A 72,089-nucleotide genomic window follows, 5' to 3' on the forward strand; every position below is an offset into this window, starting at 1 on the left:
ACAGATCCTGTATGAGATCAAATGTGTACCCCTTTCACTAATCATTAAATTCCCTGTAATCTCACCTACACTTCTTCTGAACTAATGCCTATAGACAGCAGGCTGTATAAGCTATTCTTTTTTTTTTTATCAACATATGTTTTATTCATTTATTTAATCAATTAATTAATTTTTGTTATAGATGTTTCTCTTTTTTCCCCCACTGATTCCCCCTTCCCCCTTCCTTTTCACCCTGTCCCTAGCTTTGTTGTCCATGTCCATTGTTCACGCATACATGCATATAAGTTCTGTGGTTTATCTCTCCCCCACCACCCCCTCTTCTGGGGAATGTCAGTCTGTACCCCACTTCTAAGTATCTGGGACCACCCATTCCTCAGACTGTTATTTTCATTATATTACACAAACAAGTGAGATCATATGATACTTGTGTTTCTCTGTTTGCCTTGTTTCGCTTAGAATAATACTTTCCAGGTCCCTCCATTTTCGTCTCAAAGGATAAGAGATCTTTCTTTCTTACAGGTGCATAGTACTCTATTGTGTATATGTACCACAAGCTATTCTTTTTAACTGTGGGAATATCCTTGCAGCAGTCAATTGAGTAAAATGAATGAAGTTAAAAGTTCATGTATGTGTATGTATATACACCAAATGTATCCCTCCATATACCTGAAGTTTAAACTTTAATCACATATAGTCAGACTCCTTATTCTGTTTTGATGTACTGTGAAAACAAGTAGAAAACAAGTGATCTGGTACCTTGGTAATATTTGTCAAACACCTTAAAAGAGGAAAGATCATCATAGTAACCTGTAATATGATGTCTAGGTAATATCAACACAGAGGATTTGATCATAAGACAGTGATGACCTTCATTAAAGTCAAAGTTCTCTTTTATAAGGCAAGAAATAATAGATATACTCTCAAAGCTGCTAATAATATGGACAATTATTACCAATAATTTTTTTATCCTTGCGGACGCCTCAATCTGTGTGTAGCCAGAGTTGCTTTTCAGGATTCAGAAAAATTCTACAGGAAGGAAAACCCATTTACTGCTTTAATTGATTTATTTTGCTCACAGAGAGTCATTTCCCATCAGACAGGTAGAAAATACACCACTACACTACGATGATGCTATTTCATAAATATTTTTCAGTAAAAAGAAACCAAGGGGATTGGCGACAGGGTCCTAGTGCACTACTGTTCCTGATTTCATGCCTTCACTCATCCTTTCAGTAGATCCATTTTATAATCACCATTGCCTGTCCATCCAGGACTTGGCGAGACAATCTCATTCTGTGATCTCCTAGAGGAACATGCTGAAGTCTGCCATGCAATGTAGCATATGTCTTCATCAAGGCAACCTGTGCCACCAAAGCTTGAGACCTATACTTCTCATACCCAGATAATAAACACAGAGCAAGTGTATATAAATTGTTCTGGAAATGTTTGGTTACTTGATGTATCAGATCCTGAACACTGTGCAGGATATCAAGTGTGTATCATTAATATATAAAAACAACATTCTACTATAAGCCACAGCCTAAAATCTCTAAAAGAACTGTTACCTAAGATATCATTCAAGGAGTTATATATGAAAACAAAATGTGTTATTTTGAAATATAAAATGAAGAATTAAGTGATTTTTTATTTTCTAAAATATAAAAAAAATCATGTTTTTAATTCATCCATAAATACTATGCAATTCTTTTTGTTTTTTACTTAACTCACAAGATGTCTTGTGGAAATGTTATTATAAAGAATGAAAAATGAATTGTCAGTCAAACAAAAAGAACACTTTTTATAAATGTGTAACATTTCCCACTGCCTTTATAAATAGACATTTCAATTTTTGCCCATTGAGTATGATGTTGGCTGTAGGTCTTTCATATATGGCCTTTATTATGTTGAGATATGATCCCTCTATTCCCAGATTGCTGAATGTTTTTATCAGAAACGGGTGCTGGATTTGTCTAATGCTTTTTCAGCATCTATTGATAAGATCATATGGTTTTTATCTTTCATTTTATTTATGTGGTGTATCACATTTATTGATTTGCAAATATTGTAACAGACTTGCATCCCTGGGATGAATTCCACTTGGTCATAGTGAATAATTTTTTGATGGATTGCTGGATTCGATTTGCTAGTATTTTTTTCAGAATCTTGGCATCTATGTTCATCAGAGACATTGGCCTGTAGTTTTATTACTTTGTAGTGTCTTTATCTGATTTTGGAATTAGAATTATGCTGGCCTCATAAAATGAGTTTGGAAGTCTTCCTTCTTCTTGAATTTTTTAAAATAGTTTGAGGAGAGTGTGTATTAGCTCTTCTTTGAAATTTCGGCAAAATTCCCTCGTGAAGCTGTCCAGGCCTGGGCTTTTGTTTGCTGGGAGACTCTTGATTACATCTTCAATTTCTTTAGTTGTTATTGGTCTGTTCAAGTTTTCTATCTCTTCTTGGTTCAGTTTTGGGAGACTACGTGTTTCTAAAAATTTGTTCATTTTGCTTAGATTGTCGAATTTGTTTCCGTATAATTGTTCATAATATCTGTTAACAATCCTTTGTATTATTGTGGTGTCAGTTATTATTTCTCCTCTTTCATTACTGATTTTGTGTATTTGGGTTTTCTCTCTTTGTTTCTTGGTGAGTCTAGCTAAGGGTCCATCAATCTTGTTGATCTTTTCAAAGAACCAACTCTTTGTTTCATTGATCCTTTGAATTGTTTTTTTGGTCTCCATATCATTTATTTCTGCTCTGATCTTTACTATTTTGTTCCTTCTACTTGCTCTGGGGTTTTCTTTCTGTTTGCTTTCTAGTTTTTTAAGTTGTGAGGTTAGATAGTCTATTAGAAATTTTTTTTGCTTCTTGAGGTAAGCCTGTAGTGCTATGAAATTCCCTCTCAGAACTGCTTTTGCTGCATCCCATAGATTTTGTGTTGTTGTGTGTTCCTTTTCATTGGTTTCCAGGAAGTTTTTTATTTCTTCCTTGATCTCCATGGTAACCCACTGATTGTTTCATAACATGCTACTTAGCTTCCATGTTTTCAAATGTTTTTGCATGTTCTGGTTGCAATTGATTTCTAGTTGCATGCCATTGTGATATGAGAAATGCTTGATATGATTTCAATCTTCTTGAACTTGTAGAGACTTAGTTTCTTTCCTAACATGTGGTCTATCTTTGAGAATGTCCCATGTGCATTAGAGAAGAAAGTGAATTCTGTGCTTAAATGTGACTCATGAATCTATAAAAATACTAGAAGAAAATATAGACAACAAAATTTCAGACATCATATGCAGCGGAATTTTCACTGATACATCAGCTAAGGCAACAGAAACAAAGGAGAAAATGAACACATGAGACTACATCAAACTCAAAAGCTTCTGCACAGCAAAAGATACAATCATCAAAATGGAAAGCAACCCACTATATGGGAGAGCATAATTGCCAATGATATATCAGATAAGGGGTTAATTTCCAATATATAGAGAATGCTCATACAACTCAACAAAAGAAAAACAAAGAAGCCAATTAAAAAATGGGCAGAGGAATTAAATAGACACCTCTCCCAATAGGACATACAAATGGCTAAGAGACATATGAAGAAATGCTCAACATCACTTATCATCAGAGAGATGCAAATTAATTCAACAGTGAGGTATCACCTCACACCTGTCAGAATGGCCTTCATCATCAAATCATCAAAATCAAGTGTTGGCGAGAGTGTGGAGAAAAGGAGACTTTAGTACACTGCTGGTGGGAATGAAGACTGGTGCAGCCGCTATGGAAAACAATATGGTGTTACCTCAAAAAACTAAACATTGAATTTCCATTTGACCCAGTGATCCCACTTCTAGGAATATACCTTAAGAAGCCTAAAACACCAATCAGAAAGAATATATGTACCCCCATGTTTGTAGCAGCACTATTTACAATCGCTATGATCTGGAAACAGCCCAAGTGTCCATCAGTAGACAAATGGATAAAGAAGCTGTGGTACATATACACAATGGAGTACTACGCAGCTGTAAGAAAGAAAGATTTCCTATCCTTTGAGACTACATCGAGGGACCTTGAAAGTATCATCCTACGTGAAACAAGCCAAACAGAAAAAGACAAGTTTCATATGATCTCACTTATTTGTGGAATATAATGAACATAACAATCTGAGGAATGGGGTAGTCCCAGAGACGCGGAAGCGGGGTACAGACTGACAATCCCCTAAAGAGGGGGGTGGTGGGGGAGAGATAAACCACAGAACTTATATGCATGTATGCATGATCAGTGGACATGGACAACCATCTGGGGAAAGGGCAGGGAGGCAGGGGGGGAATCAGTGGGGGGAAAAGGAGAAACGTGTATCAAAAATTAATTAATAAAAAAAAAGCAAAAAAAAAAAAAAAGCTAACTCATGCTTTAAGGAGTAAACAAATGGAAATTTTAAAAATATTCACTCAAGCCCTGGCCAGTTTGGCTCAGCGGTTAGAGCATCTGCCTGCAGTTCAGAGAGACCCAGGTTCAGTTCCTGCTACCTCGGTTGCAGTTTGTCCCCGGCCCTGGTTGGGTTGTGCGGGAGGCAGCCACTTGATGTGTCCCTTTCACGTTGATGTTTCTCTCTCTCTTTCTCTTCCTCTCTCTCCCTCCCACTCTATCTGAACAAAAAATGGAAAAATGTCCTCAGGTAAGGATAAAAAAAAAATTCACTCAATGCTTCAATGATGAAAATATCAATTCTCCAAAAATGTGAGAACAGTAATACAAATTCTCTCCTAATTCAATTATTTTAACTTGATCAAACCATTGTCAACATTTATGTGGAAAATTATATAAGAATTCACACACACACACACACACACACACACACACACAGAGTACAATGAGGAAAAGCTTGGTCTACCAGGTATCAAGTTATACACAACAAAGAAACCAGTGGAAATTAGGATAGTTATCCAAAGATTTCCCAGAAGAGCTAGTTTCCTCTTCAATGAGTGAATAAGGGAATCATTAAGTGTGACTGCCCCAGGAAATATCAGAAACCATGGAAGTACAACACTTAGTATGAGGAGGCTGGGAGGGACAGTACAGAAGAACTGGGAAGCATCTACATTCTTGGCAAGGTCAATGAACCACAGGATGAACCAACCTAGACCCACCATATGCTGCCCATCCTGTTCGTGTTTTCCTTAACCTCTCGAAAGTGTTCTTGCTGAGATATGAATATAGAACGTAATTAGGACTGTCTGAGTATGGCATCAGATGCAGTCCGTAATGCACCAAGAAAGTAAAGTTGACTATTCTTAAACAGGCCAGAGATGAAGATCTTGTGAAAATGAAAGACGGGAGCTGGGTGGAGGATGTCAAAGGGGGAAAAAGGAGTGGCATCTGTAAAAAAAAAAAATTCAATTAATGAAAAGAAAAAAAAGTAGCCCTGGCCAGTTTGGCTCAGCGGTTGAGCATCGGCCTGCGGACCAGAGAGTCCTGGGTTCGGTTCCTGCTAGGGGCGTGTACCACAAAATAGAAAAAAAAAAAGAAAGAAAAAGTAGGTGCTGAATTTTATCAAATGCTGTTTTCTGCATCTACTGATATGATCATGTGAGTTTGATCCTTCATTTTGGTTATGTGATGTATCACATTTATTGATTTATGAATATTGTACCAGCCTTGCATCCAGGGAATAAATCCCACAAGGTCCTGGTGGATGATATAGAGTATTGTAATGTTTTGCTGGATTCTATTTGCTAATATTTTGTTGCAGTATTAGCATCTGTGTTCATCAGGGACATGGACCAGTAATTTTCTTTTCTTGTGGTATCTTTATTTGATTTTGGAATCAGGATAATACTGGCCTCATATAAAGAGCTTGGAAGTCTTCCTTCCTCTTGAATGTTTTTGAATAGTTTGAGAACAGGTGATAATTCTACTTTGAATGTTTTCTAAAACTTGCCTGTGAAGCCATCTGGTCTAGGTATTTGATTGCTGGGAGATTTATTTATTTATTTGTTTACTTATTTATTTATTTCTGCTTCAATGTTATTAGTTGTTATTAATCTTTTTAGGTTTTCTGTTTCTTCCTGATTCATGTGTGGAAGGTAGTAGGTTTCTAGGAATTTTCCCCTTCACCCAGGTTATTTCATTTGTTGGCATATAGTTATTCATAGTATTTTCTTACAATCCTTTGTATTTCTGTGATGTCAGTTGTTACATCGCCTCTTTCATTTCTGATTTTATTTGTTTGGGTCCTATCTCTTTGTTTCTTGATAAGTCTGGCTAAAGGTTCATCAATCTCTTTACCATTTTGAAGAACCAGCTCTTGGTTTCATTGATGTATTTTTTGTTTTTACTTTCTATGCCATTTATTTTTGCTCTGATCTTTCCTATTTCCTTACTACTACTTACTCTGGGCTTTTCCTGTTATTCATTCTCTTATACTTTTCAGTGTAGGATTAGATTTTTATTTGAGGTTTTACTTGGTTTTTGTGGTAGGCCTGCAATGCTATGAACTTTCTCTCAGGACTGCTTTTACTGTGTCCAATAGATTTTGGGTTATTTTGTGTTAATTTTCAATTGTTTCCAGGAAGTATTTAATTTTTTCCTTGATATAATTGATGATTTATTTATTGTTTAATAGCATACTACCTAGTCTCCATGTGTTTAAATATTTTTGAGTGATTTTATGTAGTTGATTTCTAGTTTCATGCCATTGTGATCCAAGAAAACGCTTGATATGATTTCAATCTTCTTGAAATTGTTAAGACTTTTTTTGTGTCCTAACATGTCATCTATCTTTGAGCATGTTTCATGTGCACTTGAGTAAAAAAGGTATATTCGAACAATTTGGTATGAAATGTTCTGTAATTATCAATCAAATTCATCTGATCTAGTGTGTCGTTTAAGGTCACACTTTCCTTGCGAATTTTTTTATTTGGAATATTTATCTGGTGACTGAAGCACGGCAGGTCAGAACCTCGAGTAGTCCAGTAGGCAGGGCCTCTGTAAACCAGAGGCTGGGTCTGCCTCAGGTCTTGCACCTTGAAATGTCCCTGTTCTGATCTGCCCCTCCTGCCTTCCCTCCCCCCCCCCCCCATGGAACTGGGCTCTGAAGAGGTATCTGGGTCCTGGCCAGGATGATTTACACAGACTTTTATTGGGGGTGGTGCCTGTGGCTTTTAGGAGGGGTTGGTGGGGACTTGCTCTCCTTCCAATGTCTCAGCTCTACCTGGCTTGCTGGTATTCTTTCACTGCCTCCCCAAGCAGAAGGGGATAAAAAAAAAATTAAAATCAGCCCTGCTTCAACTTCAGTCATTCAGCACAGCTGGCTCCCACTGGGCGGGCCTTTGCCCGGGATCTGACCAAGCCAAATGTCTGCGTCCCCTGAACTGCCAGACTCAGCTGCACAGGCACAGATCTCCAGACCAAAGCCATTCCCTCTTGCACTGGGTCCAGCAGGGCAGGACAGGATCAACCATTCCACCGGTGAGAGATGAGTCACCTCCCTTGCACTTTATGTGGACGGAACCAGTTATCTTTCCATAGATCACATGGTCCAGCCCCCATCCTGCTCTCATCTAAAATTTCTTTAGAGAATTAAGGGTCCCTCAGATTCACTGCTTCCTATACTGATCTGACTCCCCACCACCCCCGAGTTCTTCCACCTGGCCCCTTGTGCATATAAGATGGGGGGTGAGTGGGGGTGGGCAGGGATGAGTACCTAGGCTGGTGTTGTAATAAATCAATTGCTTTTGGCCTGGGATGCTGCAGTCTGAGTCTCCCAGGTGGAATGAATTATCACTGATACCCACCACCCTCTGCTATGTGGGCCTCCTTTCCTTCTGTGTTGCTCAGGATTGGGGATCCCTGTGAGTGGCTAAGATCCCACATTCCGAGGGGGACATGGGCTGTGTGACACACCTCCCCTCTGGTATCCCAGGTGCTGTGAAGATTGGCTTATCTTCCCTGCATCTCATCCTGTACCCTCTCCGTGAACCACAATTACAATATTTCTGATCAGCTATACTTCAACTTGTTTTTCAAGTGAAATGCTTTGCAATTTAGCCATAATTCTAGTCCAGTGCCTGGAGCAAACGGACAGAGCTTCATGCTACACAACAGCCATCTTAAAACCCTCAAGAGGTGACATGTGAACAAAGTCCCGGAGAAGGTAAAGGAGGGCAATGTGTGGATGTTGGGAGACAGTGTGGTGCAAGCAGATGGAATGCTCAATGCAAAGACCCTGAGGTGGGAACATGCATGAAGTGTTGCAGACAGTGAGGCGGCCTCTGTGGCCAGAACAGAGTATATGAGGACAGCAGAAGGTAATGAGGGCGGGGGGGGGGGGGGGGGGGGGAGGGGGGAGGGAGGGCAGAGCATTCAGGATAATGTGAGACTTGGGCTTATGCTCCAACTGAGGTGCAAGCCTTGGAGGGTTCTTGCGCAGAGGTATGGCCTCTGATTTGGGTGTCATAGGTGCTTCCTGGCTACTGTGGAGAGTGAGGGTGGAAATAGGGGATGGGGTGGTTATTGCACTGGTCCAGGTGAGTGATGACAGGGGTTGGATGCAGGAAGTCACCCAGAGTCGTATTCCCACCACAGTATAGTAAGGAGCATAGGATCCCCAGCTCTGCTTGTATTTGTATAACTCTGAGTGATCCCATCCCATTCTAGCTTGTTTTCCCACCTGCAAAATGGCATATGGTTCTTTCTAGCTCCCGTCTGGTGTGAGGAAGTCTGTGCTGTGCCTGGGGTAGGGGGAGCTGCTGTGGAGGGTCCCAATCCCCCAAGCATTCAGCAGAGGCCATCAGAAATGCGGGGTACTGGAGAGAACCTATGCAGGGCTGACAAGTCCAATCTAGCTGGGGGTTAAATATTTTGAATTCACCTCTGACTTCATTGCTTGTTACATACTATGTCACCCCATTATCCCTCTAGCCTTATCTTCCACTTCTCTTCCCCTTGCTCACGCAGCCTCAGCCACACAGGCCTCGTTGCTCTCCCACACCAGGCCCTCTCTAGCCGCAGTGCCTTTGTTTTCCCTCGGCCTCGAACATTCGTCCCCAGATCTCTGCACAGCTCTTGCCACCAAACATCCCTCAGGTCTTTCCTCAAATGTCACTTTCTCAGAAGGTCTTCACCAATGACCCTATTTAGTTTATCCACACCCTCTACCAGAGTCCCCCTCCTCTTTCATTAATCTGCTTAATGCTCCCATTCTTGACATTCTGCACAACATTCTCATGTTCCATGTTCATGATCTCCCATGTGGGAATGTCAGCCTCCTGGGGTGGGGGTTTTGCTCTGGCTTGTTCATACCTGCACCCCCATGCCGAGAACAGTGCCTTGCATACAGAGTTTGTTGAGTGAATACGAGGCTGTCAGATCTTTAAAAGGGGTAGGGTAATGCCTGCTTCATCTCAGACAGTGGAAAGATAAAGTAAGCAGCAACCTGTAAGCCACAAAGGAGAGGTTGTGACAACAGAGATGCTGAGGGTGGGGCTGGGGGACAGTGCCATCACCCACTCAGGATTTCTAAAAATTGTGGTGAGATTCACAATGACATAAAATTGACCATTTTAAAGTGAACAATCCAGAAACATTCAGCCATTTACAATGTTGGGTGACTACCTATATCAGAACTTCATTCCTGTTTTGTGACTGAATACCATTCCATTGTGTGGATGGACCATATTTTATTCATCCATTCATCTGTGATAGACACTGGTTTGTTTCCACCTTTTGCAATTGGGAATCACGATGCAAAGAACATGTGTGTACAAGTAGTTTTTAGAGTCCCCGCTCTCAATTGTTTTGAGTATCTATCTACCTGAGAGTAGAATTGCTAGATCATAGGGGAACTCAGTTTAACCCTTTGAGGAAATGCCAAATTGTTTTCCACAGCTCGTGAGGAGACACCCAAATCCTATACGGAGGGCTGCAGAAGGATTTATTCTTACTGAAGCCCCTGCCTCCAAGAATACATCACTTCTTTCTGAGACCAGTGATGACTATTAGCACCACGGCCCAGGACCCCAAAAACAAGGGACACAGGGAAAACTGGGGCATGAGGAAAGGATGACCTGGGCACTCAGTCTAAGCTCCCTTCCTTTCCCATCCTGCCCCACATTCTGGGACCCCCTGGCAGGGTCCCTGGGAGGCTGGAGCTCGTTGTCACTGGGCACTGCCAGCCCCCTGCCCGCCACACCCAGGAGCCTTTGCAGAATGGGAAAGAGGCTGAGAGCTTTGAGAAAGAGGCCAAAACAGCCCTGAGTGTACCCAGCTCCGTACTGCACAGCTTCCTGTTGGCCGCTGTCAGTTCCTCCACTGCCCACGGCCACCCCAGCTGATCCCCTTCCGCAGCTGGGCCCCCTTCCTCTGGCCGCCCCCACCCTGGGCACCTCTTTCTATCTCTCTTTCCCCTACTTCCTTTAACCACTTCTCATTAGAGACTTAGAGCCTTTTAAAAGTTCCAAAAAAAATTACACAGGGTCTCAGATTCACAGAATCAATTAAATAAAATTCTCATGACCATGGGACTATCCATGACCTGCTTTAGTTTGCTTCATTCATTTATTTTTTAATCCAGGAAGCCCCTCCCATTAGCTCCCCACCAAGAACTGGGTCATGGTCCACCTCTCTCTCTCTCCAACTCTGAACTCTGTTTCTTATTCTCTTATTCATTTGTTTCTTTATTTGTTTCCTTACACATATCCTGAATCCTGTTTTGTTTTCTCCATGTCTGAGCTGTATGACAAAAGAGGGTTTTATATGGGGCTCTGGGGATTTATTTTTTGTTCCAGATTCTACTACAACCAAAACCATTAGGTCATATCCTTTAAATATATTTTAAGTTTATTAGTCAACTGTTCCGTAAAACTTAAAAAATAAGATTTTACTAAAGAATCCATCAAGCATTTTAGATGTTTGCTCTTTACTCAGTTTTTAAAATCAAGAGAGGGGCATGTTAATAACACCCAGGCACCTCATTGTATGCCCCTGGGGTTCTTTTTCACAGTTGTGTAATATTCTAATCCACTGGAAACAGGGGCTGACGAAGGATTAAGTTTCTATTACAGTCTTAATGGCCATCATGTTCCTGAGCTGCCTTACAGATCATTGGCATTGCCCCTTTTAAACAACTCACCCTTCAGTTCGCCCTTACATTCCTAAATCTTGGCTATCTCTGAGAGGAGGTGAAGCTAGGGCTACTCAGAAGTCTGTCCAGCTGCCCCTTAGCAGCCCACTGCTCAGCCTGAGTGGGCGACAGGCATCCACTTCCCAGCTGTCTTGGCAGCTGCTTATAAACCCCCAGCTCTGTCAGGGCCCCCAGCCCAGCCCCCAGTGAGCTGAGTTTTGATGTAGAGTTTTGATGTAGAAGGGGAAGTGGGTTGCTAGGAGCTGAAGTTTGTTTGGGGTTTGGGGGTGTCCCTGAAGCTTCCTGAAGGCTTCCATTTCCTAGAAGTAGAAAACATTTAAGGGTGACAGCTCAACCCCCTTTTCTTACTGCTATAGGGCCTTGGGGCAGAGGAGACAGAGGAACTGGGCTCTGGGAAACCCAGCAGCAAACTCAACTTCCTTCTCTGTTCCTCAGAAATGTGACCCTGAAGGCAGCACAGCTTCTTGCTTCTCTGCTCATCACTTTGGGCTCTGCCACCAGGTCTCTGTCTATATCCACATTCAAGCAGACATACTCCTCACTCCCCACCCCATTATCCCCCCAGCTCCAGCCCCAGACACTGAGAAGCCTGGGCAAGTCTGGAGGACTCAGGCCAGGGAGACACACATGAAGCACCCCCTCCACTCTGCTCCAGGCCAAGGCCCCAAATAGCTCTGCTTCTATATTTAGGAGTTCGCTCAGCCGTGCCAGGGAACTATATATAAGGCCCAGCTCAGCGTTCCCTGGTCTAGGTTGGGTAAGGGTCAGGGGTCAAGAGGATGCCAACTGTGGCTGGGCAGGGTCTGACCAGGAGTACCTGGTCAAGGAGACTCTGAGATCCAGGCCTAGGGGACAGCTGTCTGGCCTCACAGCAGGTGTCTCCCTCCTGGAGCCAGCAGCTGGGCTCATCCATGTGAGGGCTGGATCGGCCTCTTCCTCTGCCATTGTGTCCTAGTCAGGGGGCTTTGTCTTATGCTCCCCTCCATCTGGGGACCCTCTCTGATCTCTGCTTGGCTGGGGCTGTAATGGAGCTGGGCATAGGCTGGTGGCATAAGAAGGGGGCCAGGACATCGGGGTCCCTCTTCTTCTTCCCACAGCAGAGGCCATTGCAGAGAAGGCGGTCATCCCAACAGTCCCTGCTGATGTTGACTACACGTCACTCTGAGCCCTTGCCATTTGTCTGCTCCTTTATGACCCTGACATGTGCTCACCAAGGTTCCGACAATTCCACAGATGGAGAAACTGAGGCCCGGAGAGGTCCCTTAACCTGCCTGAGACAACACGGTCCAAAGGTGGAAGAGACAGTTTTCTCAGGACCTCTGATGTGAGTTGGGGGTGCCCTGTGACTGTGCAAGTCATTTCACAATGCGCCTCAGTTTCTCCATCTATCTAATGCAAATCACAGCACCTGCCTCCTAGGGCTCCTGCGGAGATGGGTGAGTCAGTCCCTGTGAGGAGCTCAAAAGAGGGCCAGGCATAGAGAGTGCTGGATGCCTCTGTCACTCACCATGGAGATTTGTTCCTGCTGCAGCTGTAATAAAGAAAATAATAATATAATATAATAAAGAATGCTGGTATTATTATTGATGGAATCATCCTGGCTCAGTCACCTCCTAGCTGAGGAAACTCAGGCCAGTGGCCCAACCCCCCAGGTGCCTGTTTCTATCTAACAAATGGGGACCCATGTCCCTGCCTCACACCATGCGGAACAGAGGTCACAAGGTTGTCTGGGGGCTGCCAAATAGGTCAGCAGGGCTGGAACTCCAGAGAACAACAAGGAAGAAGGAGGAATGATGCCTAAGCTCCAGCAGGGGTCACATGAGGAAGCCTGAAGGGGGTTTGCTCATGGGGGGCAGCAGCTGGGCAGTATCACTAGCTATGGAGCCCTGCACGGAGCACAGACACACAGAGGTCAGAGTCCTGACAGTCCCTGGGGTGGAGGCAGACAGCAAACAGGGAAGCAGGCAACTTCCATGATGGGGGTCTGATGAGGTGCTACAGAGAATGGGGACAGTGGGGAGCAATTGGGGTTGCTGAGGACAGGGGAGGATTACCTATTGGACTTGGGAGATAGCTGAGGGAATGTTTGAGCAAAAACATGAAGGACAGGAAGGAGGGAACCAGGAGGTTATCTGGGGCCAGAGTGCTCCAGGCAGAGACAAACACCCCTGAAAAGGTCAGACACTGAGGTCGAGTATGCCTGGTGTTTTCCACAAGGAAAATGGCAGCTAAGTGACTGAGTGGGGAGAGGGGTGCTGAGGGCAGGGAGGTGACAGGGCACAGCTTGCAGGGTCTTCTGCACCATCGGAGGTTTACACTGAGTAAGGCGGGAGCCATGGAGGGTTCTTGAGCAGAAGAGGGATGTGCACTGACTCAGGAGGTCCCAGGCATCCTTGGGCCACTGTGAGGGGAACAGATCGTGGGGGACAGGAGCCAGGACAGAAATATTGGTAATAGTGAGGCTAGACCAGGCTGGGGACAAAGAGCAGAAGTGAGAGAACTTGGGGTCTGGTTGAAGTCAGAGCCCTAGGGCTTGCTCACAGGCCAGATCACAGTGGTGGTGGCTGGCGGGGATGTTCCTCTTCTTGCTTCCAGACAACATCTCAGAGCCTTTTGTTTAAGTCCTTCCTTACCCTTCTGCCTGAGGCCAATGGACAGGCATTTTAATTCCATTCATCAGACAAGGACACTGAATCCCAAAAAGGTTTGAACTCCTCCAAGGGCCCTGGGCACATCCTGGGGGTGTAGAAGGAAAAACAACCAATGATCATGTGGACGGTGTGGGGACAACACCCTGGAGCTGAGCCTCCACCTCTGCCAGGCTGGAACCTCCTGCTTCTCCTGGAACCAACTGTCGGGCCTTGGCCTGTGGGGCAGGACATCCACCCTGGGGCTTCTAGCTTTCTGGGAGAAAAGCCAAAATGCACTCTAGATCTGGTCTGGCTTTACCCTCCCAGCCTCCCTCCCCTAGACCCTCAGGCACCCTGGTAGGACCCCTTCCCATGCCCTGTTGAGGTCAAGGGAGTTGCAGTGAGTAGGAAGGGGTTAACTCTGGGGCTCTGGGTGCTCCACCACCTCTGGGATGTTGCCTTTCTGCTTTCAGCCATTGGTGACCTTATTTTTTCATGACCAGAGTCTTTCCCTTTGAACTATGATGGACTTAATATTTTCTTTAATTTTCTACACTCTTGCATTCTTCAATCATTCTTTTAAAGAGGAAACTGTATATTGATGCCACAACTAGAAAACCTTTTTGTTGCACTGGACTCCATAAACTTAAAACAGTAACACAGCAACATAACAGCATGGATGCTAGCTGGATAAAACACAGGGCCACTGAGGTGTTGAAGACACAGTAGCACCCTGTAGACGGCTCCCGGTCCCAGGGGCAGGCCTGCTGCCTGTGGGTCTCTGCTGAGCTACTTGTCAGCTGTGCCTCAGCTCCCAGGCTCCGTAAATAGGAGGCAGCCCCACCTGCCTCTCAGGTGTTTTGCAGGGTCAATAAGTTGAAATAGACACAGCACTTCGAGGCAGACCTGGCACAGATTGTTTTATAAATAATAGCGTATTTTAATAGTTATTAATAGCTAGCCTCTCTCTCTGAGGCTATCTACTAATTTTGAATAAGTCATGTTACTTATTCAAAAAGAAAACCATGGTCTTATCCTGTGATTCTCTGTTGGTTGACTTTGTGCCCAAGATTCCCCGAATGTAAGTTTTCTACCAGGGGAAACACTGTCCCAGGAAGGCCGGCTTCAGAATACTGACCCCTTGGTGTCCGAAACATGTCTTCTTGGTTCTTGCCCAGCATCCACGAACGGCCCCTTCATACTCCTCCTCCAGCTTCCATTTGGACTCTGGACTTTCTGGGTCTCAGTCTCCTCCTTGGAAAATCAGGGAAACAGGGTACTGCTAGCTCAGGGGCTGGACTTGGAGTCTAGGACACACCAAGACAGTTCCAAACAGGGGAGCCCTGAACTATTTCTGACATAGTCCCTCCCCAACTTGAACAGCCTCCCCCACACCTGCCCTCACACCCCACTTTCCCGGGGATAAGTGCCAGTGAGCACAAGGGGTCAGAGTGTCTGTTAGAAGTTCAAATTGGAACTACTGGCAAAAGATCTGAGAGCAGGGTACACCTCAGTGTGTGTGTGTGTGTGTGTGTGTGTGTGTCTGCAGCGCCCCTGGGTCTGTGATTTTACTGCACTTTCCTGCTGGCTTCAGCTGCCCCACCAGTTCCAGGGAGGGACCTGGGGCAGTGGCTCCTCCCCCACACACTTTATAAAGACACAGCTGCTCAGCCTGGGGACTGGGGACTGCCCTGTTGCAACCTCTGCTTCTCCTGCCAGCACCTCAGACCATGGGAGGTCCCCGCCTCAGCATCCAACACGGTGAGAATTTGAAGCCCTCTGGGAGGGGCAAGGGGGGCCCTCTGGGAGGGGCAAAGGAGTCCCTCGCAGCACCCCTTCAGTGCCTCCATTTTCCCATCACCCCCTCACTTGGAGAAATAGGAGGCACAGCTGGCAGCTCTGGGGCCTGCCATGGATGAAGCCACATGGTTAGGAGGGTGCCAGGGGCACATTGGTGAGCAGCTGGCAGTGCCCGGGCAACCCCACTGGGGCAGGAACCCCCCTGGTGTTCTAAGAGTGTGTCCTCCCCACCCCACCAGGCATCTCCAAACTCCCTTCCAGATGCACTTTGGACGCTGCTCCCTAAGAGTGGAATCTGAAGCAGGGGGAAGGAGAGGGGCAAAAATTGAGTGTTGTGACACCCCAGGAAGTCATTCCTAATAGATGCCACAGAGGAGTATCTAGGGAGCTAATGACAGGGACCTTCCACTATAGCGTCACCCCAACACATTGTCTCAGTGGCTGGGAAGTGTGAGAACGAGGTGGAACGAGGCAGTGCAGAGTTTCCAGAAGTGCAGGTTTATTGGGAATTAGCCTGCTGACTACCTCTAAGGAGAGAGTAGCAACCGACTTGTACAGACTACGGATTTTTAAACTCAGGGCTGGGGCATGGTCATTCAGTGGAGGAGACGTGGTTGTCTTTGACTGGTTGGGCCCAGGATCTCCCAAGTTCTTGATTGGTCGGGGGCTGGGGTCTCCTAAAACGTTATTCTTGACAAGTAACTATTTGCAGTTTGGGGTGGGTTAGGGTGGCTCCATCATTCCCTTCCTCCTGACTGGAGTGATGGGCTTTAGTTTTCTGGAATGAGAGGCTTATGGCAGTAATATGGAAGTTAAGAGCTAACAGGAAGTCTCAGAGACCCCACAGTCTTGCTTCTGCAGACCCTGCTGGGACTCTGACCCTGTGGGTTTGAAGAGTTCTGCTGTGGCTTCCCCCATGACTCCTTCCTGCCCCACCCAGGGTGGCTCTAAGGGTTATCAGGGCAGCAAGGAGAGTTGAGAAAAGACATTGGGGTGTCAATCAAAGCTTCCCCAGGCCACAGGGATGGGGCTTCCTGTGCTGGCCCAGGGTGACAGGTGCAAGCTGCTTCTTAGAGCTTTATCGAAGTATAATTTACATAGCATATAATTTGCTTGTTGCATGCACACAATCAGATTATTTTAGTAAATTTACGGGGTCCCTGTGGCACACCTCAAGAGGGCGATGTGTCAGAGGGCCAAGTCACAGAGCCCCTGATCCTTACTTTCCACATGTGCGAAATGGGGCAGGGCAAGACTGGTCTCCACTTTGCAGGGTTGTGTTAAGGGTTGAGTGAGTCCTGGTTCACAGAATTAAGTAAACAATATTTGCTATTATTTTTACATTGTCATTATTATTATTTCACTGGCAGGTCTGGAGAATGTCCTGGGGGTCCTTAGCAGAATGAGCAAGGAGAGAATGACTGCCACAGGGTCCCTAAGCAGGAATCTGACTGCTCAGCTAAGGGAATGCAAACCAGATGGGACGGGGAGGGGACAACCAGCAGCTCCTCTCCAGGCTCCTGTTTGGGTGACTTCCAGGAGTCTAGAGATGGAGAAGGTCTGGCTCAGGAGCCTCTGTGGTGGGGGAGGAAAGCCCAGCTCAGCCTGATGGAGCACAAAGAAGATCCTCCCAGCTGGGTCTGGAGAACTTGACCCCTAACTTCCACCTACCTCAGCCCCCTCTCCACCAGATTCTCCATAAACCCTTCCTGGGCACTAAGCCTCAGTTTATCCATCTGTAGAGTGGACATAAACAGACCCCTTCCTCCTATGGCAGTTGTGAGCATGGAAGTTGCTTCTGGGGCTTAGGGAGCTGGGGATAAATCTGCCCAGGTCCCACTCAGCCAGGGAAGGTCCTGTTGTGGTCTGTCCTGCAAAGAGGAACTGGGTCTCTGGCAAAGGGAGAACTAACCAAGCCCTGTGGCCAGAGAGGAGGCAGAGAGTAATTCTAGCCTCAGTTTACTACATCTAGGAGGGCCTTGGGGAGGGGGGCCTTTGCCCTCTGCTGGCGTGAGTGGTATCAAGTTTGGACATTGGAGCTGAGTGATCAGGGGACCAGTCTGCATCCCCTACAGCTCTTCAAGTTTTACTCATGATGGCTAACCCTCAAATTCCCCTATTTCCCTGGGAACTCCTTCATGGGTTACTGAGCCATGAGTTATTTCTCCATTTAGCCCAGGAAGTGACACGAGCCTGCCCTGCCTCCCTGGCCCCATCCCTCCACCTGCTGTCCCCTGTCTGGTCTCCCTGGATGATCCAGGTCAGGCTGCCTCCCAGCATTTCCACATCAGCAGGAACTGAACAGATTCCTCAAGCCCTTTCCACCCCCCCGCCTGCTGCCCAGCCTCCTTCCTCCTTCCCTCCCTTACCTTTCTTTGTTTCTGTTTGTCTATCTTGCTTTCAGTCTCTCTATCTCTCTGTCCAATTGCTGGCATCTCTGTCTCTCCCTTTCTAGGAGTTCCCTAATTCTCTGTCCATCTCTCTTAATCACTGTCTTTATACCTCTGCCTCTCTGTTTCTCTCCATCTCCCTGTGTCTCCTCTTCTCCCTCTCACATCTCTTCATTTTCTCTCCATCTCTCTGTCTTCTTTTTCCCTGTTTTCTCTCTCTATGTTTCTAGCTTTTTCTCTGTCCTCTAGTCTCAGCCTCTTTATTTTCTGTCCATCTCTGTCTCCTTGTCTGTCTGGTGAACAGCAAGGAGGTCCCCATCACTACACCCCCTCATGACTTGAGGAGGATTCCCCGGGACATGCCTTGGGAGGGGAGTGCCCCTGAGCAAAAGGAACAGCAAGATTGGGGGGGCCATGCAGAACCACCTGAACATGACCCGACAGCATCTTCCTGTGTTCAGGGAGCCAGGGGGTAAAATGTCACTACTGGGTCCCAAGCTGGTCATCGTGGTTGACAGAGGTGGGTGTGGTGTTCTGCACATGTGTCCCTGAGGAAGAGTGAGGGGCCAGAGCATCTCAGTTTGGGGAAGATCTGGGAATACATTTGGTCCACTCTACATTTTTACATAAAGAAATGATGACAGTAAACACTTTGACACAACAGGTAGTACTTGAGCACTTAACTCTAACACTACTCTAGGAAATGCGTTCCCTCATCATCCCCATTCTACAGAAGGGGAATCTGAGGACCTGAAGCACCAAAACAAGGTCTGGGACTAGAACCAAGGCCACCAGACTCTAGTCTGTTTCCTGAACTGCTGCCCTCAGGTCAGCAGAAGCCAAAACCCCTGCCAGGCTCGGGCTCCTCCCCATCCTTCAGTTCCTGAAACCCATCTTCAGGCGATGGGTACAGACCCACTAGCCATGGATGCTGGAGGCAGGGAGGTGCCACCTGCCCACTCTCTCCTTGAGTGAGGGACAGAGCCCGATTCTGGACGGCATGAGCAGCCCCCTTCCCTCAGATGTGTCACCCTCAGGCCTCTGTGAGCCCTTCCCTGTCCTGTGTCCCCCCCTGACCCTCCATCTCCCTGTTCCAGCACTGTGTATCTTGCTGACTCTGTTGGAAGATGGACTCCAGAACAACAGGGGTGAGTCTGCTGGGAGTAACTCAGTCCACAGCCAGAGTCCCAACTGCCACCTGCACCTCTCAGCCCAGGCAGGAGAAAGGCCTGGTGCAGGGGAAGCTCAGGGTCAACCTTCCCATCACCCCTTCCCAGACCCTGGCTCAACCTTTATCTTCTGACTAGTCTCCATCCTCATAGCCTCGGCCACCATGGGCTGTGCCTCGTGGTGCCCTCCACACTCCACATGTGTCAACACCACTGCCTGTCGCTGCCATCCAGGATTCACCTCTTCTTCTGGGGAGGTCGTCACCAGCATCGTGGATACTTGTGATGGTACAGAGGCTTGGGGTAGTGGAGGGCCACATGGATAGGGGGATGGTGGTTAGGGGCCTTGGTTTTTGTTCTCAGACTGTTATCAGGGTCAGAAAAAAGAGAAAGAGAAGGATGTGAAGGTAAAAAATGAGAAGTGAATAAACATGACTTTGTGGAGAGACAGGTGCTGGGTCTCCAGGAGTCTGGAATCTGTGCCCCAGTTTGCCCTTCAAGGACTGAGGAAGGAGGTGCAGAGATTCCACCCACCCACCATTTCTGTATTTCCTCCTGTATCGAAATCCAGCATGACAGAAAGAAAGCTGAGAACAGTCTGATTGAACGGGTTTCAGGAATGGTTTGCTCTAGCCACAGCCCAGCTGCAGCAGTGTTGCCTGAGAGTCTGATTCTTTCCCCAAAAATGCTGATTAAGCATCGGGCTCCAGGCTAGGTGTGGGATGAGGTTCTCAGTCCTGGAGGCACTCTGGCCTTTGGAAGGTCAGGGATCTTGTGCCTTTGGAAGGTGACCCTTTACCCTGTTTTGTTCCAGACATCAATGAATGCAAACCACCCTTGATGATGTCCTGTGGAAAATTCGCAGAGTGCCAGAATACGGAGGGCAGCTACCACTGTACATGCAGCCCAGGATACGAGCTTATTTCTGGGGCAACAAAGTTCAGTAATGAGAGTGAGAACACGTGCCAAGGTAAGAAAGACTCGCATCTTCCATCTCCCCGTCCAGTCCATGAGGTTTGGAGTCAGCAGAGCCACTCCTGCAGCACGCAGGGTGCAGGGCCCGGGTTTCAGGTGCTGCTCCCAGGTCTGAATGGGGACAACTGTGCCTGTGCCTGTCCCACTAGCAGAGAGGCAGGGTGGCATGAGAACCAGGGACCCAAATCCTGGCTTTGCTACCTGACAGCTGTATATGCGACACCAGCCAGGACATTGACTCAGAAATCACTGGTAATATGATGTGATAATATAATTGTGATTTTGTGTGTAAAAGAAAAAACAGTGCCTATCTTTTAAAGACACAAACAAAAGTAGCTTTGTCTTTTATTAACTGTATAACCTTGGACACATTCTTCATCTCTGTGTTCCATAATTTACTCATCAGTAAAAGGGAGGGACAATGGTGCTTACCTCACAGAATTTTTGGGGTGATATATGAGATCACAGAGCACAGCACAGTGGAGGCTGTAGGGTATTTAGATTACAGTCATCATGATCTAAGTCACCACCTCCAGGTTGCACATCCCTGGGGACTGCCCCATGGTGGCTGCTCAGAGAACAGCTGGCCCATCCGTTCCCTCACCAGGGACCCAGGAGGATCCAGGCCTCCATGCATCACCAGGCACTGCCCCCTTTCAGGGGGAGCAGACGGACAGGGAAAGGGCTTCAGGCAACCCCAGGGGCAGGTGGGGCCAGCAGTGGTCAGGCAGAAGCCAGGACTCACCTCGAGAGAGGGGATTAGTGCAGAATACAGAGAGAGAGGAGGAGGAGGCTGAGCCCAGGATCCTGGAGGACTCTGAGCAGGGTCCACAGGCCCAACCTGCTGCTGGGAGAAGAGTCCCAAACCAGGGCCCCACCCCCATCCCTCATGCACCTGCATGGAGCCCAGTGGGAGGGCTCCACCCACTACACTGCTGGTCCACAGAGTTCCTGTGGATGGACATCGTGCCCAAAATATGTAGCCTGACCAGAGGGCAGAGCTTTCATGTGAATTGGGAAAAGGTCCCTCTTCCCCAGGTGAACTCTGTGTTTGGGGAATGGACAGTGAGCTGCTGTTAGCCCCCATTTGCCTCCTTGGCTGGACACCCTTGTGCAGAGAGCAAGCCATTCAGTGTGCCTGGACCACCGCAAGCACTGCACACGGTGGTGGCTGTGGCACTGAGAACACGAGCTGCTGTGTTAGAAACAGGCCAGGCCGAGAGACAGGGCTGGAGCTGCTCGCAGAGACATGGCTGAACAGAGTGAGGTGGGAGAGGTGGGCCCTCAGGGAGAGAGCAGCCTGCTGGTCTGCTCAGGACCTGCCACCTGAAGACCGAGCTTTGTGACAGGCTCAGCTGGGCCGTCTGTGCACCTGCCCACCTCAGCTCTCCAGCCTCGCCGCTCCTGAGGACGCGTCTGCTCGCGTCATGGCCCACGAGGTCTGCTTTGAGCAGCTGACCTGGGCCACTTCCTGCCTGCTTGTCCCACATGCTTCAGGCATCAAAGGGCCATCCCAGGCACCTGTCTGGTCTCCCAACCCTCTCTGAACCCCAAGGCTCAGAACCCTCTGCAGAGGCCATTTCCAGAAGGTCAGAATGTCTTCGCTGCAACCTGGCACCTTATTCCATAAAACAAAAGAGGGTGGTGGCTTTCAAGATACTTTGGGCGCTCACAGCGCAGAGCGTTCCAGAGCAGTATCGCCCTCCACCATCACCAGTGACTGCTGGGCCGAGACCTGACGCCACCGGAGCCCACACAGGATCAGCGGTGCCAGGAGCCCTTTCAGACCCCCTGGGCCATGATGGACCCAGAGACCCTAAGAATATTGGGGGAAGGAAGATTCAGAAGGGAGAGCTGGCAGGAAGAACTTGGGCCACTCTGGCCTCATCTGGACAACAGAGCATCTAGACCACCATGCTTACCCCATAGGACAGCTCCATGTGGATTAGAAAAGACTCCCACTCACCTGAGAGAAGGCAGTGGGGCCTTCCAGATGCTTCTATGCCAGTAAATGTGGCTGACTCCCAGCCCTGAAGGCATCCACCACCCTCTCCTTCCCCTTGCAGATATGGACGAATGTCAGCAGAACCCTGTGATCTGTAAGAGCCGCCGCATCTGTGTCAACCCCCAGGGCAGCAACACCTGCAAGTGCCCACCAGGGTTTGAGCTCAACCCAAAGTACCCGAAGGTGTGCCAAGGTAGAGGCCCAGGGTGAAACTGAGGTGGGGATGGGGCTGGGGAAGGAGCTGAGGCAGGTGTCACAGCCCCAGGAGGCAGGGGAAGATTCTCAGGTTCCGGAATGCCAAGGGCCTGCCAAGGCCTTGCCTAAGGATTCACCTCCCTGACAGTTCTGCCACAGAGCTGGGAGATGGCAGGGTCTTCTGGGCCCTGGGTTTCCTTGTGGAGCCCCTGTGAGCATCCCAGACCCTTCCCCTTCCTCATCTGTCACATGCAGCAGTGGGAGGTATCATTTCTGATTCTCAGAAAATGAACTTGGGTCAGGGTCCAGAAGGGAGTAGGGAGGAGTCCTTGGTCAGGAAGCTGAGCCTCCTTGACTCAGTTTCCCTCCTGGGTTTGCCACCTGTAAACTGGAGACTATGTTCCCTGGCATGTACATCCTGCAGGGAGGCCACCATTAGGTGCTTTGAGGGTGAAGGTGAAGGTCACCAGATGGTGGCATGTGTGGGGTTCTTAGTGCTGGGCAATGAGAAGTGGGTGCAGGGAGTGGAGGGTGGGTCTGACACTCTGGCTTTGTCCTCAGATGTGGATGATTGTACCTCAGGGAAATACCCCTGCCACAAATCCACCCAGTGCCTCAACATCGTGGGCAGCTATAAGTGCCTGTGCCGCCCTGGCTGGAAGCCGATTCTTGGGTCCCCCAATGGCCCACAGAATACCATCTGTGAAGGTTTGGAGTTCAGATCCCACATGTCCCAGAATCCACAATTGAAAGCATCTGATCACATATTCAGTGTCACCCACACCAACCCAGCAGAATGAATGCTGGGCATGCCCTGCTGTGCCAGGTTTTAATTATTTTAAGGCTAAATGGAAAATATCTGGGGGGCTCTAGGGAAGAAGCAGGGGTATCAAGGAGAAGGCTTCGGGGGGACCCCATGCAGCACCTAATTACTAACAAGGAAAAAGATTATTTCAGATATTATCATTACTATTATTATTATTTTGGTTAATCCTCACCCAAGGATATTTTTGTATTCTTTTTTTTTTTTAGAGAGAGAGTGGGAGGGAGGAAGAGAGAGAGAGAAACATCGATGTGAGATAGACACATTGATTGGTTGTCTCCCACATGGCCCTGGGGGCCTGGGATCAAACCTGCAATCCAGGTATGTACCCTTAACCGTGAATTGAACCCACAACCCTTTGGTCTATGGGCTGACACTCTAACCGCTGAGCCAAACAGGCCAGGGCTTGGACAATGGTTATTTCCATATCTCACACCCTGTACATCAGTACAGGGCTTACCTGCTATGTGTCAGGCCTCTGCACACTTCCCATAACCCTGCGTCCACCACTCAGAGATGTGCAGTCACCAGGTGCCGTCACCTCCTAGACGGGGTCGGTGTGGGGGGCACTAACGTGGAGAATGGGGTGGGGCATGGAGACGAGAGGGGCCCTGGATTCCTGAGTAAACGAAGGACTACCCAGTGTGAAGGTACCTGGCTGGACCCTAGACCCTACCTCCAACACACTCACACATCTCACACCTAATGAACAGCTGTTCTGTCCCCAGAGGAGATCTCCTTCCCCGCCTGGACCCCGCCCCCTGGAATCAACAGCTCGGTGAGTGACTCCAGCAGGAACTAGAAGGCAAGATCCCTCTACACAGCCGAAAGTCCACACATTTACCCCATGCTCCCTGACCCAGGAACGAGGCTTTCAGACCCCTCATCTCCTCTCTCCTCAGAGTCTCTCCCAATTCTATAAAAGAGTCCAGGATCTGCGCAGAAACTTCAGTCCTGCCAGAGCCCAGAACACCATCCAGGTAAGGACAGGACCCAGGGAAGACAGGTAGAGGCATCCCATAGAGGCCTCCAGAACCCTATTCTGGGAGGAGACAGACCCCAACACAATGGTGCCCTGCTCTGAGGCCCCACCTGTCCCAGGGTGGGTGGGATGAGCACACAGCAATTATTTGTTCTCACTGTTAGACCTACACACATCTACTAAAACTTTCCTCTTATTTTTGGTCTGTGATCTTACATTGTCCTTGGTATACATGAACAAGATTGACCTTTGAGTGGCTGTATTGCATATCAAAGACCCAGGGAATTCTCATCCGGTACCATGTGTGTCCCCAAATAGACAGGTTGAGGGTCTGTTCTCTGTGGCTGAGTAGCCAGGGTGTTCCTGAAGCCCCTTGTCTGAAGATCCACTGGTTCTGTGCCCATCCCCCCAGGGCATCATAAAGGTGGTAGATGAGCTGCTGGAGACCCCGGGGGACTTGGATACCCTGCCCCGCTCAGACCAGCACTGTGTGGCCACTAACCTGCTCACTGGCCTTGAAGATGTCCTCAGAGAGCTGAGCAAGGCCCTGCCCCGTGGGCCATGGCACTTTCCTGCAGCTGGCGGAACAGGTAAGTGGCCCAGTCTGGCCCCAGGCTCTGCTCTGCCTGCTCTCACCTCATTCCTCCTCCAATCACACGAGAGCTGAGTGATCACACTTGCACCGCCGTGTTACTCTCATAAACATATTAAATTACAAGGTTAAAAGAAAATGAAAAAAAATTGTTAATACTACACATTTTCATTGTAATATAAATTACCAGCAGATGAAATAATTATACTTAATAGTTTAAGATGAAATAGAAATGGCTTCCAAAGAAAACAAATTATAAAATTTGGAGGACTATAACTGAGTTTTACCTGATGTTTAAGTTATTTGTTTTATTAAGGCAAATTTCACATAATGTAAAATCCACCATTTCAACCAAAGCGTAAAATTCAGTGGCATTTAGTACATTCACAGAACTGTATAAGCATCACCTCTATTTGTAAAATATTTTCATCACCCTGGAAGTGAACACTGTACCTACTAAGCAGTTACTTCTCATTTCTCCATCTCTTGGCCCTTGGCTGGCACTTATGTCTTTCTGTGTCTATGAATTTGCCAATTCTCTACATTTCATAGAAATGAAATCATACAATATATGACCTCATAGTTAAGCTTCTTTCTCTTAGTATAATGTTTTCGAGGTTCATCCACTTGGTAAAATATATTATATTTCTTTCCTTTTCATGGTCAAATAATATTCCATTACATGTATACACCACTTTTTGTTTATCCATTCATCCATTATGGACATGGGATTGTTACCACCCTTTCACTATTGTGAATAGAGTTACTATAAATATTGGTGTACAGTTTTTGTTTGAATAACTGTTTCAGTTCTTTGGGTTTATATGTAGGAGTCGTATCACTGAGTGATATGGTAATTGTATGCTCAACATTTAGGAACGATCAAACGATTTTTCCAAAATGGCTGCACCATTGTCCATACACCCCCAGCAATGTGCAAGGGTTCCAATCTTCACATTCTCAGCAAGGCTCGTTAATTCCATTTTATATCTGTTTTATTATAGGCTTTCTAGTGTGTGTCAGGTGACATCTCATTATGGTTTTGATTTGCACTTCCCTAATGACTAATGATTTTTTATATCTTTCCATGGGATTGTTGAACATTTGTGTATCTTTTTCAGGGAAACATCAATTCAAGTCCTTTGCCTATTTTTTAATTGAGTTGTTTGTCTTTGTCTTGTTCAGCTTTCAGTACTCTCTATATAATTGATAGTAGACCCTTATGGGGTATGTGATTAAAAACATGTTTCCCCATTCCATAGATTCTTCTCATTTTCTCCATAATCTTTTTTTAAAAAACTTTTTTCCTTTTTTAAGTTGCTGGGGGGGGGGGGGTACGTGTCCCTAGCAGTTTATTTAGGGACTCTCAATTTTATTTTGTTGATTTATATAGCAACACATATGCCAGCACAGTATGCTCTGATTACTGTATGTTAGGGCTATATTTTGAAATCAGGAAATGTGAGTCCTCCAAATTTGTTTTTTATTTTCAGTGTTGTTTGGATACTGGGGCCTCTTGAAATACCATATGAATCTTATTATGAGCATTTCCATTTTTGCAAATAAAAAAATGCTGTTGGGATATTGTAAGCATTGCATTGAATCTGTAGATCACTTTTAGCTGTATGGCAATGTTTAAAATGTTAAGTCTTTCAGTTTATAATCACAGGATGTCTTTCAAGTTAATAGGGTTTTTACATTTCTTTAGTAATATTTTGTAGTTTTCAGTGAACAAGACTTGAGTCTCCTTGGATAAATTTTTTCCTAATATTTTGTTGAAGATTTTTCATCTGTGCTCATAAGAGTTATTGGTCTTAGTTTTCTTTTCTTTTGATGTCTTTCACTGGTTTGGTTTTTAGAATAATTGTGGCCTCAGTGAATTATTTAGTTAGTGTTCGTCTTCACTGTATTTTTTTAAGGAGTTTACAAGAATTTGTGTTAATTCTTCCTTAAATGGTTAGTAGAATTCAGGACTGGCCTTTTCATTTTGGAACATTTTGATTACATATGCAATCCCTTTACTTGTGACAGGTCTGTTCAGAATGTCTAGATCTTCTTCAGTAACTTTTGTACTTTGTGGGTTTGTAGGAATTTGTTCATTTTATTCAGGTTATATAATTTGTTGTTGAAGAATTGCTCACAGTTACTATTGTATTCCTTTGTAAATTCAGATGATTGGTATATATATCATTATTATGTACACAAAATATGTGTATTATTATTATATATATGGAATTATTTAGTATATATAAGAATATTACAGATAACATTTGATATGCAGTGTAACATAATATATATAAATATATCTATACATAAAAATGTCATTACAGCAAGAACTGCTGGCACAATTACTAATCTAACTCCCTTATGTAACTCCCACAACTCATAGAACTGTCCCTGGAGGTGATGGATCAAGGAGACAAGAATATCACCTTGAGTGTTAATCAGACAAAAATGCTGCTGAACTGGGATACGATGCAGGACTCAGGTGACTCTGGTAATGACTGAGATGGAAAGAAGGTCAATGGGGCTTCACAGTGGGACAAGACTGCCAAGGATGTGACAAAGAGAGAATTAAATATTAAAGGGAAGTATAGGCTATGGTGGATCAAAGAAAAGAGTGTATCCCAGGAGGAAGGGGGCCTGTTGGGTACCCTAAGATACCAATTTTGTTCTCCTCCTGCAGGGACTTCTGTGGTGGGCCTTGTCTCTTCTCCAGGGATGGGCAAGTTGCTGGCTGAGGCTCCCCTGTTTCTGGAAACTGAGGAACAGGTTGTTATGCATGAGACACACAAGGGCGTGCTGCAGGGCATCTCTCCAGTCATGCTCTCAGACATCACATCCGTCTTTGTGAGCAATAAGAACACTCAGAACCTCAGCTCCCCAGTCACCTTTGTCTTCAAGCATGTGAGTCCTGGTGAAATGGAGCTGTGGGGGTGAAAAAGCCCTGAGTCCTGGGCCCAGCCTTGCTGTTTTGGGGCTCCCCCGGGGTGCATCACCTGTGCAGGACAGCCTTTCACAAGCAGGATTTGGGTTAGCATTTCTGATCACCAAAACCAACAGCTCACACCTGTGCCCTCTTCCTACAGTCCATGACCCCTGGGCCAAGGCAGAAGGTGTTCTGTGTCTTCTGGGAGCATGGCCAGACAGAATATGGTAATTGGGCCAACAAAGGCTGCTGGGTGGCATTCACCAGTGACTCTAGCACCACCTGCCAATGCACCCATCTCAGCAGCTTTGCCATCCTCATGGCCCACTATGATGTGCAGGTGAGAACCTTGTGAAGGGACTTTGTTCAATTTATGTTGTTTTGTAATAAGTTCCCATACAAGTAGCCCCTTAAAACATAAATTTATTATTTTGCAATATTTTTGGGTCAACAAATAAACATAGTGTATTTGGATTATCTGGTCAGGGTCTTACAAGTCATACAAGCCTCTCATCTGAGGATTACTGTCCTCCTGAGCTCCCTGGTGACTGGCAGATTTCAGTTCCTTGCTGTTATAGGGCTAAGGTCTTACTTTCTTGCTGGCTGGCAGAAGGGGTTACATTCAGTTTGGGATCTTTATCCATCTAAGAGTTAAATATAACATATAGGAAATTGTTGTCTTTTTTATTGTCAGAGAAATGAAACATCTTCATTTAACAGTGATTTGTACTTCTGTCTCTGAAAATAAGTTGTTTGCTTTTTTATCGATATTTCTATTGGCCTGTTGATACTTTACTTATAGATCTGGGAGCTCTTTATGTGGTAGAGGAATTGATATCATTAAACAAAAAATACTCAAAACTTAGTATGTATCAAAATCACCTGGAGGACTTGCTATTTATTTGTGAACATTTATTTAGGAAACAATGTCAATCTTACAGATTTGTTGCAACAATGAAAAAGTGTAAATAATACCAAATTGTTTTTTATCCAGATGCACTAGCTTTGAACATTTAACCTCCATTTTCTTTATCACTTTCAGTTCTGCTTTTCTCTCTCTGCCTCCCAATTTCTCTCTCACCTTCTTACACTAAAATTAAATTGTTTTTTTTTTTTTAATTCTGCTAATGGATTTAAGATGATTTTAAAAAATTGACAAGAAAAGCCATAATATTTAGAATGTTTGCCACTGGCCACCATGGAAGCTGGATGAAAAATGGCAGTGGAATGAATGGAATCTACACAGTTAATCTCCCAGGACCAAACTGGAATTACAACTAAAATTAAGTCATATTGTCAGGAAAAAACAAAACAAAACAAAAACACTGGAAAGCACCTGGAGAGAACCCTTATAATCAGAAATAGAAACAAGCAACAAATTGAGCCTGTGAGGACTGCGGAGGCGCGAGAGGACTAGCTGGGAGCCCGTAGACAGCACCTGAGTGTTGTTTCCTCTGTGAGCATTCAGTTCCCTGAAAGCCCAGAGCACCATATCAGGTTCAGCCACTCACCTTAGGCTCATGCAGAGGGAGGACAAACTGTACTGGAACTGTGTGGAGACTCTGGGGTTCCTGGCTAAGGAAGAGCTGGAGGGAAGGACATAGGAAGTTGTATGCTGAATCACACTCCCTCATGTACAGTGGAAATCTTGCCCTTCCAAAGCCTTGGGGAGAAGCAACAGCCCCTCCCTCAGGAATTTAATACCACCTGGTCTGGCCAGAGAAATGCAAATTGAGGCTCATTAACAGCTAAAGCCTGCCAGCAAGCAAGAGCCCCACCTGCTGGAAATCCTCTTACCCTTTTCACCTGAGGGATTTTCATTCAGCTGAGGGCTACAACCCGAGGCTCATCAAGTAACTGAAAATAATAGCCTGTAGGTAAAAGCCAGAGGATAACTAAACCTTTGCCGGGCCTGCAAGCCAACCCAGGAAAGTAAGACTTGTCAGTGCTGTTTAACATGTGTCCTCCCACACTCATCCAAATCCAGTAGATGGAGCCACAATCAGCCGGACACCAACACCCACAGGGAATATGTGGCAGACTCCAAAAACCACTGAGACAGCCAAAATGGTGAAACAAAGAAACAAATCCCAAATGAAAGAACAAGAGAATTCTACAGAAGATGAGATCAATGAAATGGAATTAAGCAAGATATCAGAGGCAGAGTTCAGAATAATGCTTGTGAGGAAGCTCAATAGCATGAGTAAAGATGTATAAGTTCAGGAAAAACAGAGAGTCCCAAATAAAAAGAACCCAAACAGGCCCACACCAAGACACATAATAATTAAAATGCCAAAAGTTAAAGATAAAGAGAAAACCCTAAAGACAGCAAGACATAAGCAACAGGATACCCACAAAGGAACCCCATAAGGCTATCAACTGACTTTTCGACAGAAACACTACAGGCCAGAAGGAAATGGCATGAAGTATTCAAGGTAATGAAAAGGAAAGATCTGAATCTAAGACTACTCTATCCAGCAAGGCTATCATTCAAAATAGATGGTGAAATAAAGAACTTTCCAGACAATAAAAAAGGGGCATGGGGGGCTAAGGAAACATATTAGCACCAAACCAGCACTACAAGAAATGTTAAAAGGACGGGTGTAATAAGAAGAAAAAATTGAATGAGAAACATAACCACAATAAACAAAAATGGCAATAAATAAGTATATATCAATAATAACCTTAATGAAAATGGATTAAATGCTCCTATCAAGAGACACAGAGTAGGTCAATGGATATGAAAACATGATTCATAAATGTTTTGTTTACAAGAGACTGAACTCACAAAAAAAGACTCACATTGGTTGAAAGTAAAGGAATGGAAAAAAATCTTTCCAAACAAATGGAAAAGAAAAAAAGCTGGGGTAGTGATATTCATACATGATTTAAAAAGACCTAAAAATGTACTCCATAACTAGAGACAAAGAAGACCATTACATACTTTTGAAAGGATTAATCCAAGAGCACAATATGACCTTGGCAAACATATATGCACTCAATATAGAAACCCTATAATACATTTTAAAATTTCCGAGAACTTCAACAGAGAAATCAATAGCAATATAATAATAGCAGAGTATTCAACACCCTGATGACATCACTGGATAGATTCTCCAGAAAAAATATTACCAAGGAAACAGACACTCTAGATGATGCACTATATCAGATGGATTTAATAGCAACAGACAATTACACCCCAAAACTGCAGAATTCACATTCTTCTCAACTGCACATGAGACATTCTCAAACATAGACCACATTTTAATACACACACTAAGTCTCTACATGTTCAAGACGATTGAAATCATACCAAGCAACTTCTCAGATCACAATGGCTTGAAACTAGAAATCAATTACAATAAAAACATACAAAAATATTCAAACACATGGACACTAAACAGCATGTTATTAAACAGTGAAGGGGTTACCAAGGAGATCAAGGAATAAATTAAAAACTTCCTGGAAACCAATGAAAATGAACACACAACAACACAAAATCTGTGGGACTCAGTGAAAACAGTCCTGAGAGGGAAGTTCATAGCACTCCAGGCCTACTTCAAGAAAGAAGAAACATTTCTAATTGATTTTCTAACCCTACAACTTGAAGAAGTATAAACTTAACAAGAAGAAAAACCCAGAGCAAGTAGAAGGAGAGAAATAGTAAAGGTCAAAGCAAAAATAAATGACATAGAAACTAAAAAAACAATGTGAAAGATCAATGAAACAAAGAGCTGGTTCTTTGAAAAAATAAACAAGTTTGATGGCCCCTTAGCAGACTCACAAGAAACAGAGAGAGGACCTAAACAAAGAAAATCAGAAACAAAAGAGAAGTAACAACTGACACCACTGAAATACAAAGGATTGTTAAAGAATACTATGGACAATCATACACCCACAAATTGGACAATATAGGTGAAATGGACAAATTTCTTGAATCACATAGTCTTCCAAAATTGAATGGGGAAAAGATAGAAAAATTGAACAGACCAATAACACCTAACAAAATTGGAGATATAATCAAGAAAATCCCAGCAAACAAAAGCCTGGGCCCGATGGCTTTACGGGGAAGTTTTACCAAACACTCAAAGAAGAACTAACACCCATTCACTTCAAACCATTCCAAAAGATCCAAGAGAAAGGAAGACATCCAACTTCATTTTATGTGGTCAGCATAATTTTAGCTACAAAAACAGATAAAGACACTACAAAGAAAAAAAACTACAGGCCAATATCTCTGATGAACAGTGATGCCAAAAAACTTCACAAAATATTAGCAAATCGAATCCAACAATACATTAAAAAAATATTCAACATGACCAAGGGGGAGTCATCCCAGGGATGCAAGGCTGGTACAATATTTGCAAATTAATATATGTGATACACCACAGAAACAAAATGAAAGATAAAAACCATGTGTTATATCAATAGATGCTGAAAAAGTATTCGACAAAATCCAGCACCCATTCCTAATAAAAACACTCAGCAATGTGGAAACAGAGGGATCATATCTCAACATAATAAAGGCCATATATGAAAAACCAACAGCCTACATTATCCTCAATGGGAAAAAACTAAAAGCATTTCCCTTAAGAACAGGAACAAGACAAGGATGCCCACTTTCGCTACTCTTATTTAACGTAGTACTGGCCGTCTTAGCCACAGCAGTCAGACAATAATGAAAACTAAAAGGAATCCAAATGGGAAAGGAGGAAATGAAATTGTCATTATTTGCAAATGACATGATGTTGTACATAGAAAACCCTAAGGACTCCATCAAAAATCTACTTGATTTAATAAATGATTTTGCCAAGTAGCAGGATACAAAATAAACATCAAGAAATCAGTGGCATTCTTATACACCAATATTAAGCTGAAAGAAAGAAAAACAAACAAAAAACAACCCAAAATGGAAAGATAACCTACTGTGTGGGAGAGCATAATTTCTAACTATAAATCAGGTAAGGGGTTAATTTCCAATATATATGGAATACTCCTACAACTCAACAAAAGGAAGACAAAGAACCCAATTAAAAAGTGAGCAGAGGACCTAAATAGACACCTCTCCAAACAGGACATAAAAATGGCCAAGATACATGAAAAAATAGCTCAACATCACTAATCATCAAAGAGATGCAAAATAAAACGACTATGAGGTATCATCTTACACCTATCATAATGGCTGCCATCAACAAATCATAGAACAAGTGCTGGCAAGGGTGTGAAGAAAAGGGGACTCTAGTACACTGCTGCTGGGAATGTAGCCACTATGGAAAACAGTATAGTGTTTCCTCAAAAAATTAAAAATTGAATTGCTGTTTGACCCAGTGATCCCACTCCTAGGAATAGGTCCTAAGAAGCCTGAAAGACTAATTAGAAACAATTTATGCACCCCAATTACATAGCAGCACTATTTAGAATTGCTAAGATCTGGAAACAGCCTAAGTGCCCATCAGTAGATGAGTGGATAAAAAAGCAATGGTACATATACACATTGGAATACTATGCAGCTGTAAGAAAGAAAGATCTTTTATTTTTTTAGATGACATGAAGGGACCTGGAAAGTATTATGCTAAGTAAAATAAGCCAAGCAGAGAAAGGCAAATATCACATGATCTCAATTATTTGTGGAATATAATCAACAAAATAAGTAGATGATCAAAATATACCCAGAGACATTGAAGTAGGTTCAGACTGATAAACCTCAGGAGGTTGGCAGGAAAGAGATAAACCAAAGAACTTACATGCATATGAGCATAACCAGTGGACATAGACAACAATTCCGGGGGGTGGGGGGTGCGGTTGGGAAGAGGGTGTCCATGAGGGAAGAAGGAGAAACATATATAACAAAAGTAAATTAATTAATACAAGTTATAAATAAAAAATTGGCAGGAAATATGAAGTTTATCTCCTACCATCATCAGAGTATAGTACTTTTCCTTAACCAAGGATCTAAATCTGTAAAGAGCAGATGTTGCAGGTCTAAGGTATGTCTGGGTGGGGGAGTTGATACCTGGACATTGAGTCTCCAGGTACAGACTCTGCCTCACAGCATCAGGTCATGGGCATGGAGGATGGTGCTCAACACGGTGCTGTATGCTTCCATAATTGACACATGAAAACTTAATAAGTTAAATCTTGTCCACAAATCTAAAGGAAAATAAATCCTATGAATTATAGGGCTTGGTCTTGAGTGAGGAGTCTCCTATCACTCAATTTTTCCAGGGTCTGAATTAATCAGTTAAGAATCCCATAAAGTTCTAACAGTATTCATAAACATCCCAAATATACCTAGATGCTCCATTTCTAATTTTGTCGTACCCACCAAAATACTAAAAATAGTGGAAGAGTCATTAACTCAGAGCAGGAATATGTGACTGATATCTCCTGTTTGCTGGGTCCCAGGAGGAGGATCCCGTCCTGGCTGTGATCACCTATGTGGGGCTGAGCCTCTCTCTGCTGTGCCTCCTCCTGGCAGCCCTCACCTTCCTGCTGTGCAAAGCCATCCAGAACACCAGCACCTCACTGCACCTGCAGCTCTCGCTCTGCCTCTTCCTGGCCCACCTGCTCTTCCTCACGGCCATCGACAGAACTGAGCTCAAGGTACTGACACTGTCCTGAAGGACCCCCACCCTGCCTGAGGGGATGCTGCATGTTAGGGCCCATGCTGCATTGGACCCCTTCATAAAACGGCCTCGGGTTCTGGGAAAATTTGAGGGGTGAGAGGCCAATTTCACATTGACTGGGTCACCAAATGGCAAGGTATAGGAGAGGTCCTGGCAGCATGCTCCACCCTGACTATTCCACCTGGTGACTCTCACTCCTCCTCCAGGTGCTATGCGCCATCATCGCGGGCGCCTTACACTATCTCTACTTGGCCTCCTTCACCTGGATGCTACTGGAGGGCCTGCATCTCTTCCTCGCTGCACGCAACCTGACTGTGGTCAACTACTCCAGCATGAGCAAGTTCTTCAAAAAGTTCATGCTCCCTGTGGGCTATGGAGTTCCAGCTGTGATTGTGGCCATTTCTGCAGCTTCCAGGCCTCACCTTTATGGAACACCTACCCGGTAAGGGCATATTCCCATTTCTTTTTTTTTTTTTATTTTATCCTTACCGAGGATATTTTTACATTTATCTTCAGATAGACTGGGAGGGAGAGAGACAGAGAGGAACATCGACGTGAAAGGAACACATCGAGTGGTTGTCACCCGCACAACCCAACCAGGGCTGGGGAAAAACTGCAACCGAGATACATGCCCTTAGTGGGAACCGAACCCAGGACTCTCCGGTTCGCCGGCCAACACTCTAACCACTGAACCAAACAGGCCAGGGCCATATTCCCATTTCTTTATCTTCTTCACCATGACTATGGCCTTTATAGATCTAGTATAGCATTCTTATTATGTCAGATCATAATAACAGAGATAATAAATGATAATCCTTTGGACATTTTTCTGATGGCTATTTATAATAATTAAGGAGAATGTCTTTAAATGTCTCCTCAAAACAACAAAGGTGTAGTGGGAAAAAAAGGGCTTAGGACATCATTATAAACAATTTAACTTACCTCTTTATCCAATTGTACAGTATGTTCCAATTATATTTGGAAAACTAGAGCTGATTTAAATAAGCTAAAGAATAGATTGTATCATAGTTGAGATTTACATGGTCCTTATACTGTGCCAGGCACTTTTCTAACCATTTTTGTATTAGTTAACACAATTCATCCTCACACTAATACTTTGAAATAGATAGTGTTATTTGACCCATTTTACAGATAAGTAAACTGAGGGACAAATATGTTAACTAAATGCCCAATGGTGCACAGCTAGCAAGTAGCAGAGGAGGATCCAAATCAAGGGAGTCAAGTGCCAGAGCTTGCACTCTATTGTTTTCAGCTTTTTATACTAGTTTTAATGTTTTTACTTATTCTTGAAATATATTGCACATATCTTTAAAGTGGTTTTTTCTTTTTCTTTTTTAATTAATTTATTTTCATTACAGGTATTTTTTCTTTTTTCCCCATTGACACCCAGCTTCTGATCCCCCTCCTCCACTGTATTGTTGTCTATATCCATTGGTTATGCTTATACGCATGTACGTTCTTTGGTTTATCTCTTCCCTCTACCCGCCCCTCTTCTCTTAGGTTTGTAAGTCTGAAGTATGATGTTAGCTGTTGGTTTTTCATATATGGCCTTTATTATGTCAAGATATGATCCCTCTATTTTCACAATACTGAGTACTATTATCAGAAATGGGTGCTGATTTTGTTGAATGCTTTTTCAGCATATATTGATAAGATCATATGGTTTTTATCTTTCATTTTGTTTAAGTGGTGTATCACATTTATTGATTTGCAAATATTGTACCAGCATTGCATCCCTGGGATTAATGCCCCTTGGTCATAGTGAATAATTTTTTAATGTATTTCTGGATCCGATTTACTAGTGTGTTGTGAGGGATTTGGGGATCTATGTTCATCAGGGATATTGGCCTGTAGTTTTCTTTGTTTGTGTATCTTTATCTGGTTTTGGAATTAGAATTATGCTGGCCTCATAAAACAAGTTTGGAAGTCTTCTTTTTTTTTTTTTTTTTTTTTTTTTTGAATTTTTTGGAATAGTTTGAGGAGAATGGGCGGTAGTTCTTCCTTGAATGTTCCATAAAACTCCCCCGTGAAGACAACTGGGTCTAGATTACATCTTCAATTTCCTTAGTAGTTACTGGTCTGTGCAAATTTTCTATCTCTTCCTGGTTTAGTTTTGGGAGACTATATGTTTCCAGAAATTTGTCCATGTTGTTTAGATTGTCCAATTTGTTGCTGTAAAATTGTTCATAGTATTTATTAATGATCCTTCGTATTATTTCTCTGATGTCAGTTGTTACTTCTACTCTTTCACTTCTGATTTTGTTTATTTGGGTTCTCTCTCTTTGTTTCTTGGTGAGTCTAGCTAAGGGTCCATCAAACTTTTTATCTTTTCAAAGAACCAGCTCTTTGTTTCATCGATCTTTTGAATTGTTTTTTTTTTTTTTTTTTTTTGGTCTCTTTATTGTTTATTTATGTTCTGATCTTTACTATTTATTTCCTTCTACTTGCTCTGGGGTTTTCTTTCTGTTTGCTTTCTAGTTTTTAAGTTGTGATGTTAGATAGTCAACGAGAAATTTTTCTTGTTTCTTGAGGTAGGCCTGTAGTGCTATGAACTTCCCTCTCAGAACTGCGTTTGCTGCATCCCATAGATTTTGTGTTGTTGTGTGTTCATTTTCATTGGTTTCCAGGAAGTTTTTAATATCTTCCTTGATCTCCTTGGTAACCCATTCATTGTTTAATAACATGCTATTTAGCCGCCATGTGTTCAAATGTCTTTGCGTGTTTTTGTTGCAATTGATTTCTAGTTTCATGCCATTGTGATCTAAAAAGATGCTTAATATGTGCCCTCACCAGAGATCAAACCTGAAACCCTGGTGCACTAGGACCACACTCCAAGCAACTGAGCTACCAGGCCAGGGCCTGAGACATTCTTGTTGACACCACCTGAAATCACAGCCTTAGGCAGTTAGTGATGTGATTGATAGGAGTTTGCTTCTGTTTTGATAATGCTCTAGGGGCAGGCTATTTTAGCCCTCACTGAGATGAACTTTCAGTCAAATCAAATACACACAAAATTTGGAGAACAAAGTGTTCCTAGAGGGCTAAAGGGTCAGAACATACTGACTGTGCTCTGGTGATGATGATGGTGCTTTCAATGGAGCTCCAAAAGTTGTCAGGTCTCTTGGCTGCCTCACCACTATGCTGGGGAAAGAAGGAAAGGAAGTCATTCAGAGTTCAAACTTCGCAGAGTCCTTCCTCATCAGTCTTATCAAGGGTCTCTTGTACAGACTATTTTCAGTTTCTTCTGTGACTCTGGGTAGTTGCTAGGATTTTGAAATGGTTGATTTTAGTTGTTTTGCTAATATTTTTGTTGTTTAAATGGAGAGCAAGCCTTTACTCTTCCACTCAGGAAGGCAGTGTCCCAGAACGTGCACCCTTAACCACAACATGCTGCTGAGACTTGTGTTCACCTGCATTCACTAAGCTCTTTCCAGGTGTCTGTCCTACTTGGACTCCTCAGTTCTTTCTTGCTTACATTCTTCTCAGTGTATATTTCATTGTTCTAAAATATCCTACTACCCTCTCCATTGTCCTGAAATGCCCTGACTTACTCCATACAGGGGTGGGCAAAAGAAGGTTTTCAGTTGTTCATATTGAAAATAGTACAATAATTAATAAATAATAGTGCAAGAATATACTCTGTTTTGGGTATGCACAACTGTAAACCTTCTTTTGCCAACCCTGACATTATCCTAATGCTGGATCAGGAATAAATTCTGTTCCTGTTTATCATTAAAATCTTGAGCAATAGACAAGCCATTTATGCTTGTTACCAAACTGTAATCATAAGAGAACTTCTGGTTTGCACTGCTGTTAAATTTAAACAGAATAACCCAACAGCAAAAGACAACCCAATTTAAAAATGGATGAAAGAGTCCTGGCCCGTGTGGCTCAGTTGGTTGAGTGTCATCCAGTGAAAGGTCACTGGTTCAATTCTGGTCAGGGCACATGTCCAGGTTGCGGATTTCATCCCCGATCAGGGTACCTATGGGAGGAACTGATTGATGTTTCTCTCATACATGAATGTTTCTCTCTCTCTCTCCCCCACTTCTCTCTAATATCAGTAAAAAAAAAAAAATTATATATATATATATATATGTTTTAAAATGGACAAAACATTTCAATGGACATTTCTCCCAACATATGTAAATGACCAAAAAGTGCATGAAGAGATGCTGTATATTATTGGTCATTAGGAAAATGAAAGTAAAAAACATGAAAATGAGATGCCACTTCACTGCAACTCAGGTAAATTGTTAAAATAAGAAGACAGGCCTGGTTGGAGTGTCATGCTGTGCACCAGAAAGTGGCAACTTTGATTCCTGGTCAGGACACTATTTCGGTTGTGGGTTTGAGGCCCAGCCAGGGCACCTGTGGGAGGAAACTGATTGATGTTTCTCTCACATTAATGTCTGTCTGTCTCTATACATTCTCTCTCTAAAAATAAATAAAATAAAATAATAAAAAGACAGAAAATAAAAAGTATGTGTATTTGCAAGTATGTAGAAAAATTTGAACCCTTATACATTGCTACTTGCTATGAAAAATAGTGTAGCTTTTTTGGAAAAAGGTTTTACTGTTTCTCAGGTGTTGAACTACCCCATGATCCAGGAATTTCCCTCCTAGGTAAATACTCAAAGCAGATGCAAACATATATCCACACAAATACTTGTATGTGAATTCTCTTAGCAGCATTATTCAAAATAGCCCATAATTGGAAACATCCTAAATGTCCATTAACTGATGAACAGATAAACTGAATGGCATATCTACACAATACAATATTATTTAGCCATTTAAAAAGAATTTAAAAATATTCACCACAAAAACATGCTGCAACATGGATAAACCTTGACTGAAAACATTATATGAGGTAAAAGTATCTAATCATAAAATGGTGCATATTGTATGACTCCCTTTATGTCCAGAATTCATAAATCTAGAGACAGAAAGTAGACTAATGGTGCCATGTTGCTATGGTGGACAGTGAGGTGCATGGATGCAGGAATAGGAGGGACTGCTAATGTGAATGAGTTTCTTCATGAGGAACTGAAAATGTTCTGATGTTACTTTGTGATGATGATCGCACAACTCTGAATATTTTAAAGGTCACTGCACTGCACAGTTTAAATGGGTGCATTATATGGCATATGAAATATCTCTCCAAAAAGCCATAGTGAAAAAAGATTCAGTAGATGAGTTTTGCAGCAGATAAATATAAATAAATTGAAGAGTGCAAGAAAGACCCTTAAACCATGTTAGGTTCACAGAACTCTCAAAAACTGTTAACACATATACAGACTTCTCTTATGCTTCAATACAATGTCAGCTCAAATCTCAGCTCAAATATAATTTTCTTGTGAAACCTTCTGTAACCATCCTAATCCCTTAGACACAAAACTAACCATGGCATCCAATGAAACATCTCTTAGCCCCCCATTTTTGTTGTGTTGTTGCAGTGTGTCTAACTGTGGATCTCCTACCTGAAGTGAGATGTGTGGGATTTAAGGCCATGTTTACTTTCTTCACAACCATGTCTTCAGAGCCAATTACAGGACCTATCACAGAAGAGACACTCAATATTTGTTGATGAATGAATTAAGAAATTAATTTACATAATTGTTGTATATTTCTAAGGACCAATGCATTTGTAATTCTCCCTCTTTCTTAGCTGCTGGCTCCGCCCAGAAAAGGGATTTATATGGGGCTTCCTTGGACCAGTCTGCGCCATCCTCGCTGTGAGTGACGACATCAGAGCATCCTTAACGCCCAGCTGAGGGTCATGAGAAGAGCAGAAGTATAAGGAGGGGAGGATGACCGAAGCAAGAATGTCCCTGGGTTATCTTGGGTTTGATTTGGTTTTCTAAGACTACTCTTAAAACTAAAAACTCTAACATTGTTACTAAACGTAAAAACTACTTAACTGGAAATGCTGGTGCACAGGCTAGGTTAGAGACAACCCACTAAAATTGTATTTACTAAATCTTCTGTGGTTTCCTGAAGGTCAATCTATCTCTCTTTCTGATGACCCTCTGGATTTTGAGGAACAAACTCTCTTCTCTCAACAGTGATGTGTCCACCCTCCAGAATACAAGGTAAGATGGAAAAGAGGTGGGCCACCCCATAGACATGCTCCCCAGAGAAAATGCACAGGCCTCAGCAGCCCCTGATATCCCTTCTCAGGTTTTCTGAGGGAACCCAGAGTAAGGAGATGCAGCTATCCTTCTACGGTGGTCAGCTCAGATTCAGTGGTGGGCTGCTGTTTCCTACCCAAAAAATTCTGTCTCTAATCCCAGCTTGTAACTCCCTCAGCAATAGGAAGAACTGATATTGTTTGATTCACATTGTTTGAACTTTGTCATCAGTCCTATGACAAAAGTACATAGAACCTGTATGCACTTAAAAAAATCTGTGACTCCTCCCACAATGCAGTCTACGCTTTCACACCCACTTTCGGTTCAGGCTCCTTCTCTCCTCTCTGTTTCTCATGTCAGGAAAAAAAAAATTAATATAGGAGGCGTGGACAGTCCTTTGCTCCAGGAACCTTGTACTAATCTAATGCTCTTTCTTGTATATTTCTATCAGTATCCTTTCTAAATTTTGCACTTCATTATCCTAATTATTTGGTTGTATTAGTCACTTGAATAGCCTGCAACCTTTGTAAAAATAGAAATCTTGCCTTTCTTACTTTTAATGCTCAGGCCCCAGCACGCAGCATAATGCACAGTACAGCCTATGTAACGTTGGTTGATTAATATTAGAGATCTCCATGGGCATGATACAATTTTTGAAACTTACATTATGGTGTCACAAATCTATTCAATCCAACCAAAATGTCATCCTGGACCCCAGTAGCATTTCACTTGTGGAGAATCATTGACAGTAAAGGTCAAACTTGAACAAAATTCTGTCTGTGAACTCTTTTGCAACAAGGGCAGGCAGGAGCATCCATTGAGTGGAGATGAAAATGGCCTTGATTCTGTTGTTCTGGGTCCATCATGGACCTCTCTTCTCCTCCTATCCAGGATGCTGACGTTCAAAGCAATAGCTCAACTCTTCATTTTGGGCTGCACATGGTGTCTGGGAATCCTACAGGTAGGGCCAGCTACTCACATCATGGCCTATCTCTTCACCATCATCAACAGCCTACAGGGCGTCTTCATCTTCTTGGTGTACTGCCTCCTCAGCCAGCAGGTAAGTTACCACGGTCCAACTCCCACCCAGAACTCTTTCCATTCTCACTCCTCTCAATGAGCTGACTAGGAGTATGCTTTGCCTCTGCAGGTCCGGGAACAGTACACGAGACTGTTGAAAAGGGTCAGGAAAATCAAAGTGGAGTCTGAGCAGTACACCCTCTCCAGCAGGGTCATGCCTGAAGCTTCCTAGCCTGGATGATGTACATATTTAAGTATTAAAGAGAAATAAGCATTAGCTAGCATTTTAGACTTTCTTTAGAAGAATGCCTGATATTTTCAGCACCCTCCACACTGCAAATCCAGGAAGAAAAAGACATAACTGTATGGGAATATTCAAGGCAATGATTACTAAGCACCACCAGTGGTTTAGATTTACAAAGTTCTTTTAAAATTGTTTTTAGACATAGAAAGTTCTTTTCCTTGTGGTTTCTCACCTCTTCCATCTTCCATTAAATCCCTTACGTCTTTTTTCCTATTTAAAGGAGCCTACTAAGCTCCCTGGAAGTCCTACATTTCTTTCACCTGTTCACACAACCTTCACAAGCACGGGTTTCACTGTTGAATCTTCTATCTCCTCTCCATTTCTCAGCAAATATTCTTACCAACTATTTCACAGAGAAAATCCAAGTCATCGCAATGATTCTGTGAACTGCACCCATTCAACCACACCGAGGAACCATGACCATGCATCCTCTCCACATTGCCGTATCATTGACACTATTTTCCTTCTCTCTGAAGACAACACTTGCGCATCCACTTTGAATCCCATCATTCATGCCTTATCAATTATCTTTACATGTTCACACATTCTCTCTCTCTTTCTTTCCTACCTCCTTCCCTTTCTTTCACCCTTTTCCCTTTTAAACTTCCCTCATCTTCTCAAGCATAGTCCTCCCAGTAGCCTAGCAACATGTTTTGTTCTTTTCTTTATCTTGTACACATGTACCACATGGACCTACCATTTCCTTCTAGCTACCAACTAAGAGTTGACTTTCTCTGTCTTCATTTCCTTGCCCTATATTCATTCCCTCAGTTCATGTGTTTTGGATTCTTTCCCCTATCATTCCACCAGAGCAAATATCTCTTAGGTGTACAATGGTCGCCATGTCCCTAAAGGTTCTTCCAGAAACTTCTTACACTATTTATCACTGTTTTCTCATGAAACACTCCATCCTTATCATTTCTAGATTCTACTTACTTGCCCCTCTCCATGTCTTTCTTCCATTATCTCTAGCTTTTCTCTCTTTGTTTCTTTTATAGCTTCAACCAATGGATTGGCTCCAGAAAAACAGGCAATTCTCATTAAATCCTTTCTTCTTAGGTATTAGCATTCATTCCTTAGATTCAGTCACTGTATGGATGCAGATGATGGCCCCATGTTTCTCCAGCTCTGACCTCTCCTCTGAAAACTAGAGGAATATTTTCAGTTACCTGACATCTTTGGTATTTCCAAGACACCTTAAACTCAGCCTTCCAATGTATGACTCCAAGTCAGTCTTTAATCTAATCCCCTCTTTCTATATGGTGTCTTTTTCTAGATGGAACTAGAGAAACGGGTTTGGAACCTGAATGTGACTCTCCACAATTTTCTCATTTCACAGCACCACCTCTCCACTATACAATATTGTTGTTCTTATATTCTCAGTGTGTCCCCAGTATACCCAGCTGGCTCAGTCTCCAGCTCCCCGTCCTGAACCAGGCTACCATCTTTACTTGCCTGAACCACTACAGCATCCTCATGACTGACTACCCCTTTCTACCCTTGTCACCTTCCATTGCCTTGCTACATGTAGTCCAGGGGATCTTTTCAAAGCACAAAGGAAAGCATGTCACTTCATGTTAAATCTGTTACATGTACTTTTTCTCGTGTTCAGTTCTGAATACTTTCCTGCTATGATTGTATTGCTGTTGATTTCTCCTTTGAAGTCCTCCATAAGATTTTTAATATAATTGGTGCTCCTAAATTGGGTGCATATGTGTTTACCAAGGTTATATCTTCCTGTTGGATAGATCCTTTCAATATTATGTAGTGACCTTCTTTGTCTCTAGTTATGGCCTTCATTTTGAAATCTAATTTATCAGATGTGAATATTGCTACCCCAGCTTTTTTTTGCTTTCTGCTTGCTTGAAAGATTTTTTTCCTTCTCTTCACTTTCAACCTATGTGAGTCTTTTGTTGTGAGGTGGGTTTCTTGTAAACAACATTATGTGTGTCAAGCTTTCTTATCCAGTCAGCTACTCTGTATCTTTTTATCAGGGCATTCAATCCATTCACATTTAAGGTGATACTTGATATGTACTTATTTATTGCCATTTTTGTTTAGTGTGGTTCTATTTTTCTTCCTACTTCTTCTACTAAAAACAGCAGTCCTTTTAGCATACCTTGCAGTGCTGCTTTGGTGTTAATATATTTCCTTAGCTTTTCTTTTCTTTTTTTTTTTTGGTCTGGGAAACTCTTTATTTTGCCTTCTATTTTGAATGATAGCCTTGCTGGGTAGAGTAGTCTTGGATTCAGATCCTTGTTTTTCATGACCTTGATTACTTCATGCCACTCCCTTCTGGCCTGTAGTGTTTCTGTTGAGAAGTCAGCTGAGAGCCTTATGGGGTTTCCTTTGCAGGTAACCTGTTGCTTATCTCTTGATGCCTTTAGGATTCTCTCTTTGTCTTTAATTTTTGGCACTTTAATTACTATGTGTCTTGGTGTGGGCCTGTTTAGGTTTTTCTTACCTGGGGCTCTCTGTGCTTCTTGAACTTGAATGCCTTCTTCCTTCACCAAATTAGGGAAGTTTTCTGTCACTATTTCTTTATATATATTCTCTAACCCTTGCCCATTTCTTCCTCTTCGCGGATTCCTATGATGCGATTGTTATTACATTTCCGGTTGTTCCACAGTTCTCTTAAGCTGTGTTCCTGTTTGTTTTTTTTATAATTTGTGGATGGATTTTTGTCAGCTCCCTGACATGAACAATTTTAGGGGAACCCCTTCTTTTGGACTAAGCCAAGAAATAATGAAGTTTTTAAAAATAATCTGATCTTGGTATACAAAAATGTTGTCAAGATGCTTCTTAACTCTGAGTAGGAAATTCTCTTAAGCCTTAAATTTATATCCATAAATGTCATGCCTTATACATAAAGAGGTAGCTACTCTCATTCAGTTAGGCACATTATGTAAAATTTTTCCTCTCTGGTGATACATATGTATCTAGTCACCATTTGTAGAAATATTTGCATAATTGGGATTCTGACATTTTCTATGGCTATTTTTATTAACTAATTTATTTATTTGTGTTAAAGATGTTACTCCTTTTCCCCCAACTGATTTACCCTGCCTTGTCCCTCCCACTCTGTCCCTACCTTCGTTGTCCATGTCCATCATTCATACATACATGCATATAAGATCTGTGGTTTATCTCACCCCCACGACCCTCTCCTCAGGGTATTTTCAATCTTTACCACACTTCCACGTCTCTGAGACTACCCCATTCCTCAGACTATTATGTTCATTATATTCCACAAATAAGTGAGATCATATGATACAGTACTTGTCTTTCTCTGTTTGGCTTGTTTCACTTAGGATGATACTTTCCAGGTCCCTCCATGTCATCAAAAAGGATAAGAGATCTTTCTTTCTTATAGCTGCATAGTATTCCACTGTGTATATATACCACAGCTTTTTTATCCATTCATCTACTGATGGACATTTGGGCTTTTTCCAGATCTTAGCTATTGTAAATAGTGCTGCTACAAACATGGGGGTACATATATTCTTTCTGATTGGTGTTTCAGGCTTCTTAGGGTATATTCCTAGAAGTGGGATCACTGGGTCAAATGAAAGTTCAATGTTTAGTTTTTTGAGGTAACACCATATTGTTTTCCATAGTGGCTGCACCAGTCTGCATTCCCACCAGCAGTGTACTAGAGTCCCCTTTTCTCCACACCCTTCTCCACTTGTTGTTTGATTTGTTGATGGCGGCCATTCTGACAGGTGTGAGGTGATATCTCATTGTTGTTTTATTTTGCATCTCTCTGATGATTAGTGATGTTGAGCATTTCTTCATATGTCTCTTGGCCATTTGTATGTCCTGTTTGGAGAGGTGTCTATTCAGCTCCTCTGCCCATTTTTTAATTGGGTTCTTCGTCTTCCTTTTGTTGAGTTGTATGAGCACTGTATATATATTGGAAATTAACCCCTTATCTGATACATCATTGGCAATGATGTTCTCCCATACAGTGGGTTTCCTTTCCATTTTGATGGTTGTTTCTTTGGCTGTGCAGAAGCTTTTTAGTTTGATGTAGTCCCATGAGTTCAATTTTTCTTTGTTTTTGTTGCCTTAGGTGATGTATCACTGAAAATTCTGCTGCGTATCATGTCCGAAATTTTGATGCCTACATTTTCCTCTATAATTTTTATGGATTCCTGAGTCACATTTAAGTCTTTTATATATTTTGAGTTTATTCTTGTGTATGGTGTAAGTTGATGGTCTAGTTTCTTTTTTTTCTTTTTTTCTTTTTTTTTTTTTTGCATGTTGCTGTCCAATTTTCCCAGCACCATGTATTAAAGAGGCTGTCTTGACTCCATGGTGTGCTCTTGCCACCTTTGTCAAATATTAATTGAGCATCTTGCTTTGGGTTCATTTCTGGGTTCTCTGTTCTGTTCCACTGGTCCATATGCCTGTTCTTGTGCCAGTACCAGGCTGTTTTGATTACAGTGGCTTTGAAGTATAACCTGAAATCTGATAATGTGATCCCTCCTACTTTGTTCTTCTTTTTCAAGATTGCTGTGGCTATTCAAGGTCTTTTTTGGTTCCATGTGAACTTTTGAGGTATTTCTTACAGTTCTGTGAAGTATGTCATTGGTATTTTGATGGGGATTGCATTGAATCTATAGATTGCTTTGGGTAGTATGGATAGTTTAATGATGTTAATTCTTCCAATCCATGAACAAGGTGTGTGCTTCCACTTTTTTATATCTTACTCTCTTTCTTTTTCAATGACCTGTAGTTTTCTGCAAAGGGGTCCTTTATTTCTTTGGTTAAGTTTATTTCTAGGTATCTTAAACTTTTTGCCACAATGGTAAATGTGATTTTTTTCTTAGTTTTCTTTCTGTAAGTTCATCATTGGTGTATAAGAATGCCATCGATATCTTTACATTAATTTTGTATCCTGCTACTTTGCCAAATTCATTTATTAAGTCTAGTAAATTTTTCATGGAGTCTTTGGGGTTTTCTACATATAGTATCATATTATCTGTGAATAATGACAGTTTCACTTCCTCCTTTCCAATTTGGATCCCTTTTATTTTTTCTTCTTGTCTGATTGTGGTGGCTAAGACTTCCAGTACTATGTTAAATAGGAGTGGCGAAAGTGGGCATCCTTGCCTTGTTCCTGTGCTTAAGGGAAATGCTTTTAGTTTTTGCCCATTGAGTATGATGTTGGATGTAGGTCTTTCATATATGGCCTTTATTATGTCTAGATATGACCCCTCTATTCCCACACTGCTGAGTGTTTTTATCAGAAATGGGTGCTGGATTTTGTTGAAAGCTTTTTCGGCATCTATTGATATGATCATGTGGTTTTTATTCTTCATTTTATTTATGTAGTGTATGACGTTTATTGATTTGCGATTATTGTACCAGCCTTGCATCCCTGGGATGAATCCCACTTGGTCATGATGATTAATTTTTTTGATGTATTGCTGGATCCGATTTGCTAGTATTTTGTTCAGGATATTGGCGTCTATGTTCATCAGGGATATTGGCCTGTAGTTTTCTTTCTTTGTAGTGTCTTTTTCTTTTTTTGGAATTAGAATAATGCTGGCCTCATTAAACAAGTTTGGAAATCTTCCTTCTTCTTGAATTTTTTATATAGTTTGAGGAGAATGTGTTTTAGTTCTCTTTTTTGAATATTCAATAAAACTCCCCCGTGAAGCTGTCTGGGCCTGGGCTTTTGTTTACTGGGAGAGTCTTGATTACATCTTCAATTTCTTCTGTCTGTTCAAGTTTTCTATTTCTTTTTGGTCCAGTTTTGGGAGATTATGTGTTTCTAGAAATTTGTCCATTTCATTTAGATTATCAATTTTTTTGCCATATAAATTCTTCATAGTAGTTGTTAACGATCTTCTGTATTTCTATGGTATCAGTTGTTACTTCTACTCCTTCATTTCTGATTTTGTTTATTTGAGTTCTCTCTCTTTGTTTCTTTGTGAGTCTAGCTAAGGGTCCATCAACTTTTTATCTTTTCAAAAAAACAGCTCTTTGTTTCATTGATCTTTTGAATTGTTATTTTGGTCTCTATGTCATTTATTTCTATTCTGATTTTCACTATTTCCTTCCTTCTACCTCCTCTGGGTTTTCTTTTTGTTTGCTTTCTAGTTCTTTAAGTAGTGAGGTTAGATAGTCTATTAGAGATTTTACTTTCTTCTTGAGGTAGTCCTGTAGTGCTATGAACTTCTCTCTCAGAACTGCTTTCGCTGTATCATCGCATAGGTTTTTTTGTTGTTGTGTGTTCATTTTCATTGGATTTCCGGAAGTTTTTAATTTCTTCCTTGATCTTATTGTTGACCCATTCATTGTTTAATATCATGCTATTTAGCTCCATGTGTTCAAATGTCTTTGCATGTTCTTGTTGCAGAGCCTTGGCTTCTCAGTTGAATAGAAAACTCCCTCAGGTGTTCCGCATAAGGGTATTTCTGGATGGTGGTTCAGATGCTGGTTGTTAATAGGCCTCTATTTTCATTTCAATGGCCACCGGGTGGGGTTGAATCTCTGAGGAAGGGTTCGTTGCCTTGCCCCAGAGCCCTGGGAAGGAGTAAGATGACCACCATCCTGTGTGGCTGCAACTCAGCGAAAGCTCTGAGTGCCCTCCAAATCCTGAGTGTCCCCACACAGTTCCAGTCCTCCCTCCCTCTGCCAGAGCCCAAGGTGAGTGGCTGTGGCTATTTTAGCATCTGTCTTGGCTCTGTGCTGTGGAACTGCTTGGGAGTTTAACCCAAGGGCGCTGCTCACAGCTAAAACCAATGCTGTCCATGGGTTCCCAGCCCCCTTATCGTGCCTCCGCAAACCTACCAGGATTGAGTCAGGGTCCCTGGTTATATGGTCCTCACAAGCTGCTTTTCTGTTGCTTTCTCCTGATGACTTGTCTTTATTTTTGTTGTAATTCCAGTTTGGTCCTGGGAGATGGTCTGTGTAGCTTCCATTCACTCCGCAGCCTTTTGGATTTGTCTTCCTGACTTTTAATTGTTTTTTCCTTTTGGTTTTCTGATTGGTTGATTTTTTTTTTACCCTGTCTTCTAATTCACTGATGGTCCTCAGCTTCCTCTACTCTTCTGGTTACTCCTTCCAATGTGTTCTTAATTTCGGCTATGTCATTCTTCATTTCCACTTGGTTGGTTTTCAGTGTTTCTATATCTTTATTCATGGTGTTGATGTTTTTACTCATGCTGTTGAGCTTCTTCAGGATCATGGCTCTGAGCTCTATCTCTGATAATTTGCTTAGCTACATTTCATTGATCTCATTTTTGATAGAGTTCCCTTGTTCTTTCATTTGAGATTTGTTTCTTTGTTTCACCATTTTGGTTATCTCAGTGGGTTTCGGAGCCTGCCAAATTTTCCCTGTGGGTATTGGAGTTCTGCTGTTTGTGGCTCTCTCTACTGGTTTTGGATGAGCCTGGGTGGGCCCACATTAAACACCACTGTCAAGTCTTACTTTTCTGGGTAGATTGGCAAGCCCAGGAAATGTTCAGTTATCCTCTTGCTTTTTCCTGGAGGCTAGTAGTCTCAGTTACTCAGGGCCATGGAATGTAACCCTGGCATTCAGTGTCCCTGGTTTATGGTCCTGTCCTGCTGCTTTTCTGTTCTTTTTTTTTTTCAGAGGATATTTTTTAATTTTAGTTGTAATTCCCGTTTGGTCCTGGGAGATAGTCTTTTTAGTTTCAATTCACTCCGCCTCCATTTTTCATTTCCTCTATGCTTATCTTGTGCACAACTGGGTCGCACAGACCTTCCTGGTTCTCCAGCACCCTGCAAGTTACCCCAGTGGGTAACTGGATCACACAGTCCCTTTGGGGACCCAGCTCTCTGCCTATGTAATGGTCTTCTGGGTCGCATAGGCCTTTCTGGTGCTTCAGCACTCCAAGGTCCCACAGGTAACTGGATGGCACAATCCCTGCTGGGTTGCGCAGGCCTCTCTGGTACTTCAGCACCCTGCAGGCCCTGTGGGTAACTAGATCGCGCAGTCCCTGCTTGGTCACACAGGCCTCTCTGGTGCTTCAGCACCCCGCAGGCCCTGTGGGTAACTAGATTGCGCAGTCCCTGCTTGGTCACACAGGCCTCTCTGGTGCTTTAGCACCTTATAGGTCCTGGGGGTAAGTGGATGGCACAGTCTCTGCTGGGTTGCCCAGGCCGCTCTGGTTTTGCAGCACCCCACAGGTCCTGCAGGTAACTAAATTACACAGTCCCTGCTGGGTCACACAGGCCTCCCTAGTGTTTCAGGACCCTGCAGGTCCTGGGGGTAACTAGATTGCACTGTCTCTGCTGGGTTGCACAGGCCTCTCTGGTGCTTCAGCACCCCACAGGTCCCAGGGTAACTGTATTGCACAGTCCCTGCTGGGTTGCACAGGCCTCTCTGGTACCCCCACACCCTGCAGGTACCATGGGCGGGCAACTGGATAGCACCAGTCTCTCTTGGGCTCCTGCTTCCCATGGCTCTTGTGAGCTACTGGACCGCACAGGCCCCTGTGGAGCCCCAGGTCCTGCAGCTGGTGGCTGGGGAGTGCTGCTGCTCTGTGGGGCTCATCTCCTGCTCAGTTTTTGTTGTAGTTTTGGGGGAAGGGTCTCAGCTGCTGGTCTGTGCTTCTGTTGCCTGGGAATGGGTGTCTGCTCCCCAGCTTCGGTTGCTGGGGGTATATCTAGACTCTGATTGGGCTGCTACTATGGTGGATGGTGCTGGGCTCCAGGTTGTCCATGGCTTCCGAGACTGGAACCTTGCAAGCTCCACTACTGTGCACTGTTCTGTGTTGACACAGAGTGTCCACCGGTCCAATGGTGCCAGGTGCGCTGGTGGCCTCAGGTTGCTGGGCCCTAGCCGCTCCCACTGCCTCCTCCCAGGGGATACCCAGGATCTTCCAAAATGGTAGGACCTCCCCTTGGCACAGGGAGAATTGCCCTGAAGGGCCATTTACGGCAGTAGCTGGCTACTCTTGTCCACAGCACAGGAACCTACTGCTCTGCGTCTCTGCACTGCATGGGTTTGGTCGTCCACCTTCACATCATTCACACTCTCTCACACACTATCTCACTTTCTCACACACTCACCCTCCCTCCGGTCCTGCCCGCCGCCATCTTCAACATTAAAATGCAATGTTTGCCATTTTTATAATGACGTGTCTAGCTGTGAGTTTTCTGGGGTTTATCTTGCTTGTGACTCTGTGTTTTCTGGACTTGTGTGACTTTTTTTCCTTCACCTGTTTATTAATGTTCTTTGTCATTATTTCCTCAAACAGGTTTTCTATTCCTTTCTCTGATTCTTCTTCTTCCAGTACCCCTATAATACGAATGTTATGTTTTGTATTGTCCCCCAGCTCCCTTAAACTCTCCTCCTGCCATTTAAACTTTTCTTCTATTTGCTGCTCTATTTGGGTGTTTTTCTCTACCTTGTCTTCTAAGTCACTCACTGCCTCTTCTTTATTGATTCATTTGTCAAAGGACACGTTGCTTGTTTACAAATCTTGGCTATTGTAAATAGTGCTGCAATGAACATAGGGGTACATATATCTTTTTGAATTCGTCTTTTTAAAATTCTCACCCAAGATTATGTTTTCATTTTTGTTCAGATAGAGTGGGAGGGAGGGAAGAAGGGAGGGGGAGAGAGAGAGAGAGAGAGAATAGAAACAGCCACGTGAGAGAAACACATCAAGGGGTCCTCCCACATGACATCAATCAGGGCTGGGGACAAATTGGAACCAAGGTACATGCCCTTGACCGAAATCAAACCCTCAACTAAATTAGTTTTTAAAATATTCTTCAGATAAATACTCAGAAAAGAAATTGCTGAATTATATTGAATTATAATGTTAACATATAGCTTATATGTTATTTAACCAATGTTACCTCAATAATAAATAAAGAAAAAGAAAAAGAAAACATAGCTATATTCCACAGACTACTTTCTTGGTTAAACTTTTCCCAAAGAAAGGAGTCTGTGGGTGATAATTCCACAGCTTTATAACATGTGTGTATCTTTCAATATATTTTTCTGGGCTATAGGTACACAGGAACAGTTTATATCTCAAGCTAAATACAAGATTTCAAATAAAACAAGGTATAGAAAAAGTGCCCCAAGTGATGACAAAGAAAAGTGTATGTCTCAGATATTGCTGGTGCTAAGAAAGGCTAGTATAACATCACACTCAGTATGATCTATTCCTTACTATTGGGTTTTTGTCCTGAACTTGTTTCCTCAGGACCTTCTACATTTGCCAATAGAAAAGGTTATTTTCTACAATGAGTCTTCTAAAGCTTGATGGAGTAAAAAAAAAATCTGGGTAATGTAAGCAGTGGAGTGGAAACACAACCTCTAAGCAAACACCTGTTTGCAACTATGTTCATTTTGCAGTCAATAGAAAGCAATATTTTAAGCATTTTATATCCTAACATGGGATTTTATTACCAACACATGTCTTTTATTGGTTTTAACTGTATTTAAGAAAGTTGGTGGAGAGTTATAATACAATTTTTTCCATTTAAAATAAAATAGACATAGAGGCCATATGGACAATTTTGTGTGCATCTGCTTTTTAGGAATAACTGACATTAAGCAGTTAGATACCTAAATTGCAAAAATGTCAGTGTGGATAGCATATGGAAATAGCAAAAATATTAAGGTGATATGCAAATAATTAATAATTGAGGCACATATCTAGAGTACACACACTTTCTTTGCCAGTTTTTCTCTTAACCTGTTCTTTAGAACAACATGACTCAGTCACAAATAACTTTAATCATGGCTGCTTCTTTCATTCCATCCATCATCCATTTATCTATCCTTCCTTCTGTCCATCCATCCATCCATCCATCCATCCATCCATCCATCCATCCATTTATCCATCCATCCATCCATCCATCCATCCATCCATCCATCCATCCATCCATCCATGAAGCAAGTGCATGTGCTAGGTGTTAGCAATCACCACTGCCCACTTCTCTATATCTTAATTTCTTTTTTAAAACTTCTGCCTGCTCCAGCCCTTCCTATATAATTAACACTGATGTGTCCATGTGCCTTGGCTACCAATCACACAAAAATGAATATAACGGGTTCCATGTCAGCAAGGAAATTGTATTCCATGGCCCGTGGACTATTATTAGCCCTGGAGGAGTGAAGAATCTTGGAATAGACTGTGAATCAACAACATCACTAAGCTTTTGTTCAACTGACATTTATTCCATAACAAGATTTCCTCAATGAAAGAAACAGTGTGTTGTATAACTTTCTGGTGCAAGTTTCTTATCTCCATGCAGACTGTCACTCTGCTCTGAGTATTGGTCTGGAGATTTCTTGCAAAGTAGGTTTTATGACAAATGTCAACTGAAATTGATAATGTCTAGCTGTATGGTTTGCTGATTTGAGAAGCTCCATCCAAGCTGAAAGGTAGAAAGCAATGAGATTGATTACTAATTTCTGACATGTGCTTGGAACTAGAAAGTGCTGGCGTGATACCAGGAATTTGCTGATAGTTACCTATTATAGATTAGGTCCTTCACATATGTCACTTTTATTCTTTCTTTCACCATGGTTCTACCTTTTTCTCACCTGTCTGACTCAGCTTTAGTCTGAGCAGCACTGTTGGTAACTCACTCTACCTTGGCCTTGCCTGTGACTTCCTGCAGTGGGTTACTACTGTTCAGGGTAGCCTGGCTCTCTGATCTCTGCCTTTACCACAGCTCTGGCTATTGACACACAATAAACTCAAGGGCATTAGAATAACCCATCTCTAGGCAACTGCATCTCCTGAGTCTTGGAGGCCCCCCAATAATGGAGTGTAAATGAAGAAATGGCCTAATCAGGGAAGCTGAACCTGGCTGTTTCACCACCATCACTGCCTCATTATTAAACTCAGGAGAAGTCTCCTGGACATTATAATTGGGGAGGGGGCAGGCATGGGGTCCACTTGCTGTAATGGATTTCCACATCTTTTTCTCTTGATTATATCTAAACAAAAATACTTGGACATCTGTCACATTTAGTTATCCACATCAACACTTCTCATTCTTCCTGTGGTTGAGAGATGTTTTCCACAGTCTTCAGGGACCATCCAATACCAAGGGATCTAGGCTCCCACTCTAATTTTTTCTCTAGCAGAAATGGAGACCCAAGGGAGTTTCTGATTCAACAGTTCTCCCTGGAGCCTCTATCCCCAGGTGATGTCAGATCTCTCTGCATAGACAGAAGCAGCATAGGTACATGATGCTAGAGCGCAGGGAGGTTTTATTATGGCCTATCTCGAAAAGAGGATGGTTGACATGTTCATGGGTGTTGAGAAAGGTCCCTCATTCTGCACACAGACCCTGGTGAGTGGGTGAGAACTTGAAATCAGCCTGTGGGGATTGTGGGGATCCAGGCATGATTTAGACATTAGACGTTAGTGGAAGGATGAGTTAAAAGGATTGCTGATGTTGTTTTCCACAGATATGATGCATTGAGTGTATAGAGATATTTGGAGAAAGATGGATTTTTGTGTAACTCTTAGATATTTGCCAACCCACAGGTGATGTCGTTACACTGAATGCTTATTCTTTCCCTGTCTATCTTTATTGCTATGAACCTGAGAAAGTCAGGCCTCTAGACAGCAGGAAGTCATCTATGTTGATGTTTTATGCATGTGAAGGTCAGTTAACAACCTTCCATAAAAGTTGTTGGTGTCATTACCAGCTCACCCTCTGAGGACAGGCTGTTCTCTTTTCACCCCCATTCCCAGAGGTGTTCTCAGTTCTGGACTCCTGGGCAGAAGAGCTGAGCATTAACTTCAAGAAAGATGCAGCATTCAGTGTTCAGAGTGCTTCGAATTTAGAATCAGAGGTTTCAAATTCTAGCCTGCCCTCTTAGTAGGTGTGTGACTTTAGTTTAGTTACTTCCGCTCTCTCAGTCCATTTGTCAGTAACATTAGTTTTCACAAAAATATTGTTTTCCTGCAGAGTGTATTCATTCAACAATGATTTATTGAGCAAGCACTGCTATGGATTCTTGAGCTGGGGTGATTGGATGTGAGGACTAAATAAACAGTAAATGACAGTGTCCTGCACGCTGCTATTTGATTAATTAGGTGACCAAGGGTCCAGATTATACCTAGTCATAGTGGAGAGATAGAAAAGTTTATTTGCAACAAGAAATTAAGTAATGCTGGCGCCTTTCCCCTGGTCACTTTACATCACCAGAGGGACCCCCTAGGCCCAAATTATGACATCATTCAGGTAAATGGGGAAAGGTAGAGGAGAAACCAAAACTTGGAAACTGTGAAAGGGGCTCTTTTTCAACCCATATGAGAAGAATTAATTTTGGAGTCACAGTGAAAGAATCCAGCCCCGATGTCTTGGAGAGAAATATATATTTTTTAAAGCTCAAGACACAAGAGGATCATAGCCAGAAGCTCTAGGCATGGAAGAGATGCTGATTAGAGATTACAAACACAGGGTGTGTTTTTTAAAAAGATGGATCAAGAGCAGTGGGACCAAATGGGCACCCTGGAAGGAAAGATGAGTTTGTGGGCATGCATGACTGAGTGTGTGTGTGTAACAAATCTTTACATATCTCTCACAGTGTTTGGGGGGAGAGTATTGAATGTAAGGGGAAAGATGGGGACTTTAAAATCAGATCCCTCTTTTGTTGAAATCTTGGCTCTATTAATTCCTTGCTGAGCGATCCTGGAAAAGTCACTACAGTTCTCTGAACCTCTGTCTTCTCATCCAAAACAAACAGGTAAATAATATGTAAGGCAGTGTTGCTTTTTTATTGTGATAAAATAGAAACAATAAAAATAAAAATTTACCATCTTAATCATTTTTAAGTGTACTGTTGATGCCATTATGTGTATTCACATTTTTATGCAAACATGACCACCGTCCTTCTCCAGGACTTGAGGATTAAAGTGTTAAGCATATGAATCACCTGATGCCCTCCACACAGTCAGCACTCAATTGGCATCGGCTCCCTTCAGGGTGAGAATATGTGAGTGTACAGAGCAAAATCAGATTTATTTGGACACTTAAATAGCCCTTCACAGGAGTCTGCAATAAAAGCTATTTTACCAGCTGGGAGACTTGGTGATTTGGAAATTGATGGATTATAAATTGGTAGACAGTTGTGAGGATTAATGGCACAGAAATGATAAGATATTTTCAGGGATTTTGCTGGGTCAAAGCTTCCTACAATTTTAGAATAAATATCTGGAAGGGGAATTGCTGAGTAAAGTCTCTACAGGTTACACTTATTCTGTCTGTAAACCAGAGATCCTCAACTGGGGGATGATTCTGTCTATCTGGGGAACATTAGACCAGGTGTGGAGTCATTTTTGGATTTCCTGACTAGGAGTAGAGGAGAGTGCAACTGGTATTAAATATATTGAAGCCAGGGCAGCTGCTAAACTTTACAAAAGATAGTTCCTCACAACAAAGACTTACATGTCACCAAATGATATAAAGGTGAAAAAATCCTGTTGTAAACTAATGGAGTTGGGGATAAATTAACTTTTAGGGACTCTACCAAAGAATCTCAGAGGCCAGAGGAGAGACATGTTTCTACCCAGGAAGTACAAGAACATCATAGAGCAGCATTAAAGAGGGTGATCTAGACAGGGTCAGGTTTGACCACAGACAGAGCTATAATATTGAGTATAGTAGTCCTCTCTTTTCGAAGTGGGTACATTTCTAGATCACCAGGGGATGCCTGGAACTGCAAATAGTATCAAACCCTATATATATTATTTTTCTCTTATATATACATGCATACTTTCACTTAAAGGAAGCACTTTACAACTTCTCTTTGGCATATCCAAATTCCAACATCACTATTCTTGCACTTTGAGGCCATTATTAAGTAAAACAAGTGTTACTTGAACAAAAACTCCCTGATATGATGATAGTGGATCTGATAACCAAGTCTGCCACTGGTAACTAATGGTGGTTAGCACATGCTGAGTGGATACACTGGGCAAAGGGATGATTCATCTTCCAGGCTGAACGGAACAGGATGGATGAGATGTAATTATATTACTCAGAATGCTGTACAACTTAAAACTCATGAATTGCTTATTTCTAAAATTTTTTATTTAGTATTTTGTGGCCATAGTTGAGTGCAGGTAACTGAAGGTAAGGGGGGAACTACTGTAATAATAACAACTTTATAATTATAGAATTCATAGATATTATTATAATACATTACATTTAATAATTATATGTGTAATCATTTACAAATTACTGAGCACTTGCCACTTGTCGGGCACTACTGATTTCTTAACATTTATCCTGTCATTGAATCTTCACAACAGTGCCAGTAACCCAGATTATGGCCACCCATTTTATGGAAGAAGAAACTGATGTTGAGTAGCTACCCAAGATCATGCTGCTGCAAAGTGCTTGAGCTGAGATCCAAGCTAATATTTTTTATCCTTACCAGAGGATATGTTTATTGATTTGAGAGAGAAAGAGAAACATTGATGTGAAAGAGAAACATTGATCAGTTGCCTCCCATACATGCCCTGAGTGGGGATTGAACCTGCAACCCAGGTATGTGCCCTGACCAGGACTTAAGTCTACAACATTTTGATGTAGGGAACAATGCTACAACCAACAGAGCCACCTGACCAGGGCTCCAACCTCATTTTATTCTTACTTAAAGTACGTACACTTTCCTAACCACCAATCCATACAGCCCATGTGCTAAATTCCTTCTTCTTGGACAACTTTCCCTGCTCTAGCTGCCTGAAAAACTTCTAGACCATCAAAAATATCCTCCATGAAGCCTTTCCTGACCTGATCCCATTCAGAGTTTCATCCCCTGAGTACCCAAGACATTGTGCATGTGTCTCTATTACATTGCTGATCAGACTGTTGCTAAATGATGTGAACAATGCTTATGTTCTCTCTGATGCTACATTTCATAACCACAGAACTAAGTCATCTTACTCTCTTATATCATTGACTGACTTTGGAAAATGCCACCAATAAGGCAGAGCATTTATTTTTGGTTGGATTTTAGTGTTAAAAAGTTCTTTCTTAGGGTGAACCACACAACTGGCTGACATCCAACTCCCAGTAGCAGGAAGCAGTTGGTTCTACCACATCCCTCTCATTGAAACCCTTCTGACACTGAGGGCATCTGTCATCTCCCCAAAGAGGTTCCCCTGACCATGTCCCCTAGTGTTTCAGCCATTTTCTACAGAACATTCTACCCTCTTCCCTCACCGTATTTCTCTTTATCACAAAGATATTGTTTGTCATTGATATTTTGATGGAAACTGTGGGGTCCAGGGAAGTAAGGACCTTGCCTAGTTGATTCACCTTTGAATGTGCAATGGCTAGCAATCAGTGTGTGACAAATTTTGTTGAAAGCAATTGTGAATGGTAGATAGGGGGCTTGACTGTATTAGAAAAATCAGGTTGGTGAATAATTAAAAACTGCCTTGAATGCCATCTGAGTGAGGATGGCAACCTTAGGACAAAGATTTTCATTGAGGATCTCAGTAGAATCCACTTGCCTTTACATTCCTGTATTGCTGCCTCTTTAACTACCTGCAGTTGGGAAAAAGCATTCCTCTGGTCCTGCATTGTCCACTCTTAGAAATTTGCATGGTGTATAGCATTCCAGGGCAATCTCAGTTTACCATCAGGGCTTGGAGATTGCTAAGAGAATTAAAGATCCTTGATGTAGGTGTGAAGCTCCTCCTTGTCCATGGACATTTTTCTTGTCCACTTAGACAATATTTATTAGAGACTCACAATCTTTCTGTTCCAGTGCTTTTCTAGTCCTTAAAATGGAGTTAGACTACCAACATGTTGCTACTCTCCCATCCAATGCAACAAAGTCATCAATAACATGTGAGCTCTTTTTAAAAATATTTTTTTTACTGATTTTAGAGAAAGAGAGAAACATCAATGAGAGAGAACATCAATTGGCTGCCTCTTGCACGCCCCCTAACTCGAGATTGAGCTCAAAACCCAGGCATGAGCCCTGACAGGTAAAGGAACTAGTGACCTCTTGGTGCATGGAATCAGTCAACCAACTGGGCCACACCAGCCAGGGCAACATGTGAGCTTTTTGAAAATTGTTCAACCTACCTAACTCTAGCCATTTGACACCCAACATGCTGTCACCTAAGTGTCCATGTGGCTCAGACTCCCTAGATTTGCCTCTTAATTTGACCCCATTGCTGGCTCACAAGACATTTATCTTTGCACCAGATTCTCAACCAGGTGTTTGGAACATTCCCTCTGTTTTCTTGCTTGGATTGTTGCTTCAGCTCCCTCATCCCCTATTTTATTTCCCAGGTTTTTAAAAATCTCATGTTGACTTAGGCTCCAGGACTACTGAGAAGAGGGCTGTCAAAATGTTCCACTGAGGCTATATTACTGTCCTTGACTTGGATCACCATATTTAAACTACAAGGGTCAGTGGGAAGATCTTGAATGGGGTGTGGCCAAGAGTTGCAAGTTATTGCTCTCCCATCCCATGGCTGTGACACATATCATGAATTGTTTAAGCCTTCCCCCTAATGATTCTAGCTGTGACCTCATAACTCTTCTCAAGATGGCACACTAAGCAGCCACTAGCAATTGATTACCATTAGCAGGTGGGATGAAACTTGTTTGCCATCCCATTCTGCCTCTTGCCATTTGTCTCCTGTTCTTCCTGAAACAAAGAATACTTTGTGAAAATGGAGGATGTGAATCAATCAGTGACCTCTGACTTTCATCTGGTGGGCCTCTTCAGTTACTCAGGTTCATGTCATCTACTCTTCTCCCTGGTGGCTGCCATGTTTATCACGGGCCTTCTGGGAAACACTGTTCTGCTCTTCTTGATCTGCACAGACTCCCGGCTCCATACACCCATGTACTTTCTGCTCAGTCAACTTTCCCTGTTTGATGTTGGTTTCCCCCTGGTCACCATCCCAAAGATGTCAGCAAACTTCCTACAGGTGGAAGGTTCTATCTCCTTTGGGGGTTGTGCAGCTCAAATATTCTGCCTTACACTTATGGGTGTGGCTGAGGGCATCCTATTGGCCTTCATGTCTTATGACCGTTATGTTGCTGTGTGCCACCCTCTGCGGTATCCTGTGCTTATGAGGCGACAAGTGTGCCTGCTGATGGTGGGCTGCTCTTGGATGGCAGGTGTGCTCAATGCCTCCATCCAGACCTCCATCACCCTGCACTTCCCCTACTGTGCCTCTCATATGGTGGATCACTTCTGTGAGGTGCCAGCCCTGCTAAAGCTCTCCTGTGCAGACACCTCTGCCTATGAGTTGGCACTGTCCATCTCGGGGGTGCTGATCCTTATGCTTCCCCTTTCCCTCATTGCAACCTCTTACGGCCACGTGTTGAAAGCCGTTCTACGTATGCGCTCAGAGAATGCCCGACACAAGGCTTTCACCACCTGCTCCTCACATATCACAGTCGTGGGGCTCTTTTATGGTGCAGCTGTGTTCATGTACATGGTACCGGGTGCCTACCACAGCCCACAGCAGGACAATGTGGTCTCCCTCTTCTACAGCCTTGTAACCCCCATGCTTAACCCTCTCATCTACAGTCTGAGGAACAGGGAGGTGCAAATAGCTTTGGTAAAAGTGATCAGCAGAGCTGGGCTCAGGCCAAAGTGGTGACCACATAGGGAGCTGCTAGTTTGATCTCAGCTGTCTTCCATGTCACACATCACCTCGAAACACCCACTTGTAAGGCTGCTGCTAAGACCTTATGGGAAAGGCTGAATGTCCAGCATCTTTTCATCACATGGCTAGTTGGGTTCATGTTTCCTCCTGTGGACTTATGGAAATCAATGGTAGCATCCCCAATCACTTCTGGGATATTCTTTCCCTATTCTTTAGTACTATTAACATGAATAAAAGGCCCTTTTTTGTAAAGCCAAGTTTTTCCTGTTAATGAATGTCTTTATCTTCCCAGAGTGCTATGATAAATTCAACAAATTGTGTGCCTGAAATGACAGAAAGTTATGTTAAAACAATTCTGGAAGCTGGAATGTCTAAGGTCAATGTACTGGCTTATTCTATTCCTGTTGAGGGCTCTCTTCCTGGCTTGTAGACAGCTGCCTTTTCACTGTGTCCTGGATGGCAGAGAGAGACTATGCTCTGGTGTGTCTTCCTCTTCTTGTAAGTGCATTGGACCTATGGGATTAGGGCCCTGCCATGATAATCTCATTTAACTTTTATCACCTCCTCACAGACCTTATCTCAAATACATTCACATTGGTGGCTAGGACTTCAATATATAAAGTTGGGGGGACATAACCATTCAGTCTATAAGAGTGATTTAATAATTATAATTATTAATAATCATAATAATTGATCATAATACTGAAAATAAGATATATTGTGTATAAATAAAATATATATATTATAATAATTATACATAACAAATATTAAGTAATTATGATAAGGCAGTATTGGTAAAAAATATATTAGTAACACTAACATTTGTTGAACACTTGATTTGACAGCTGTATGTCATTTCATCCTCTCAGCAGCTTAGTGATGCAGGAGCTTTGATGTTTTTGTGTATAAAAAAACTGAGTCTGCAAAGAGAAAGAGTAACTCACCAATGGTTGCATGTGGGGAAGTGGCAGAACTGGTAGTTGAATCCAAGGTTTTCTGCTAGCAACAACACAACTCTTTAAACAATTGCAATTAACTCACTGTTGAGCAGATGATGACTGCAATGGGTTGTATGTTTACATGTGGTGGGTGTTTCAATGAGGAAGTATCTGAGGGACCATCAAACTCCGGGAAATGTAAATGGTGATGGTGTAAAACTCTCTAGTATATTATAAACATTTGTTGAAATTGGAAGACATATTAGCATATTCATTATTCTCTATTAAGGTGTGACTATTTTGTCAAGGCCTTTTTAATCCTAATTATTTTATTTTATTTTTCATTGAGGAGTAATTCAGAATAATTGACAAATGTAGTTATATTTAAAGTATACAATGTGACAGTTTAATATACTTACAGACATGGAAAGATTACCAAGATCAAGAAAATTAACACATCTATTATCTCACATAGTTAATTCTTTTTATTTTATTTGTTTGTAGTGAGAATGCTTAAGATCTATTGTCAGCAACTTTCAGTGATACAATACAGTATTATTAACTACAGTCACCATGTATACATTAGACCCCCAGAATGTATTCTCCTTTAACAATGTGCACTCTTTTACATACATCACCCCAATTCTCCATCCTGGGGCAATCAACATTTTATTCTCTATGAAATTGGCCTTTTTCACTCTAAAGATTCCACATGTGAGTAACATCATTCAATATTTATCCTCTGTCTGGCTTATTTCACTTATCATAATACCTTCTAGATTCATTCATGTCACCATAATGGCAGGATTTGCTTCGTTTTTATTGGCTGAATAATATTTTTATATATACATATATATCATGTTTGCTGTATTCATTCATCCACAGGACATCTAGGTTGTTTCTTAGTTGTTGTGAATAATGCTGCAATAAGCATGACTGTGCATATATCTCATCGAGGTACTAATTTCAATTCTGTCAAAGCCTATGTAATGATTTGAGGGCAGGAAGAATTTAATTTCTTATTGTCAACATATTTACCTATATGACAAATTTAAAGTTTGACCAGGGATCCTATATCTGGCCTCCTTGAATTGCTCTTATCCAAATGAATAGTCTTTACTTTGGATTCTATATTTGCCCACAAGTAAGGACATAAAGGGCACAGTTGACCCTGAGAATGACTGCTAGTGGTCTTCTGCAAGTCTTCTCCTTCTGTACTATATTGTAGACTTTCCCTTTAACGTAAATCAGCCAATACTATAAAAGGTTGTATCTGTGCTCTGTAAATAAGACCAATTTTTTTCTCCTTCAAACTGAGATATTGTGGATACTGAAAAAGATAATGTTAATAATTATGCTAGCTTATTCCTGTATATGGTGTAAGTTAGTGGTCTATGTTCATTATTTTGCATGTACCTGTTTAATTTTCACAACCCCATTTATTGAAGAGACTGTTTTTACTCCATTGTATGCTCTTATTACCTTCATCAAATATTAGTTGAGCATGTCTTGGGTCAATTTCTAAGTTCTCTGTTCTTTTCTATTTATCCATATGCCTGTTCTTGTTCCAGTAGCATGCTGTTGTATTATAATAGCTTTGTAATATTACCTGATCTCCAGAATTGTGATCCCTTCAACTTTGTTCTTTTTCAAGATTGCTGTGGTTATTCGGGGCCTTTTTTATTCCAAATAAACTCTTGGAGTATTTGTTATAGATCTGTGAAATATGTCATTAGTATTTTAGTGGGAACTGCATTGAATCTATTGAGTGCTTTGGGTAGTATAGGCCTTTTAATTATGTTAATTATTTCAATCCAAGAGCATGGTATATGCTTCCATGTTTCAATATCTTACTCTATTTCTTTTTTCAATGTCTTGTAGAACAGGTTTTTTACTTCCTTAGTTACATTTATCCCTAGGTATCTTAATAGTTTTATTACAAAGGTAAATAGAATTTTTTTTTAGTTTCTCTTTGTGTGTGTTCATTATTGGTGCTGTCAATAAATCATCAAATAACAACTGCAGGCGAGGATATGGAGAAAAGGAGACTCTAGTATAGTGCCGGTGGGGATGGAGACTGGTCCGCAGCCACTGTGGAAAATAATATGTTTCCTCAAAAATTTAAAAATTGAGCAGCCATTTGACACAGTGACCCTACATCTAGGAATATATTTTAAGAAGCCTGAAATGCCAATCAGAAAGAGTATATGCACCCCTATGTTTATAGCAGCACTATTTCCAATAGCTGAGATTTGGAAACAGCCCGAGTATTCTTCAGTAGATGAGCGGATAAAAAAGCTGTGGTACATGTACACAATGTATACTGTACAGCATATGAGTAGATGAAAGAGTTGTGGTATATATTCACAATGGAATACTATGCAGCTGTGAGGAAGAAAGATCTCTTACTCTTTGCAATGACATAGAGAGACCTAGAGAATATTATGCTAAGTGAAATAAACCAATTAGAGAAAGAGAAATATCACTTATTTTTGGAATATCGTACATAAATAAGTTGATGAACAAAATTGACTCAGAGAAATGAAAGTAGGGAACAGACTGAGGGACCTCAGAAAGAGGGAAGGTGGAAGGGTGAGAAGAGATAAACCAAAAAACGTATGCACACATACCCATAACCAATGGACACAGACAACAATACCATGAAGGTGGGGGTGGGAGACAGGAGTGGGGAAGAGGATGTCAATGGGGGAAAAAGAAGGAACACCAATAATAAAAATAAATAAATAAATAAATAAATAAATAAATAAATAAATAAATAAATAAAATTATGCCAGGACAACTGGAATTAAATAAGATTTAAGGTCAAATTTATAACAATCTCCATTAAAGACAAAAATAAAAGACTTGCAAAGAAAGATGCATTAAGATTCCAAGGTGACTGCAGAGAAAGTTGAAGCTCCCCCCACTTGCTCCCAACCCCAGAGCAGACTTGCAGCTGGACTGTACAGCAATCAACTTGAAAACCAGTTGAAGTATAGCTGAAATGAAATTTTATAAACAGGAGTACGAAGGAAGACAGGAGGAGACATGGATATAGAGGACCACCTTGTGCAGGTATGGTGGCTGGGAAGCTTAAGGGGTATTGTGGCAGCAAAGATCCCTTCCCTTGGGAGCATGGGGTCTCAACCTCATGCAGGGACCTCCAATCCAAGTTACAGAGATGGGATGGGGAGCCTGCGTAGCATTGAGTGGTAGGAATCACTGGGGATTTGTTTCACCTGAGAGACTTGAACCATACTATCTCAGGGCAAAAGCAATTGCATTGTTTCAATACCAGCCTGGGAACTTCACTCTGGTCTGTAACAGTAAGAAGGGCCACATAGAAGTAACTTGACCAGTGGAGGGATCTGCTTGGAACACCCACCAGATAATTTTAGGGGCTTCCTATTCTCCAGAAGGGCTTTGGGCAAACTGCCAGTCAGAGACTAGACTATGTGGCTTTGAAAAGACTATTGGTCTTGCCCACCACACACATGCAGGCAACCCCCCCAAACACCACCTGATGAACTGCTGGGTCTGCCTCATCTGTGTTTCAAGGCTAAGGGAAATGGCACTGGGCTGGAAATTTGGGCCAAACCTGCTTATTTAAATGGCACATGGGAATTGGCCATTTGTCCACTGTGAGGCTGGGGTGGAGCCGGGAGTTTCCACCTCACCCAGCAGGGGCTGGCAGAACAAAGAGATTGGAGTACTAAATGGGGCTAATTTTTAAAATTTTAATATCTTTATTTTTATTTTCAAAAAAGAGAGGGAGGGAGAGGGAGAGAGACAGAAACAGTGAATGTGAGAACTAAACATTGACCATCTGCTCCCATGCAGCCTGGGATCAAGCCCACAACACGAGCATATGCCTTGCCTGGAGATTGAGCCAACAACTTTTTGGTGCATGAAACGACCCCCAACCAACTCAACCACACTGGCCAGGGCCCATGTGTAGCTGACATTTTTATCCCTTCCTGTTTTATTAGGTGGCCCAGGGTGCCAGGAAGCCACACAGAGCCAGGTTTTTGTAACTTTGTCTCCTTGGTTGGCTTCTGTCTGGGAGTCAGATGGGCATGTGCTGGACTGTGTCACCTAGATGGGCTACTGTCCAGGAGTCAGATGTGCATATTCTGAGCTCTGCAGCTGCATTATGGGAAGCACATCTGAGCTCCCCAGAAGTTCAGCCCATGTAGCTCTAGGAAGGAGAGGATGTACCCGTCTCTTCTGCCACAAGTTTCAGACCCCCAGCCCCAACAAGAGATGACTTGAATCACCCCTGCCAGGTCCTGGATACTCCTGTGGAGTGTAGTTCCACAGGGGGAAAGAGAGCAGCTGAGAGATCGAACATTCAAAGTGCAAGACCCAAGGCAGACCCAACCTTTGGGCTCCAGAGGACTCACCCTCGGGACTCCTAGAGACTTCACCCTGCCAAGTTTTTGTTAGCTTACAGAGGGCCATACAGGACAGCATCTGATATTGGGTTGAACCGCAACCTCCTAGAAAGCCCAGGACTAGTACATCAAGTGGCAAGCTTCAGATAACATCAGAGCAGGATCAAACAAGCTTCACAGACAGCATATCCAAAGGGTCATGGCAACAGACACAACAATCTGCTGAGGTGAAACCACTTTTTTCTTTTTTAATCATTTCATTATTTCCTTCTATTTCATCATCTCATCTCTTTTATTTCTCTCTTTCCTTTTCTTATTCTATTTTTTCTCTTTAGTCTTTATTTTCTATTTTTCTCTTTCCATTCATTATTTTATTTTAATATATATTTTTCTTGTGTGTTTTTATTTTTATCTTTTTTTCCTTTCTTTTCTTAACCTCTTTTGTGTGTGCCTTTTGTCCTTCTCTAATTCTTTTAGTCTTTTGTCTCTTTGTACTTTCTATTGTTGTTTCTGGTGGTGTTTTTGTGTGTGTTGTTTTTAGGTTTGTTTTGGCTTGGTTTGTTTTGTTCTGTCTGCAGGTGTACAACAATTTGCATAATGTGGTCTGGCTGAGCCTCACAGTCAGAGAGCCCCTCAAAAATGACAAAAGCAATTAAGACCCAGTTATAATAGGAGGGCCCATAAAACCTCCCGAAAGGGACATTCCTTAAACAGTCAGCTCACGATATCTAGGTGACTGCACCACTGGGTCCCACAGAGCAACCACTACAGAAGGACACCCTACCAAGAGTGGGAGTCACAAGAGTTCTACTTAATACAAAGAAAAAACTTAAAGAGGCAACCAAAATGGGGAGACAAAGAAACAGGTCCCAACTAAAGGAACAGGAGGAATTTCCAGAAAAGGAGCTAAAGGAAATGAAAGCAAGAAATTTATCAGAAATAGAGTTCAAAGTAATGGTTATAAGGATGTTCAACAGCATGAAATAGGGCATAAAATAAGTAAAATATACTCAGTCAGAAATGAAAAACAACATGTCTCAAGTAAAAAATACACTGGAAGAAATAAATCATAGGTTAGATGAAGCAGCAAAAAGAAGAAAAGAATGAGGATAGTTTAAGAGAACATTGGGACAACATGAAATGTAAAAAAATCTTCATTAAAGGGAAACCAGAAGGAGGAGAAAGTGAGCAAAAGATAGGAAACTTGTTTAAGCACAGAAAACTTTCCTAACCTGGTGAAGAAGAAGGCACACAAGTACATTAAGCACAGTGTGTCCCAGTCAAAATAAACACAAAAAAAATTTACACCAAACCATATTACAGTTAGAATGGCAACAGTTAATGACAAAGAGAGAATTGCAAGGGCAGCAAAAGAGAGCTACTTACCTAGAAGAGTGTTTCCATAAGACTGTCACCTGATTTCCCAACAGAAAGAGAAGAATGGCATAAACTAACCAAAGTAATGAAAAGTAAGGACCTGAAACCAAGACTACTTTATCCATAAGAGCTATAGTTTTCAATAGAAGGTGAAATAAAAAACTTCCCAGACCAAAAAAAAAAAAAAAAATGAGAAGGTTAAAGGACTTTACCAACACCAAAGCAGTATTACAAGAAATGTTAAAGGGAATGCTATAAGAAGAAAAAATATAGAGAAAGAGGAACATATTCATAACAAGAAGAAATGGCAATAAATAAACACCTAATAATAATCACCTTAAATGTAAGTAGATTAAATGTTCCTATCAAAATACATAGAGTAACTGAATGGGATAAGAAAACATAACCCATCTATATGCTGTATACAAGAGACCAACTGCAGAAAAAAACATACACAGGCTGAAAGTGAAGGGATGGGAAAGAAAATAATCCATGCAAATAGAAACAACAAGAACAAGAAAGCAGGGGTAGCAATCTTTTTGTTTTATAAAATAAACTTCAAAACAACCCATAAGAGGAGATAAAGAATGTCACTACATAATACTAAAGAGATTAATTCAACAACATGAAAAAACTCTGGTAAGGTTATATGTACCCAATATAGGAGCACCAAAATAAATTTTAGCCCTGGCCAGTTTGGCTCAGCAGTTAGAGCATTGGCCTGTGGTCCAGAGAGACCCAGGTTCAGTTCCCACTAAGGGCATGTACCTCAGTTGCAGTTTGTCCCCGGCCCTGGTTGGGTCATTTTGGTGGCAACCACTCAATGTATCCCTTTCACGTTGATGTTTCTCTCTCTCTCTCTCTCTCTCTCTCTCTCTCTCTCTCTCTCTCTCTCTCTCTTCCCTCTCCCTCACTCCCACTCTATCTGAAAAAAAAAATGGAAAAATGTCCTCAGGTGAGGATAAAAAAATTAAAAAATAAGTAAATAAATTTTTAAAATTCTCAGTGAACTAAAAGGGACAGTTCAACATCAATACACTCATAGCAAAGAATTTGAACAGTCCACTGACATTACCGGATAGACCTTCCAGACAAAAAGTCAACAAGAAAACAGTGACTTTAAACAACACACTAGGTCAGGTTGGTTTAATTGATATTTACAAAATATTTAATTTCTAAGCAGCAGAATATACATTCTTCTCAAGTATGTATGAAACATTCTAAAAGAGCCACTTCACAGAGCCCCTGGGAGAAGCAACAACCCCTTCCTCAGAAATTTAACACCACCCAGCTGGGCTAGAGAAATGCAAATTGAGGCTCATTAACAACCAGTATCTGCCCCACCCTCAGGAAATCCTCTTACTCCGAACACCTGAGGAATATTTTTATTCAATTGAGGGCTACAACCCTAGGCTTATCACTTTTTTTTTTTTAACCCTAGGCTTATCAAGTAACTGAAATTAGTAGCCTCCAGGCAAAAAGCTAGAGGATAACTAAACCATTCCTGGGTTTGCAAATCTACCCAGAAAGAAAGACTTGACAGTGGTGTTTAATGTGGGTCTTCCCACACTTGTTCAAACCAAGTAGAGGAAGCCTCAAACAGCAAATCTTTAACACACACAGGGAAAAATTTGGCAGACTCTGAAACCCACTAAATAGCCAAAATGGTGAAACAAAGAAACAAATCCCAAATGAAAGAAGAAAAGAACTCTACTGAAGATGAGATAAATGAAATGCAGTTAAGCAAGTTATCAGAGGTAGAGTTCAGAGCAATGATAATGAGGAAACTCAATCGCAAGAGTAAAAAGCTCAACACCATGAGTAAAGATATAAAAACATTGAAAACCAACTAACTGGAAATGAGGAATGACATAGCATAAGTGAAGAACATATTGGAAGGAATAACCAGCAGAGTAGAGGAAGCTACGAACTAGATCAGCGGATTAAAAGACAAGGTAGAAAAAAATCAACCACTCAGAAAACCAAATGGAAAAAATAATTTTAAAAAAAGGCAGACATGCTCTGGACAGTTTTGCTTAGTGGTTAGAGCATCAACCCACAAACCAGAGAGTCCCAGGTTCGGTTCCTGCTAATGGCATGTACCTCAGTTGCTGTTTGTCTCTGGCCCCTGTTGGGATTGTGTAGGTGGCAACCAGTTGATGTGTCTCTTTGCATTGATATTTCTCTCTCTCTCTCTCTCTCTCTCTCTCTCTCTCTCTCTCTCTCTCCATCATTGTCTTCCACTCTATCTGAAGATAAATGCAAAAAATGTCCTTGGGTGAGAATAAAAGAAAAGGAAGGAAGGAAGGAAGGAAGGAAGGAAGGAAGGAAGGAAGGAAGGAAGGAAGGAAGGAAGGAGAAAGAGGAAGAAAGAGAGAAAGAGAGAAAGAAAGAAACAGGATGACAGCTTAAGAGAACTGTGGGGCAAGAAACATAACATTTGCATCATAGGAATTCCAGAAGAAGAAAATGAGCAAGGGTTAGAGAATATATTTGATGAAATAATAACAGAAAACGTTCTTAACTTGGTGAAAAAAATATCAAGTTTAAGAAGCACAGAGACTCACAAGTAAAAAGAACCCAAACAGGCCCACACCAAGACACATAATAATTAAAATGCTATAAATTAAAGACAAAGATAGAAAACTAAAGACAGCAAGAGATAAGCAACAGACTGCCTACAAAGAAACCCCCATAAGGCCAGAAGTGAAATGCATTAAGTAATCAAGGTAATAAAAAACAAGGATCTGAATCCAAGACTACTCTATCCAGCAATGCTATCATTGAAAATAGAAGGTGAAATAAAGAGTTTCCCAAACAAAATAAAATGCTAAGGAAATATATTAGCAACAAACCAGCACTGCAAGAAATGTTAATAGGAAGAAAAATATAACCACACTAAACAAAAATGGCAATAAATAAGTACATATCAATGATCACCTTAAATGTAAATGGATTGAATGCTACAGACAAAACATACAGAGTAGCTGATTTGATAAGAAAGCATGACTCATGTATATGTTGTTTACAAGAGACAAATCTGACAACAAAAGACTCATATAGGTTGAAAGTGAAGGGATGGAAAAAATCTTCCACAAAAACAGAAGAAAAAAACAAAAGGCTGGGGTAGCAATACTCATATCTGATAAAATAGATTTCAAAATGAGGCCATATCTAGAGACAAGTAACTCCACTGCATAATATTGAAAGGATCTATCCAACAGGAAGATATAACCTTGGTAAACATATATGCACCCAACATAGGAGCACCAAAATATATTTAAAATCTTCTGAAGAACTTCAAAGGTGAAATTAACAACACCTTCATAGCAAGGGACTTCAACACCCCAGTGACATCACAGGATAGACCCTCTAGACAAAATAGTAACTAGAAAAGAGAGACTCTAAATGATGCACTAGATCAAATGGATTTAATAAATATCTACAGATAATTACACCCCAAAACAGCAGAATTCACAATTTCTCAAGTGCACATGAGACATTCTCAAAGATAGACCACATGTTAGGACACAAACTAAGTCTCTACAAGTTCAAGAAGGTTGAAATTATATCAAACATCTTCTAAGATCACAATGGCATAAAATTAAAAATTAATCACAACAAAAACACACAAAGACATTTGAACACATGAAAGCTAAATAGCATGTTATTAAACAATGAATGGGTTACCAAGGAGATCAAGGAAGAAATTAAAAACTTCCTGGAAACCAATAAAAATGAACACACAACAACACAAAATTTATGTGACACAGTGAAAGCAGTACTGAGAGAGAAGTTCATAGCACTACCCGCATACCTCAAGAAACAAGAAATATTTCTAATTGACTATATAACCTCACAACTTGAACTAGAAAGCAGTCCTGACCAGTTATTCTCAGTGGTTAGAGCATTGGCCTGCAGACCAGAGAGTCCTGGGTTTGGTTCCTGCTGGGGGCGCATACCTTGGTTGCAATTTGTCCCTGGCCTGGTTGGGGTCCTGTGGGTGGAACCACTTGATATGTTTTTCTCACAACAATGTTTCCCTTTCTCTCTCTCTCTCTCCCTCCTGATCTATCTCAAAATAAATGGGGGGAAAAAGTGTCCTTGGGTGAGGGAAAGAAAGAAAGAAAGAAAGAAAGAAAGGAAGGAAGGAAGGAAGGAAGGAAGGAAGGAAGGAAGGAAGGAAGGAAGGAAGGAAGGAAGGAAGGAAGGAAGGAAGGAAGGAAGGAAGGAAGGAAGGAACTATAAAGCAAACAAAAAGAAAACTCCAGAGCAAGTAGAAGGAAAGAAATAGTAAAAATCAGAGCAGAAATAAACATCATAGAGACCAAGAAAACAATTCAAAATATCAATGAAACAAAGAGTTTGTTCTTTGAAAAGATAAACAAGATAGATGGACCCTTAGCTAGACTCACCAAGAAACAGAGAGGATGCAAATAAACAAAATCAAGAATGAAAGAGAAGTAACAACTGACTCCACAGAAGTACAAAGGATCATTAACAAATACTATGAACAACTATATGGCAACAAATTAGACAATCTACGTAAAATGGACAAATTTCTAGACACACAGTCTCTCAAAACTAAACCAGAAAGAGATGAAAACTTGCACAGATAGAGAACTTGACCAATAACAACTAAGAAAATTGAAGATGTAATCATGACTCTCTGAGCAAACAAACTCCCAGGCCTGGATGGCTTCATGGGGTATTTTTACCAAACATTCAAAGAACAACCAACAACCATTCTCCTCAAACTATTCCAAAGAATTCAAGAACTAGGAAGACTTCCAAGTTCTTTTTATGAGGCCAGGATAATTATAATTCCAAAATCAGATAAAGAAACAACAAAGAAAGAAAACTACAGGTCAATATCCCTGATGAACATAGATGCCAAAATCCTGAACAAAATATTAGCAAATTGGATCCAGCAATAGATGAAAAGAATTATTCACCATGACCAAGTGGGATTCATCTCAGGGATGCAAGGCTGGTACAATATTCTCAAATCAATAAATGTGATATATCACATGA

General features: G+C 42.1%; 2 protein-coding genes across 2 annotated transcripts; both read left to right on the forward strand.

The window, feature by feature from the left end:
* The first annotated feature begins 15,381 nt into the window (after positions 1-15,381).
* Positions 15,382-41,829, forward strand: LOC118643848 (adhesion G protein-coupled receptor E2-like). Its single transcript, XM_036282211.1, has 18 exons — positions 15,382-15,534; positions 19,061-19,111; positions 19,286-19,420; positions 19,947-20,102; positions 22,174-22,305; positions 22,869-23,080; positions 23,861-23,908; positions 24,033-24,110; positions 24,525-24,702; positions 27,094-27,201; positions 27,391-27,611; positions 27,794-27,973; positions 34,039-34,236; positions 34,466-34,701; positions 39,952-40,018; positions 40,284-40,375; positions 41,306-41,474; positions 41,565-41,829. The coding sequence occupies exons 1-18, from the start codon at positions 15,504-15,506 to the stop codon at positions 41,664-41,666; spliced, it is 2,394 nt and encodes a 797-aa protein (XP_036138104.1). The 5' UTR covers positions 15,382-15,503; the 3' UTR covers positions 41,667-41,829.
* Positions 41,830-59,398: 17,569 nt separating this feature from the next.
* LOC118643849 (olfactory receptor 2Z1-like) lies at positions 59,399-60,340 on the forward strand. Its single transcript, XM_036282212.1, has one exon. The coding sequence runs from the start codon at positions 59,399-59,401 to the stop codon at positions 60,338-60,340; it is 942 nt and encodes a 313-aa protein (XP_036138105.1).
* Positions 60,341-72,089: the final 11,749 nt, after the last annotated feature.

This window comes from Molossus molossus, unplaced genomic scaffold (genome assembly GCF_014108415.1).
Source record: "Molossus molossus isolate mMolMol1 unplaced genomic scaffold, mMolMol1.p scaffold_m16_p_4, whole genome shotgun sequence".
Taxonomy (NCBI): domain Eukaryota; kingdom Metazoa; phylum Chordata; class Mammalia; order Chiroptera; family Molossidae; genus Molossus; species Molossus molossus.

Coding starts and splice junctions, on each gene's coding strand:
- LOC118643849 (XM_036282212.1), top strand. CDS start 59,399: ATGGAGGATGTGAATCAATCAGTGACCTCTGACTTTCATCTGGTGGGC.
- LOC118643848 (XM_036282211.1), top strand. CDS start 15,504: ATGGGAGGTCCCCGCCTCAGCATCCAACACG. Junction 19,421..19,946: donor CATCGTGGATACTTGTGATG/GTACAGAGGCTT, acceptor GTTTTGTTCCAG/ACATCAATGAATGCAAACCA. Junction 40,019..40,283: donor CAGTCTGCGCCATCCTCGCT/GTGAGTGACGAC, acceptor GGTTTCCTGAAG/GTCAATCTATCTCTCTTTCT.